The sequence below is a fragment of the Cibotium barometz genome, chromosome 15, assembly GCF_041138505.1.
Source record: "Cibotium barometz isolate CiBa-2024 chromosome 15, ASM4113850v1, whole genome shotgun sequence".
Taxonomy (NCBI): domain Eukaryota; kingdom Viridiplantae; phylum Streptophyta; class Polypodiopsida; order Cyatheales; family Cibotiaceae; genus Cibotium; species Cibotium barometz.
This window is the reverse complement of record NC_141060.1, coordinates 46,824,334-46,896,422: the sequence shown is the minus strand read 5'-3', so window position 1 is coordinate 46,896,422 and position 72,089 is coordinate 46,824,334. Positions and strand designations below refer to the sequence as shown.

Sequence of the window (72,089 nt, the reverse complement as noted above, 5' to 3'; positions counted from 1 at the left end):
AGAAATTCATTCGTTATATGCTCAAGCAATTTTTCGTGCATGTCGGCGTGTTGTTTTCATAAGAGTAAGAAAATCTAAAAGGTCGACAAATTGCATTTCGCACATTGCAAAGATGATGAAGGAGAAGGTTATCCCAATTTCAAAGAGGAAGGAGGGCTTTGTAGTGTTGGTTTTCATAAGAGAATTATTGTTATAAGGAGCAACAAGATAAGTTAGGAGATCATGTAGAGTAACTAGGGAGACAAATAGCAAGTCTTAAGGTGTCTTTGAATAGACTTGGGGGTTTAATGAATATTAGATATTAGAGACACATGGTATGTAAATGCTATGTCTAATTACCTATTTGTGTCAGTGGTCATAAGACACATAAATGCTTTCACAAATTACTTTGTTTTGTATCGTGGTGATATTACATTTTGTACCTTTGGTCTATTTAACAACAGAAATTATAATCATTTTGATGTTTGTGTGTGTGTGTGTGTGTGTGTGTGTGTGTGTGTGTGTGTGTGTGTGTGAGAGAGAGAGAGAGAGAGAGAGAGAGAGAGAGAGAGAGAGAGAGAGAGTAACTTTGATAGTTAAAAGTGTGCAAAATATCATCGTTTCTTAGAAATTATGGTAACATCAATTGCTTTGATGCATCCTCTCCAAACAATGTCTATAAATGTTATAAGGATAAGAGACACCAACTTGCCCGAGAGAGAAAATGTCTTAAGAGAACAAATGCATGTGTTTCTTGAGAAATATTTCTCATTACGAGGGGCTAGTTCTATATAATGTTTCATGTAGCACTGGTAATGTGTTGATGCATGGGAGTCATACTATCAAGGTGTTGTCAAGGATTGATCAAAACTTCTCTTTTATAATTGATTATAAGTTCTCTTTTACATGCAGAATTGGGTTAGATTGAATAGATATTGCTCGGCTTAATAGATATCTTATTTATCAGTCCTTCATTTTCACACAAAAATGAACTTAATTTTTAGGTTTCTCCCCCATCTATAGAACTCAAGCTCTGGTTCACAATGTCACCATATGAAGTTCACTAAGCTTTCTTATAGCCATAGACATACAAGACATGGAAGCAAGAAAGAGATAAGAAATCACAAGACAAAGCAAAAAATAGAGAAGTTATCCAAGCTAGAGCTCAATGATGATTGTATTACAGAAGAATGCCTTTACACAATTCCATATGCCACTTATATATAATTGGGGATTTGCTCGGCCACCCACACTTATGGGGTGCTTATGCTCACAATCTGTTCTCTCCTCTCCCTAGAAAAACATGACTTTTTTCCTTCCCTAAAATGACCATTTCATTTGAAATCTTGAGACTCTTTCACACCAAATAGGCATCTCTTCATATCTACCATGTCTGGTCGGCCCAAATTTGATCCTCGACCCCATAAACACTTGCAAACCTTACACTAATACACAAATCTATATTTCACTGGATTTATGGAGTTCCCTAGTGTGTAGCAACACAATCCAACAGCTCACGTAAATTTATAACTAGTAAAAAATAATTTTGTCATACAGCTAAATTTGATAAAAATGACTAGCACACCTAAAAATAGGCATGAAAACCTAATAAAACCCACATTTGGGTAATGAAAAATAAAATGTTATTTTTAACTACTAAAGTTAGCCTAATTAACTATTAAAAACGGTTTAAAATATCAAAATTATGCCAAAAGATAACCATTTTATGCCCAAAAATAAGGGTTGTCATTCCTCCTACACTTAATTGTGAAGCATACGTGAACACTACACCTTGAACCATCTACTCTGCATCGTCTCTTCATCATCTTAAGACTTGCCAACAAACATAACTTCTACCAGTAATCCATCCTAGAGAAAAGCTAACAAATATCAATTACTATGTCATTCATTCATTCATTAGCACTCACTGAATAATCATAACTGATCACATTTCACACAAGAATGCTACAAAGATGAACAATAAAGCTCACCTAATCAGACACTAACACTAATCCAACCATACATGAGTACTACTCCAGTGAGTGTCTACGGTTTATGACCTAAGTCTCTAGCTAACCCTCTAAGTAAATTAACCCTAAAGCTTATAATCTAATCCCACAACTAAGAAAGAACTAAATCTCCACTTATTTCAACAAACGTCTCCACGCAAGGTCCTACCCCCTAGGAAACCAAAGCATCGGCCCAAGCCCATTATGAAAACCAAGGATCCTACCAGGATCTCAAATGGTAATAGATATCTTCTTACGAGCTTTTCTTTATTTCCACCTCTCATAAGCTCCCACCCCATGAAAATCAAGGCATTGGCCCAAGGAAAAAACTCCCTAAGAACCTACCAAGTATCCTCATGGTGGCAATGGTTAGCTTCTTACAATGCTTGATTTTTCTTTTTTTTTTCTTTTCTCTTCTTGTTTCCTTTTTCTATCTTCTATCTTTTCCCTCATTTTTTTAAAAACACATATTGCTAACCTAGTATTTACTTCAAAACCTAGTTTCGATATTAGAATACAAGCTATGAACCATTCACTAGAAAGATAGCCTGAGTATGTCGGCATATTGCCTTCACACACCTCAAAGTGAGTCTAAGTATAGCTAGGACTAAATTAGCCTCTAAGAAATGTCTAGCAAACTCTCATAAAATGTATACCAGTTATGACTTCCATTTCCACATTTACTTCTTGCTCACACATTTTCATTAACCACTCATATTAATAACATTTACAAATAATACATTAATTCAAAATTAACAACAATGATAAATAGAAGCTTCGGATACACCTTATCATTCACATCGTTGCACAACATCACTTCCATACTTCCACTTTTTCGAATTCGTACTTTTCCTTTTTCGCAATACTTTTCTCTACATGTGTTTTCACATAACTAAACACTACCTAGAAAATAGTGTTAACCTACTCTAATTTTATTTATATATAGAGTTTTTATTTTTTTTTCTAAATTTTTAAATAATAGAAAAGAGACAACTCTTAACAGCAAACTAACATCGAATACATCCAATAGTAAAACCTATACCAAATTTTATGGGTTTTAAAATTTTTTCTAATGCTATTATTATTATTTTAAATGAGTTTTCACATTTATACCTTTTATGGGTTTTATGTAATAGAAAAACAAACAAACAAACACCAACCTACCATATCCTAACTCCGATCCGTTGAAAGAGTTCACACCACTACTCTAACTTTATAGTGATGAGGATAGTCTAGCCTTCTCTTGTGCTATGGTATACATGCGTCTTTTTGTGTTCCAATCACCTACTTTTTGTGTTCCAGCTTTTGGTTGAAGTTATAGTAACATGCACATAGACCATTTCACACAACATGAAGATTAGCTATCTAACATTACAATTGATATAGCTTGAATTGATTCCCTTTCTTTCTTCTTTTTTTACAATCTTTTACAATGTGTCCTGACTTGCCACAATGTCTACACTTGGATTGATAATTAATCTACCACAGCAAGACGAGACTATCAGTAAGTCTATTGTTTGGACCTATGATCACACCCACTTTTCCTATCTTTTAAAAATATTTATTACTAATATGCTCATGAAAATCACTATTACTCTCAAAACAATGGATAAATTTTTGTCATGCTTCCCATACTTTGTATGTTGAATTTCACCTCCTAATGCTCCCCATTTATATCTCTCTATTTCATCTTGGAGCGCTCTCGCATACTTTGTCTCTTGAATTTCACCTCCTAATTCTCCCTATTTATATCTCTCTATTTCAACTTGGAGCACTCTCACATAGCCTTTATTGGTTGTTATCTCTTGGGTATAACATACATGGTCTTGCATGATAATCTCGTCGTCTTCCAATAATACTATCTCCTCTTGATGGTACTTAGCTAGTATTTTAACTAAATCCTTATTCTATCAAGCTAGTCTTTTAACTAAATCCTTATTCTATCAAGCTTCGTAGTAAAGCATTCCCTTTTTCTATTTCCAAGTGCAAAATCTTAGCAAGTACTTCCCTCATTTTACACTTAGAAATCGAATGACCTGCAATTATCTATTACCATCAAATATTCCTTGTATATATGCTCTTAGATTAAGGAGAGTTCAACAATCAATTTTTAGCCAATGTTGATGCAATGAAGGATGACGAGCTGGTCCAAATTATGTTGAATGGCCTTGGGGAAGATTATGTTAACATGGTTTGATTTTTTTTCACTTAAAAGAATGATTTTCATTATATTCATGAGAAATAATTTTTGCTACCCAGCAGAGAAGAAGTGGTAAGGCAGCTCCTTCCACTGTTTCTTCTCCTATTCAAGATCTGCAACTTCTTCTCCTTCCACAGGTAGCAACAATAGGTCTGAGAAGGCTCTTGACCATAATCCAAAAATTTCTGAAAATGTAGACCCTTAGGCTAAGGTCCCTTATACCATTTTCAATTAATTCCTAATGCACATTGGAAAGTTCATTTTGAACTTCTGTTTTAGGGGAATCCATTTTAGACACTAGGAGGATTCTTATATCCAAAGATATCTCAATTTTGGATTATCTCTCTCTAGGCTAAAATAGGGTAAAACAAGATCTTTCTCCTATTTCAGAGAGGGGAATAATTTCAAGAACAGAAGGGGAGGTTCTTACACCTTTACACCTCAAAAGCTGGAGGGAGGAATCTAACATGTTGGGATTAGCTTCATGAACTTTTCCTATTGTCCCTACTCTGACGACAATCCTTATACATGTGGTCTTTTAAAAAAACATTTCGCTCTTTGCCTCCAGCATGGAGAAGCAAAACATAGGGAGAAGAAAAAAGTGTTAACTTAAATCTAGGGTTAACAAGATCTACCACCATTATCTTACATCAAGGAGTCACGATAGATACACCAAAGGGTCATACATTCAAGATATGAAGCAATAGTGTGCAAAGCTACAACTTGGACGGACGCCCGTAATGGTGTGACGGAGTATTTATGGCGATTCCCGCTTCAAGAGCGTGTGGTAGCAAGTTAGGATGAAGTCCTAAGTGATGTACTTCATGGATATATTATGAGAGGAGTCATTGTAATAGCATTAGGCCTCTTATAAGTCTAAAGTGCCGGACCGGCCACAGCTTAAGTGAGTGTGAACACTTATGGCCATGTATATAAGTGAATATCTCTCATAATACAACATACTCTCCCATTGTGCAATTGAGTATTGCTCTTGCTAATCTCTCTCCTTAATGCATGCTACTGAGTGTGTGTAAGTGAAGTGAGACAAGAGGAGGGACGAGTACCCGTAGTACAGCGCGGCAGTGTGACAACGCTCACGGGAGGTGCAGTGGAATTGCTTCTCAAGGAGTTGTAGAGCTTGGAGACCTCAAGGGTTACGAGCTTGACCATTGAAAAGATCCTCGCGGTTCACCAGGTAATCTCTTATTGGATGTGTTTCAAGGAGGGTTAGGGTGAGCCATAACAAAAAACAGGGAGAAGCAAAACGCAGGGAGAAGCAAGGGTGCAGAGCAGGATAGGCATAGGTAAATCATCTTCTCTCTCTCTCAACTTTCCATATCAAATCGTCTCAACTCTCTCTCTCTCTCTCTCTCTCTCTCTCTCTCCATAGAAAATTGTCTCACCCTAGCAAAGCCTTGCAAAAATAAATTGCATGATGGTAATGGTGAGTCAATCTTTCCCTCCCTCTTTCTCCACCAAACATAATTTGAAAAATAGCTTGTTGTGTAGAGATTTGGTAGAAGGAGAGTTTACCTTCTCTCTCTCTCTCTCTCTCTCTCTCTCTCTCTCTCTCTCCACGACTCTCTCTCTCTCCCCCCCACACACATACAATAGGGAAGCTGCACGCCATCAATGAATCGTGATTAACTAATCTATATTTATAATTCATATTATTAGTAATTATACTAATTAATTCATTTTTATTAACTATTCAAAAATTAATATATTAAACCGATTCATTACTAATTAAACTGGTTATACTAACTTTTCATTCATAGCCACTAATTTGACTAACTTGTGAGATTAATGCATTTAATCTATCACTATTTATTAATGCATTTCATTAAACTGTCTCTAATCTATAATCTATTGGGGCAAGTCATTGAATCTAAGATTAGGCTTATGTTAGCATGCTTTCTTTCTTTTGATGAGTCCTGTAAATAAGAAAGATGTATTGCATACCTGTATGTGGATTCACTTGGCTCTTTTGCTCTTTGAATGGATTCGCTTCAGCTCTTTTGCTCTTTAAATAGATATCTTTGTCTCTAGAGTTAAACTAGAAGTAAACTCCTCCATAAAAATGAAAACCACATCTTTCAATCTAGAGCCATTCACACATAACATGAAGATTTAGATAGTGGACTATTACCTTAGTCAACCACTTGGCCAAATCCTTGGGCATCCACTTAACCAAATCCTTGGATACCATAATGGCTAGGCATGGGAATTGGACAAAGATATGGACAACTATTAAATTTGTCCAAATCCCTTACGTATCCATGGAACCTAGACTATCACCTTTCTCACCCACTTATCCCAATCCTTAGGTATCCACTTAATCAAACCCTTGGACAAAAGTTCTAGCTTGACATGGGAGTTGGACAGAGATATGGAAATTCATTCGATTTGTCTAAATCCCACCAACATACATTTGGCCAACTGACCAAATCTACATCGAATAGAAATGCATAATGACCATCACATGTGACCTTGCTCTTTTAGGGAATTGCCTAATGGTAACCTCAATTGGGGACTTGTCTAATGCTCATCTCACTAGATTTGGCCAACTCTTCAATTTAGATTTGAATAATTGTCCAAATCTAACTATAACTTTTAGGTCAATTCTATTGGGGACTTCCATAATGTTCCTACCACTAGATTTCACCCCTATTGGAGACTTGCCCAAGGCTAACCCTTATTGGGGATTTATCTAATGCTCATATCACTAGGTTTAGCCAACCATTCAATATAGATTTGGATAATTTTCCAAATCTAACTCTAATCCATAGCTCGATTCTATTGGGGACTTCCATAATGCTCTTCCCACTAGAACTCACCCCTATTGGAGACTTCCCTAAGGCTAACCCTTATTATTGGGGATTTGTTTAATGCTCATATCGCTGTGTTTGGCTAACCATTCAATATATATTTGGACAATTGTCTAAATCTAACTACAATTAATATCTTATTGCTATTGTTGGGGACTTCTATAATTCTCCTCTCAGTAGACCTCAACCCTATTGGAGACCTTGACTAAGACCAACCCTTAATTTTATGGGTTTGTCTAACGCTCTTCTCATTGGATTTAGCCACAACCATTCCTTGATATATATTTGGGAAAATCTATATACATACATACACCACTCTTATTGGGGATTTGCCTAATTCTCCTCTTACTAGAACCATTCAGTAAAGATTTGGATAGTTGTCTAAATCTATATAACCTTTATAGCTCACTCATATTAGTACCTAATACTCTTCTCATAAGATTTGACTAACCATTCAATACACATATTTGGACAATTGTCCTAATCTATCTATAGTTCATAGCTCACTCCTAATGGGGATTGGCCTAATGCTAAGCTTAGCCATGGACATGACTAATGCTCCTCTCACTAGATTTGGCCAATCGCTAATGTAGATTTAGACAATTTCCCAAATCTATATTTAATTCATAGTTCACTCCTATTAGGGACTTGCCTACCTAATGCTCTTCTCACCACATTTTACTAACCAATTAAATAAGGATTTGGCAAAGCATTAAATATAGATTTTGATAATTGTCTTAATCTACCTACAATCCAAACCTCAACCCTTTTGGGGAACTCTATAGTTCTCCTCTCACTAGACCTCAACTCTATTGGGCACCTTGCCTAAGGCCAACCTTGCCTAAGGCCAACCTTGAATGGGGGGTTCTCTAATTCTCTTCTTTTTGGACTCAATCAACCATTCATTGATATAGATTCGAAAAAATTTATATACATACATACACCACTCCTATTGGGGATTCGCCTAATGCTCCTCTTACTAGAACCATTCAGTATAGATTTGGACAGTTGTCCAAATCTACATACAATACATAGCTCACTCATATTAGTAACTAATTCTCTTCTCACGAGATTTGGCTAACCATTCAATATACAGATTTGGACAATTGTCCAAATCTATCTATAGTTCAGAGCTCACTCCTAAGGGGGATTAGCCTAATGCTAGCCCTAACCATGGACATGACTAATGCTCCTCTCACTATTTTTGGCCAAGTGCTCAATGTAGATTTGGACATGACTAATGCTCCTCTCACTATTTTTGGCCAAGTGCTCAATGTAGATTTGGACATGACTAATGCTCGTCTCACTAGTTTTTGGCCAAGTGCTCAATGTAGATTTGGACGATTTTCCAAATCTATATTTAATTCATAGTTCACTCATAGGGACTTTCCTACCTAATTCTCCTCTCACCACATTTGGCTAACCAATCAAATGTAGATTTGGCCAACCAATTAAATGTAGGTTTGGCCAACCATGAAATATAGATTTTGATAATTGTCTTAATCTACCTACAATCCATACCTCAACCCTTTTGGGGACTTCTATAATTCTCCTCTTAGTAGACCTCAACCCTATTGGAGACCTTGCCTAAGGCCAACCTTTGATACGAATTTGTCTAATGCTCTTCTCATTGGATTTAGCCAATCATTCATTGATATAGATTTAGAAAAATCTACACACATACATACACCACTCCTATTGGTGGGGACCTAATGCTCCACTTACTAGAACCATTAAGTATAGATTTGAACAGTTGTCCAAATCTATATACAATGCATAGCTCACTCATATTAGTAACTAATGCTCTTCTCACAAGGTTTGGATAACCATTTAATATACATATTTGTACAATTGTCCAAATCTATCTATAATTCATACCTCACTCCTAATGGGGATTTGGCGAACTGCTCAATGTAGATTTGGACAATTTCCCAAATCTATATTTAATTCATAGTTCACTCATATTCAGGACTTTCCTACCTAATTCTCATCTTACCACATTTGGCTAACCCATTGAATGTAAATTTGGCTAACCCATTGAATGCAAATTTGGTCAACCAATCAAATGTAGATTTGGCAAACCATGAAATATAGATTTTGATAATTGTCGTAATCTACCTACAATCCATACCTCAACCTTATTGGGGATTTCCATAATTCTCCTCTCAGTAGACCTCAACCCTATTAAAGACCTTGCCTGAGGCCAACCCTTGATATAAATTTTTCTAATGCTCTTCTTGTTGGATTTAGCCAATCATTCATTGATATAGATTTGTCTAATGCTCTTCTTGTTGGATTTAGCCAATCATTCATTGATATAGATTTGGACAAATCTATATACACACATATACCACTCCTATTGGGGATTTGCCTAATTCTCCTTTAACTAGAACCATTAAGTATAGATTTGGACAGCTGTCTAAATCTATATAAAATGCATAGCTCACTCATATTACTAACTAATTCTCTTCTCACAAGATTTGGATAACCATTCAATATACAAATTTGGACAATTGTCCAAATCTATCTATTGTTCATAGCTCACTCCTAATGGGCATTAGCCTGATGGTAACCCTAAGCATGGAAATGACTAATGCTCCTCTCACTAGATTTGGCCAACCGCTCAACGTAGATTTGGACAATTGCCCAAATCTATAATTAATTCATAGTTCACTCCTATTAGGGACTTTCCTACCTAATTCTCTTCTTCACCACATTTGGCTAACCATTAAATGTAGATTTGGCCAACCATTAAATATAGATTTTAATAATTATCTTAATCTACCTACAATCCTAAACCCTTCACTTATGCTTATCTCACTAGAATTAGCCAACCATTTACTATACATTTGGGAAATTTATCTATAGTTCATAGCTTCTATGACTACATCCTTATGCTAACCATTACCACCACGGACTTTCCTAATGCTCCTTTAACTACACCCTTAGGCTAACCATTACCATGGACTTGCCTATGCTCCTCTCATTATATTTGACCAATAACTCAATATATAGATTTGGACAATTGTGTAAATCTATATTTAGTTCATAGCTCACTCCTATTAGGAACTTGCCTAATGCTCTTCTCAATACTTTTGGCCAACCATTAAATGTAGATTTGGACAATTATCCAAATCCATGACCCCTATTGGAGACTTGCCTAATGCTATTTAGCCAACCATTCATCAATACAAATTTGGATAATCCAAATCTATCTATAATTCATAGCTCACTTCTATTGGGGACTTGCCTAATGCTCAGATCACTACACCTCACGTCCCTATTTTTTGGGGCTTGCCTAATACTAACCCTTATTGGAGATTTGCCTAAAGCTTCTCTCACTATTTTTGATTCATAACTCACCCTAATTGGGAAGGATAATTGTCCAGATCTAACTGCAATTCATAGCTCACTTCGAATGGGGACTTCCAAAATGCTCTTGTCACTAAATCTCATCCCTATTGGAGACTTGTCTAAGGCAAACCCTTATTGGGGATTTGTCTGATTCTCCTCTCACTAGATTTGACCACCCATTAAATATAGATTTGGATAATTGTCCAAATCTATATAGGTCACTCCATTGGGGACTCACATAATCCTTCTGTCACTAAATTTTACCAACCATTCAATATAGATTTAGACAATTCTCCAAATCTATAACAATTCCTATCTCACTCCTATATTAAGGACTTACCTAATGCTCTTCTTAATATATTTGGCCAACCATACAATATAGATTTAGACACTTATCCAAATCTATTTATAATTCATAGGTTACTTCTATTGGAGACTTGCCTAATGATCATTTGACTAGACCTCACCCCCATTAAAGGATTTTCCAATACTAACCCTAACCACAAACTTGGCTAATGCTCCTCTCTAACTATATTTGACTAACCACTCCATGTAGATTTGGACAATTGTCCAAATCTACCTACAATCCATACCTATCTCCTTTTGGGGATTTGCCTAATGCTCCTATCACTATATTTGGCCAACCATTAAATATAGATTTGGACAATCCAAATCTATCTATAATTCATAGCTCACTCCTATTGGAGACTCTCCTAATGGTCATCTTGCTAGACCCCATGTCCCAGTAACCCTTATTAGGCATTTTCCTAATTCTTCTCTCATTATTTTTAATCAATATCTCACCCCAATTGGGGACTTGCCTAATTCTAACCGTGGGACTTTCCTAATACTAACCCTTATTAGGAGTTTTCCTAATGCTTCTCTCACTATTTTCAATCCATAGCTCACCCCGATTGGGGACTTGCCTAATTCTTCTCACTAGATGTGGCCAATCATTTAATATAGATTTGGACAATTGTCTAAATCTATCTACAATTCATAGCTCACTTCTATTGTGGGGACTTTCATAATGCTCCTCTCACAACACTGTTGAGATGAGATATAATCGTGGTGTTGTGTATGTGGGAAAGCACCCTAGAGGTGCAAGATATTGTGGTGAGATAGGAATGCCACATGTTATATTGCATGGTGTGTGAGGGTTGACCAAAAGAAGTGGAAAAGGAGTTGCCACATTGATGATGATGTGTAAAGTGGGATAAGGCTAGAGAGCCTATATCATTGTATGGTTCATGGAGAATGCAATACAAGGGAATAGTGTTGAGTGTGCAATCTCCCTCTCTCTCTCATGGAGTTTTTAGTGTGGTTTAATCCACCTTAATCTTATGCTTAATCTATGTCCTTCACCATGATCAATCCCATTTCTAGAATCTTAACATGGTATCAGAGCCAAATGGGCTCTTGGTCATGGGTGATTATTATGTATATTAGTTTGGTTGTGTGTTTCTTTGATTAAGCATTAATTTCAGTTATTATGAAAAAAAATTATGCACACTCATATTATCATTTGGATTTGCGTTTATGAGGATTTGAGAGGAGATTTGCAACAAGGAGGTTGCATAGAAGCTGCCCAAGAGAGTTGCAAATGGGATTTTTGCAACATGGAGAGCGCTCATCATCAAGGAAGCTGAAAATGGAGATTTCAGCATTATGAAGGCTATGGAGTCTTCATCATCGTCAAGGAGAAGCTGCCAAGAGAAGATATGCTGCTGATTATGTCTCAAGAAGGTTGGTTTTGTGAAGTTTTGCCTCAAAGTTTTGTTTTGGGCATAGAAGAATGCTCTATGAAGGGTTGCTATGTATGGGATTTGTGTATCCCGTGAATCATGTGTGGAGGTGCATGCTTGTCAAGATAATGGCAAGTGAGATGGTGAACTCAATGGAGTTCACATGTGTGTGCATCAAGAAGAGGATGCACTTTGAATGTTTGCTCAATGAAGGAGAGCAAAGAAGGGGATGGAAACCTTGGCAGTTTCCACATGTTTATGCACCTTGGTTTCTGAGAAACCACTTTGAAGAGTGCCCTTGTGAAGATTTGGCATGAAAAGAGGGAAAGCATGCATGTTGTAAGCTCAAAGTGCGCCATGGTGGTCAAACTAATGGGTATGTTAACCTCATGATAGAGGTTAGTTGGTGAAGAAAAAAAGAGGAGGAGGTTATTGTGAGGGTTCTTCGTATAGAGAGAGGCCGTGTTACTCTTACTACTAAACAGGAAGTGGACTACGACAAGATAAACGAGGCCCTCAACAAGGATGTGGTAGGCGGGGGCTACTAGTCCCTTCGAAATAGCTTTCTGCAGGAATGAGCTGATTGCCAACTGCTTAGCGGAGATTATTCAGCAAACAGTACACCTAGAAGGAAGAAGTAGATGCTAGGAGCAATGGAAGAGCGAATGAAGGGAGAGTACAGATGGAAAAAGAAAGGGCAAAGCATGAGTCTGAAGTGAACTCTCTGAAAGAGGAAGCTGCTCTCGCATCTCTGCAGAGGCATTAGCCGTAGAAGAGCATTTGCAAAGCAGCAACTCTAGCGTTGATTCTCTCAGAGTGCAGATAGAAGAAGAGATAAGCAAGCATGAGCTCGAAATGAACTCTATGATAGAGACGACTTCCTGCATGGCTTCTGAGCGAGAGAGAAGCGAGCAGCTTGCAAGGGAGCGAGCAACGACAATCCAGCACCATGATGGTAGCAAGAACACGGTAGAAGAGTTATGCTGAAGAAGAAGAAGGCGAAGAAGGCCCACTGACTTGTGGAGCCCGGTTTGTAGCAGGGCGGCGCGTGGACTTGAAGGAAGGTGACAGTGTCCTCAGCGTGTCGCAGCATTCAAAGCGATGCAGCCAGCGAGATTCTGCAAGATAATTTGGCGTGTAGCAGATGCACTCGTGACTTGTCATGCTATTTTAAAACACAAATACCCTTAGGTCATATAAGGGTGGTTTTACACATGTGGTGTGTTTTTCCACAAGAAGATGTTCACACATAGATTCCTTGCTTGGTTGTGGCCACAAGCAAAATTTTAATTATCACATAAAATTTATGTTGCCTTGAAAATACCATGAAAATATCGGCTTCATTGGGAGAAAGGTATGGATGTTGATTATTTTTTTGAGATGGGTGCCCTGCCCTTGCATATAGTGCATAAAAAGGATTGTATTCTCTCACACAAATTTTATGAGTGTACGTTGCCCGGATTTGGTCAAAAGGCATTGTATTTTTTTCACCCATGAATGAGAAGGGTAACCGTACCCGAGCTTGAAGCTCAAAACGAGGATTTTTTTTGTAATCACCCATGGTATGAGGGTCGCCCTACCCGAGCTCACCTAGAAGCTCAAAATGGTTGTTGTTGTGATGTGTGCATGAGCGATGCACGTGTGAGGTGCATGCGCATGGGTTGGATCCCACCCGAACTTTCATGTTCAAATCGGACTCAGTGGTTCCGCTGTGAGCGACGAGTCGGCTCAAAATGGACTAGGTGTCTAAGATGGTAGACACACGCACACATGTTTGGTTGATGGACACTCCAATGTATCATTGAGGGGGAGTGTTGAAAGGTAGCGATTGCGGTTGTGCAATGCTACATTGATATGGGTGATGGATGATGGGTGAGTTGTGGAACACCTCGATTAAGAGGGGGTGTTGAGAGATATAATCGCGGTGTTGTGTATGTGGGAAAGCACCCTAGAGGTGCAAGATATTGTGGTGAGATAGGAATGCCACATGTAATATTGCATGGTGTGTGAGAGTTGACCAAAAGAAGTGGAAAAGGAGTTGCCACATTGATGATGATGTGTAAAGTGGGATAAGGCTAGAGAGCCTATATCATTGTATGGTTCATGGAGAATGCAATACAAGGGAATAGTGTTGAGTGTGCAATCTCCCTCTCTCTCTCATGGAGTTTTTAGTGTGGTTTAATCCACCTTAATCTTATGCTTAATCTATGTCCTTCACCATGATCAATCCCATTTCTAGAATCTTAACAAACACATCACCCCTATGGACTTGCCTAAGGCTAGCCCTTTTTGGGGACTTTCCTAATGCTCATATCACTAGATTTGGCCAACCATTCAAAATATATTTGGACAAATGTCCAAATCTAACTACAATGCATAGCTCACTCCTATTGGGGACTTTCAAAATGCTACTCTCACTAGACCTCACCCATATTGCAAACCTACCTAAGGCTAACCCTTATTGGGGATTTGTCTAATTCTTCTGTCACTCACTGGATTTGACCAACCATTTAATATAGATTTAGACAATTGTCCAAATCTTTATACAATTCATAGCTCCCTCTTATTGGGGACTCACCTAATGCTCCTCTTATAGATTTGACCAACCGTTTAATATAAATTTATACAATTCTCCAAATCTATAAACAATTCATATCTCACTCCTATTAAGGACTTGCCTAATGCTCTTCACAATATATTTCGCCAACCATTCAATACAATTATCCAAATATATATACACTTCATAGCTCACTCCCTCTCATATCCCTTTAAAGTATTTAACACTCCCTCTCATATCCCTTTAAAGTATTTAACTAAGTCTAATATTTTAACTTCATCCCTCTAGTGTACTCAATCATGATTTGATTAATAGATTGTTTTTTCTATGTAAATGTTAAATTATTAAAATTTTATGAAGATCTACAAAATGTATGAAACTAAGTAAGTTGATGACATCAAACTTTAAATAGGTTCAAAATGCCAAAGAGGAAGACATCATCCACTGCTACTAAAAGTTCGAAGGGAAGCTCAAGGCATTAGATTTTTGACGGCATTAATGATGACAAGGCATAGACTTGGTACCTTGACTTCTATAGTGAAGAGGGGAAGATAATGAAACATGTACAATTATTTGCATTACAACCCAAGAAAGAGGCATACAAAAAACTTGTAGTATAGGCATTATCTGAGGGGATTGTGGAAAAGAAGGAGTTCCATGCATTTGTGTGGATATTAGAGACTCTAATAAATCATACTTGTTGGATTCATTTTCTTATGATGATGCAAAGATGAAGACCGATGGTGCTCAGTCTATGTTAACAATGGGTTGGTGTATAGAGGAGGAGGATGATGAGCCTATGATAAAACAATACATAGATGGATTTTATAGGGTTTAAGTGAATATTTCAAAGGATGAGGCTAGAGGTAAAACCAAAATAGTGAGTAAAAAACAACAAACATCATCTACTTTGGGCGACAAATACAATTGAAGGTTCTTCCATAGTTCCATTTGGTGATACTGCTATTGTGGTGGACTATGATCAAACAAAGAAGAAGCTTGCAAAAAAGAGTAGTGAAGGTCGTTTTGGGTTGGTCACTTATGAGAAATACTACCCATTTGGACTACAAGAGACTTTCCACATCCCAATGAGAAATTGTGTACAAGCTTCTGCAATATATGTCTATAGAAACTTGAGCAAGAAGCATGTCAAAAAATTAGCTCTCGACTTTGGATTGAATTCTAGACCACCTGCATTGTGCGTTGATCTAATGCCTTTTGATGAGGCCACTGGCAAACCTTTGGAGATAGTGAGGAGAGACCGTCTTCATAAATACAAGTATTGGATACTTTCTGGTCAACACTCCATTTATGCAGCCAGAGTTTTCACAGAGAGTGTGACTGATGAAGCCATGAATCAAAGAAAGAAGTATTATATGGAAAGGGTGGTGAGGATAGTTCAAAATTGCCCTCCAAAGGAGAGTGTGTAATTATCTCGAATGGCAAACTTAGAAACTCAAAATATAATGTGACAATCTCCATATCATAATAATCTAAAGCAAGTAAGGGATCAATGGATTGCATTCAATAGACTTGCAAAGCCTCACCAAGGAGTTGTAAAGGAAAGTGAACAACGTGCATCTAATGGGATGTAAGTAACTATCAACCCCTTCAATATTTGGTGTTTTTAGAAATACCTAAATATATTATTGGTTATCATTGATCGATTAGTTTGTAACATTGCCTAATGTTAAGGATGTTGTGCAGTAATTTATTGAGCTAGCACGAGTTACATTTGGTGATAGTGTTGCAACAAAGGATGCACACATGATAATATGCCCAGATGACATGTTTGAGACATGGATGAGGATTATGGATGCATACAAAGATAGATCATTGCCCTATTGTGCTGAGCATAGTAATGATATCAATAAGGGTGGGAGACAACCGACTGCTGTCATGTTCAGGTGTTTACAAGGTTTAGACGAGGAGAATATTAAGATCATTCAAGAAGAAATATTGGATTCCAAGATTGTTCTAGTTAGGGGAAAGCATGATATAGACAAGATGGATATGTCAGAAAGAGCACGCCAAATAAAGAAGGATAAGGTGTTGTAGGAAGAGCTTGTGAAGGAGTTCAAGGAAACGTCAAGTGACAAGGCTGACAGGCCATGGGATCAGTGTGTGACTTACTACAACATCTAGCCAGAATACTATGAAAAGATAGTTGGATCAAGTCAAATATGGTTGAAAAAGAAGCTTGCTCATAGAGATCATAAAGATGCATTGCCTCCATCGGCACAAGCATGCATTTAATGGATTATAAACCAAAAGGAGGGAACTAGTTTGCATTCTGATAAGTATCCTTGCAGTGTATACCAGGTTGGTGGACCAGACATGGAAGGGATGGAGTTCATGTGCAGCACATTCAAGGAGCCAATTACCATTACCACAGTGGTGATTCATGCAGTTCATGGGGTTCGTAGCATGACATGGAGCTCAAACAGGTTTGAGATGATGTTGCATGTATTGTTAAAACTAGCTATTGAACCTGCACAATTTGTCCTCATCTCATTTACAACATTCAAGCAACTTGTAGCCTTGGAGAGTGCTTTAGAGAAGGTAACTGGGAAATACAAGATGGCAATTGGTAGTGTGGATATTAACCCTCCTAATACAGATCATGTGGATGGATTAATCAATACTTTTTTGGCACATGTATTAGTGAGCAAAGAAAAGGAATTCATGGGGACAATCGTCACTACCAAGATTTGGAGCATAGACCATATATTTTGGATACTTCTGACAATAGTGATAGTGATAGTGGTAACTCAGATGGACATGAAGAGCAAACCAGCGCACAAAGACTATTACTAAAGATGGAAGATGTTATTTTTGCAACTATATGATCTTTTTGTAGGGAGGATGAGTATGTTTTTGATGTATAAGCATTGGGAAGTGCATGTAGAATGACTCTTGCAAACAAACGAATGGCTCTTGCAAACAAACAAAAGATAGTGGCAGTGGTTCCAAGTTTATAAGAATTACGTGAGATCGAATCAATGTGTTCAAGCTTTGTTGAGGGGAATCTTGAAATCAGTTCATGGGCTGGAATCACAAAGCAAGGAGATGATTCTTTGTTTACAAATGAGAAGCTTCTGATAGAAGGCCCCGCACTAGAGCATATAGCTACACTTACAAAGGAGTATAAAGGGGCAATGTTAGACTTTGTTGATCAACTTCTTCCTGATAAGCCAGACACAACATGTGTTTAAAAAACATATTTAGTTCTCATTTTATTTAGTAGAAAAACTTCTATTTTGTTTTGTAAAATTCAAAGACACTATTATTGAGCTAATTTGACCACATCATAATTTGTTCATTGTTATAAAGTAAAATAATTCCATGCTCACATTAGATCAATTAGACCATGTGTTTATGAATTTTTTATTGACACCCCGAACAAAGATTTGGACACTTATTTAAATTTAATCCTTACATATAGTTGATTGTTTGGGTATATCAATAAGTCTACATAAAGTTTATAGTCATACATAAGATTTGGACAATTGGCCAAATCTATAGCATTTACACCCATGACATAGATTTGAACAAGTGACTAAATCTAGAAATTCACATCCATCTATAAGATTTGACCTCTAGCATTACCCACCCTTAACATAGATTTAGACAAGTAATTAAATCTAGCCAATGACACCTATACACAAGTAATTGAATCTAACCAATAACACCTATACACAAGATGTCTATTGTCATCTTGTGAGATTTGGACAACTGACCAAATCCAACATTAAAATCTATCCAAATATGTGAACAACTAACTTTATGACCGAATTTAATTCTATGTACTTAGAGATATATCGGGTATTTTAAGAGTAATGAAATCATGTGTTTGTGAGTTTCTTATTGACTTTTGGTCGACACTTACAAATTGCCATAACTATAAAGGACTAATGCTCATTTTAAAAAATAGATTGAATGAAACCTAATGACAAATTATGGAGATTTAATATTGATAACACATTGCAATCAAAACTTGTAGTCAGCAAAGAGCTCATCTCCTGCCTTGAGGTTACATATAAATTCAACATAAAAGTATCCATATTCAAGGTTATTCATTGACATGTGAGTTTGTTTATGCCAAGGTGGCAAAGATGGAGAAAACACATACCTCACATTTTCTTTCTCATTGGAACCCCTACAACTATTTATATAACTTGCCACATTTCTATCTCTAACATCACCCACTGTATAGACTCGATCCTCTTCAATGTCAACTGTTGGGTCCTCAAGAATGGAGTACCTCCTTGATCTGGGGCGCATGGAACACAACAAATTCCATTCATCATGAACAAATTTAGATCCACAATAGTGCAACAAAGCTCAACCAAGAGGAATACTTAATTGGATAAATACCCCTTGACCAACACCCACAATTGTCAAGTTATTAACCATGAAGGAAACATCATGAATGTAAAAGACTTCACCATTTTGAACTGGCCAATGAGATGGTTGTAAATGGTCGCCATTGCTATCGTAAAGGCGAAGTGGAGAAACTTCAAATATCCTTCTCTCGCTGAAAATAATAAAAATTCATGATCATTAGTGTTTACACTAGGATAAACAATATAAAAGAACCCAATTAGTGTTTGCACTTGTAGTATGCTTGGAGTTGATATGAAACCCTTAGCTGCAGCTCCTGTGATGAACCTTTTCTTATAACCTAGTTGTTACGCATAGTTCAGTGCAACCATTTCATTTAGTTTTGACACTGGTGGTTATTTTTTCAATATCTTTAATTGTGCAATACTTAGAGTCGATGGAGGAGAGTGTATTATTCTTGAAAATGTAACTTCAGAATCATGTGTTGCATGTTTAATAACATCTTGGCATGAACTGAATACGTCATTTTCATCACATGCTGAGTCTACATATTCCTTGGATTCATCCTTGTACATCTCCTCCCACTCTATAATCACACGTTGAAAGTATTCATACAAGGTATGTCCTTGTTGAACTGGCAAACTGTCCATATCTATCAAAAGAAATCATTGTACGAATTTCTCCACCCATATCTAAATTGCACAAGTATGTGTATAAGTCTTCCAATGTATTGTCATACGCATTAATGTCAAATTTGGGTGGAAAAATACAATTTTCTGGTGGACTTGCATATTCTTTGTATGTACTATCATCAATGAGAACTGTCCTTGTTACATAGCATTGCGCATTATCTTGGTGCCAAACCTTTTTGAGTGGTTTGAACATGGCCTCCACACCCATCTTTTCTGACCGAAATATCTTTTCACGATCATACACATAACACTGCTCTTGTCCCCACACAATAAAAAATGGTAATTGTCTCCCTACATACAATTCTAGAGTTTCCACCATATGCACCATATTTTTGTGCAAAGCTGTGGACCATATCCCAACATGAAACTTTATGAATAGATTGGCTAAGAACTCTATGCATCCTGGACGAAGTACAATCCTTTGTTTCCCACAACGTAAGCTTGTATGCTTATTTGACTTTGTGAAGCAATGTTCTAACAATAATCCATTCAAATCCAATATTATAGACATTTGGTGTGCCACATTCCTTGTATCCAATACTATGTTGTCATTATCTTCGTTAACATATCTGTGATATACTTTATCTGGTAAAAAAAAAGATGAAAGACATGTTAATCGACCAAAACTCAATAGAAAAATCACATATAACTTCTTACAAATATTATATATTATTTCACTATAAAAATCAAATTTGGTAATATGATCAATTGTCCACATATTGTGGATGGTTTTGAATGTTGAATTTAGTTAGTTATCTAAATCTCACTAGATAATGTCTTGTGCATGCGTGTTATCGGGAAAAGAAAAGATAGAAGACATTATCTTTAATAATTGGTCTATCTACAATTGTATTTTTATGAGTGTTGGTCTTGTATAGTCATGGCAATTTGTAAATATCATTGTTAAGGCCTTATCTTTAATGAACAACCATTTTTCTTAAATTTGTAAATATCATATTTTCTATCTCCATTATTATCTTTGTCTAACTTAACAAATATTGGTAATATTATGAATTGACATAAGGATGTCATCAAGTTGACACGATATTGGTAGCCATATGAATAGACATAAGGATGTCATCAAGTTGACACACTCAATGATTGAGTAATGTTCTGGATGTAACGTCGAATTCATGGAAATGAAGATATTTGTGAACTTTGAGTTTAGAGTAGGACATGCTATCCTTGCAAAGGGTTTGTTATTAATTAATGACTTTGATGAATTAATCAAAAAGTCATTTTCTATATTTTTTCGATATATTGTTGAGGCAACATGATGACTGTGATCACAAAATTCGTGGTATACAATGTTGATTTTAAATAAAGCATTCCTTATGAGATTGTCCTTAAATATAATATACTTTGAGTATTGTAAGCCTCACTATCACAAATATGCACTTTGGAGAAAAGAAGTTAATACATTTTATTGACCTATTATTGGCTAATTTGTCCTAAACATATGAAAATGGAAATTGGGATTTTTCCAAATTTCCTAATATGGACTTAGATGCGTGGTGAGGTAGAACTACATGAACAACATGATCCTCATCCAAATGGTGGTGGTGGCAATAGGGTTGGCATGGGGAGACAACAAGTACTTGGATGGAAGCTGCATGCCGCCTTGTTTCGTTTGCGATTGAGAAGAGAGATGGAAGCTGCGTGCGATTGAGAAGGGAGATGCAAAGACAAATGAGGTATTTTTTTATTTTTGTCAAATCGTTTGCTCTCTTTTTAACTTTTAGTAACTATGGGGGGTGGGTAGGAGAGCCTCTTGGTTCATAGAGTGGCCTACCATGGTTGCTTAGGGGTTCGATTCCCCTCAGGCTCAATTACTTTATTTGTGCATGTTTACAGGTGTGGTGGTCGGTCGGACTTTCGTGTGCAAGATCCATCTGACGACGTCTGGCAGGTTCTTTGCCACCGATTGGACTTTTTGGAGATCATGTGCGAGATGCCACTCTGTCCGGCGAGGTCCGATCGGTCACTCTTTTGCCGAACGGAACCCACTGGTTGAAGACATGTGCGCAGGCTAAGAGAGAGAGAGAGATGTCCGTGACTCTATGGTACCAAACCTCTCATGTTCGGAGGATGGGGGATGGGTTGTCTCATCACTAAGTTGTCTTTTTTAATCGTGTGCTTAGCTCAGTCCGTCTCGGAGATGGGTCTCGCCAACTAGTAAATTTAATAGATATGTACATATCCCTTGGGGGGGGGAAAATAAAATTCAAATTTTGAGAGGTGGACCGTGGTACTAAGACCTTTAGGTTTGGAAATTTTATTAAAAAATGATTTGGAAGCCCTTTGGTAAAGACGGCAAAGCATGTGCCAGCTGGGTGAGGGGTGGACACGGGGACGGCTGCGCGCATATGAAGGCGGGTTATACGGGAGAAGATACGATTTGGTATTCCATCGCCGACACACCTTCCTCCATTTGGGCAGGTTCTAAGTTGAACCCCGCCCGCCCGCTCGCCCGCCCCCCCGCCGACAGAAGCAGGCTACCCGCCCAACTAGTCCTTTGGCCCTCAAAACTGCAGATTCTGCAACCCAATTCAATCAACTGAATTGGGTCGGTCGGATCTGGGTGCTTTGAGTACGGGTGAGTTGAACCCGCCACTGTGCAGACACCATGTCCCTCTTTCTCTCTCTTTCTTTTTGGATGCTTTCTCTGTCTCTCTCTTGCTTTTTCTGGTGCTATTGTGTACATCAAAGCTCAACTCGTCGTAGTCTTTGACTCTCTGCTGTAGTTGTGTCCCCCTCGGTCAGCGTGCTTGCTCACGCCTTCTGATGCATTTCCCCTTACTACACTTTGACTCTCTGGCGTTGGTTTGTAGTCGTGATCGGCATTTCCTCCTCGGTCAGGTGCTTGCTCACGCCTTCTGAATGTGACACCTGCAAACTCCCACTTGTCTCCCTTAATTCGACCTTTGAACTTTGCTGTATATTTACAATTGTGTGTGCACTATCCTTCCAAATCAAATGCTTTTACATTTTGTTCGGTGGTCTTGATTCAGTGAACTCATCATCATGGTTAACATATATCATGTATTCGTTATGTAGCTTTTATCTGTAACTTCATCATACATAAGGGTCAATTAGCACTCTTGCTGTCATTCTCCATTGCAGGCACACCTTAGCTGACCCTTAGTCTTAAACAGGTGGAGCTTATTTACCTTGCTTCTATTCTCTCCAACTTAAGAACAACCATGTTTGATGACCCTTGTTTTAAGTGACATCCACACCAATGTACTGGCTGGGTAGCCTTGTACTTCTGTAGCTATGGCAGACAATGGAAAGACTTTGAACACGTTACCACAGAGAGTTAAGAGGCTGCATTTAGAACGCAAGGGGGCTGTTGCTAGTCATGGTGATCATGCTGAGGATGAGATGGTCACATGGCTTCAATACCCTCTGGAGGATACTTTGGAAAGAGGTTACTGTTCAGAGATTTTTGGGCAGCTATCATCCACCTTGGGAAAGGCTAAATCAGGTAGTGACGATGGGGCGCCAGCAGGCATGGAGAATGGTGATTGTCGTAAGAGTGGTGTCTCTATAAGGTCAGAGCGTGCTGAAGATGCATTAGCTTTGGGGGCAGGGCGTTCTTTGGGGTGTGTTGTTCGACCAGGTGCAGAAGCCTTCACCAAGGTCAAGACAGCAATGCAACAGCCTCTGTGCCCTCAGCCTAGCAGCATACCAGGTAAGGGCAGCTCCTCTCCTGTACCGCCTTCTCCTTCTCAGATGAGTCATGGGAAATGTGAACCTTCAACTCTCCATTCCCCAATGCTTCCCCGGGGATTCTCAAATACAAGCTTATTTGCTAACAAATTACCAGTTCATGGAGCCTTGCACAGCTATCCTATCAACTACATGAGGCCCTCTGCTTCCCCCAGCACTACTGTTTCTCCTAAGCAAGACATGGAGAAGATGCAATTCAGTGGAAGCACAGCTGCTGGCTCAACTCTTTGTGAGTCATCGCACTTGATCAAGTCCAATGTATCAAGGAACGGCTTGGATGCCCAACCACAAATGTCACACACCCGAGGAAGCAGCTACAGCCGTATCACAGAAGATCACATCAGAATTTGTCATCATTCCACGAGTGATAGCCATGGAGAGCCTTTATGCAATGCACAAGATGATGCGGGCACCTCTATCAAGTTAGCATCCCCCATCGAAGAGAGAAAAGGGCAAGAAAAGAATGCTGATGTGGGTGTGGTTGTGCCTGATGTTGTCATGCCAAGTTGTTCCGTCGAATCGCAAACTACTGCAGAAATGAGTGTAAAGGAGACTTCTTCTATGGGGAAGCAGAGAGTGGAGGACTATGACTGCCAAAGTAAGGTGCGTGTTTGAGGCTTTGATGTGCTTGATAATACTTTGACCCGAGCGCGAGTTGAGTAGGGCTGGCATGCTATTATATCTGATGCCATGGTGACAATCTGGCAGGACGTGGAAGACGATTCTGCGGATATAAGTCAGCCACACAAGCGCCCTTCCAAGAGAAGCAGAGTTGCAGAGAGCCATAACTTATCTGAGAAGGTACATCCAAAGCTTTTTGTTCTTCATGAATCACATGTATCATTTTGTGCTCTTAAATTTCTTCTGGAGGATAAAGCTGCTTAAGTATATGATTGGTATGTATATCAGAGGAGACGCAACCGAATCAATGAAAAATTGAAGACCCTCCAGGAGCTCATTCCCAACTCCAGCAAGGTTTAACCATTTACTGTGTTATCCCTTCTAATTCTGAGGTCAATCATGTCATGTGAGTGCTTGGAGTGGGTTTGATCTAGATGTATCATTGTTGGTCCCACAGACAGACAAGGCTTCTATATTGGATGAGGCAATTGAGTATCTGAAGACTCTGCAGTCACAGCTTCAGGTACTGTGTTGGAGCCTTCACAGCAATCACATTATGAACTGTCTTAAATTTGCAATAATTTCCCTTATCATACAGATGATGTCTTCAAGGAGTGGCATTAGCTTGTCTCCTATGGTCATTCCTGCTGGGATGCAGCATATGCAGATGGCTCAAATGTCCCCACTTGGTTTACCAATGGTGCATGCTGGGATGAGTATGGGTGTGCACATGGGAACGATGGATTACTCACATGGGATTTCCGGAAGACCATTTCAGGCTGTTCCAGCCACATCCCCTCATTTCAACATGACATATCCAATGCCAACAGCAGTGGCTCCTCAAAACTGTGGTCAAGCAGCCTCCTATACCAGCATGGAGGTTACATCCTCCGATTTCTGGCCCTTGCAACAGACGTCTGTGCAGGTGTGTCTACGTCTAGGTGATTTGTTGTGCATGGAATTTTATGGAAAGAGTAGACATGCTCTAACTGGTCTATGGGCAACCTGTCACAGCCATATCAGCAAGTCTATGCAGAACCTCACATAGTATCACGTGTTGAACTGCATCAACAGGGAGAGCAGTTTTCAACACCTAGGCTACCTAAGGATGGATAAACTGACAGCGAAGCAGGTTTTACATTTTTTTCTCTCAAGTAATAAGTATGCTGGGTGTAACATTTTTATTGACTTATCAAGAACTCTTAAACACTACAATTATCGAGGGTACTTTTTCTGGGTTGTTTCCTGACTATGCTGGGTGTAACATTTTTATGGACTTAACAAGAACTCTTAAATCCGAGTATTTTTTCCTGCTTGTGTGATGTGCAGAGGTATCCTCTCAGCTGCGAGGGACAACCATTCTATGTCAAAGGGGAAGATATGTTGGTGCAGCATGGATGCCTGGTCTTACATCTAGAACACAAAGCTGCTTCTATGGTATCAACAACATGCATTCCTTCATTTTCCCACCTTTGATGAGATCCCCCCCTCTCACCACCCCCCCAGCATGTCACAAAGTTTGTCCATATAAAGTGCCCGGTCTATAAAAGGAAACGATCCAAGCAAAGCTCATCCAAGATCCCCAAGATCTTGAACATTGCAAGACCACTTTGCGTCGAGTGCTAAGGTTCACATTCGGTCCTTGCCTGTGGTGGCAGCACAAAGACCTGCAAAGAAACCTGCAGATGACCAAGTTCTGCCTGATCCAACACTTTCCGTCTGCCCAACTGTCCATGGAAAAACTCTGCAGACCATTGAGTATCCTCCGGTAGCCCATAGGAAGAACCTTGCAGACAGACAATATCCACACTTCAGCCACTTCGGCTTAGGTGGATCACAATACTTGCTTGCACCAATGCCAATGTAGCCTCAAGGAGGAAAGCATAACCATCAACAAGATTCCTCAGAAGAGTTGCACCAAATTTGTATCTAGCAGTAGTGCTCGGCACCGGTATGTCTAGACTCTAGACCACCATCATGTGGGAAGTATTCCATGTAATACATCAGCGGATACATTGAAGCAAAAACTCCGGCCATTGTCATGATAGTCTCTCCAAGAAATCTGTGCAATGTGAAAGACATATCCATTGATGGCATATCCTCGCAGGTTCAAGACACCCGAACTTGTGCATTGCACAATATATCCCAATTAACCCAGGTGCAATGAAGAGAGTCTAAATATTTACTTTTCCCAAACCCGAACTTGTGCACTCTTGGAATCTAAGTGCTCTACCCTATCCAAGCGGTGCCAAAAAAAAGAGAATTTGTAGGTTCCCTAAGCTCTGATACGAATTGCAGAACACTCGCACATATGTGCTAGGGTTTTCCAGAGAGAGAAAGAAGAGTGCAGTAGAATCGCACATACAACACACACGAGTCCTAAACTACTTCTTTGTATTATGTACAAGAAAGAAGTAATACAACTGAAATTCAAATACAAGATGTGGTTGAGAATGTAGACATCAAATCACAGCCCTGCGACCAACTTGCTATACACTCCTAGCTAGCATTTTGCCTACAAAGAAACACTTTGTGAAGTCCAACACCACTGAGGAAAGTAGATGAATATGACGATTTGGCCACCCATGTATATATATGCACCAATGCTCCTAGTTGGGTAGTAATGTTGTAGGCCAACTTTTCTTGAGTGCCATGTCATCAATGCCACATCATCAGTGCCATGTCACTACTACCACATCATCATTGCCATGTGGCAATGCCACGTGTCACCTGCGCTATCCGACCCTGCCCCTTGTCTGCCATCTGATGTTTGGCTCTGTGTTACAGCAGCATTGAGTAACCATTCTTTGTTTTCATTTTTGTCTTGTATTTTTCTATTGCGTACGAGTGTTCCGAGCCTGGAACTCACTGGTAGCAAACTGGTTTGTGACACTTGGTATCAATGCGACCAAGATGAGTTGCAACAGTTCCATGAGGTAACTAGATCATGGAAAAAGAAACTGAAACAGCTAGCTACATAGACAATAGCGAGCATGCAAGGAGATGATATAATTATCTGAGCATAAAAAGTAGCCACCATCTTAGACAAGGCATTTATTTAAGAGAAGTCTCCACGCGTATAGACATGCACTTGAGAGAGAACAGTTCTGTGAGGAGAAAAGGCTTGAGAATACAGTTGAAGTAAGTCAACTGTCAACACTAGGTTAAAGAATTCACCTACCAAATAGAGCTGATATTAGTTTAATATGCTTTTTGTTGATGGCCTTTTTGATTGGTGGAATTAGTCTTGTGTGTTTTTCTCGTCTGCAGCAGCAACATATGTTCAGTGGAAGGAGCAATGAAGTTTTGTGATACTAGGCATCTCCAGATAGAGGGACATAGTTTGCGAAACTGGTTTTCAAAAAACAATGGATCTAATTTCAACCGCGTCTTGAGGACGTGTCGGTGCTGGAGGGGGTGTGTCGGTGGCTGAGTATACAGCATGGAATGTGGTGAAAATGAGCCATTGGATGTTTCCATTTAGATCAGGCAAAGCCTACCATTTGCAACTCTTCTACAGTAAGCGAATTCCATTACTGTCTTTGCACATCTTTGAAATGTATACGAGGAACATTTTTGTTTGGACCAAAGTCTCGTGAGAGTGGAATGGAAAGGTTGAGATAGTGGCTCAACAGTCTACTTCATTTATAATTTAGTGTTGCAGATGGTTCTTTACTGCAGTGTACAGTGCAAATTAGATGTGATGCATGAATACCCTATGTAGACAAAATAGGGAGTTGAATGGGTTACTTCATTTATAATTTAGTGTTGCAGATGGTTCTTTACTGCAGTGTACAGTGCAAATTAGATGTGATGCATGAATACCCTATGTAGACAAGTACCTGAACAGGGGTTTTAATTTCTCAAGCTCTTAACATGTGAAACCACCAAGCATAAGCAAAGACCATGATATGGGGAGTTGGTGAGCTCTCCACCTAGCCAGTGATCGAGAATCAAGGATCATGCAGAGCTTGAAGACTAGTGTCCTCACCTCAACCTCCCATGTCCCATACCATGGAGGTCCAGAATCTTCATGTTAGGCTAGATTAGTCTTGCTTTAGGATTGGGTGACCAAAGGAGTGGGATTCCCAAAAATGAGCCCTTGGCTCACATACATACATACAATTTATATATATGTATGTACATATATGTACATACACCCTCCTTCTGGCCTTTGGGGTTATAACATGACCCAAGTCAAGTTAGAGAGCCGTGTAATGGGCGACTACTCAGCACGGTTTGGAAGGGGCTAGGAGATGAGGGACATTGTGTGCTCTCTATAGTGTCTCACTAGAGAAGTTGGTCCTGAGGTTAAGGGAGAGGGTTTGGTGGATAAGGGTGAAAATAGTTTAGTTGGATTCCAACTAGCTACTCTTGGTTCAAAGTCCGATGTAGAATCCTTTAATGGTGACCAAAGCGGTTTGGATAGTTATTTCAGACTTATTGGCAAGAATGCCTTGACCCATGGGGTTTAATTTCAAGGACTAGTTACCTTTGCGTACGTAAATGTGATTACGTTTCCAATCATGAACCGGCCTTGCTTCTCTTATGTAAAGTCTTCGGAGGATGATCCTCTTCTCTGGAAATCCATTGCCATGAATGTGGTGTGAAAACTTATTGGTAATTTGAGACAATGGTCAATTGGATACTTTTTGTACAATTACTGTAAAGTCAAATTCCAAAACCAAAAGCAATTAGCACGTGATATGCCCTATCATGCAAGGCTTGTTTACAGGATATAATAAAGCATGATGGTCCACAATTCATTGGCCAAAAGATAATGATGATATTTTTTCACACCATAAACCATGGCCAATCCTTCTCTTTTCATGGTGGTATAGTTCATCTCAACGTCATTGAGTTGTCTACTAGTAAAACAAATAGGGTAGTCATGTATACCCCTAGTTGTGAGTTAGCTCAGAGCTTTGCGAAAAGCTTCTAATTTCTCTCATGAGAGAGCCTTCATGAACATATTTGCTACATTGTCGTGTGTAGAGACATAAGCCATGTTAATCTCTTGTGCAACAAACCTCTTCATGACATAATGATAATACACCTCAAGGTGCTTGGTGTGAGCATGAAACATTGGGTTCCTAGCAATAGCCAATGTACTTTGGTTGTCAATGAAGATGGAGGTGGGGGACCATCAACACCAAGATCTGCCAAAACTCCATAATCAAGCTATATAGTGTAATATTAGATGAATTCCTTCTAGAGGAAAAGTATGATCAGTTTTTGATTGAGGTCTCACAACTCATAAGGTTCTGATTCTATGAAGGACTGTGGCCACTAAGTTGAGGGTGTGCATTCAATGTCATTTGCAAAGATATGGGGTCAGGAAGCTACATCACTAGTCATGGTTGGGATTGATGGGTTGATTTTGTAGCATTTTATCATTGGGTTAAAGCCTAGGACAAGTCAATTGGTGAAGTGTGAAGGTGCTGAAAACTAGAAGGAGCCTTGAAAGTAGAATCAAGTCTTGAGGAGGATGCAGATCAATCGAAGCCTCAGGTATTGCTAACACCATCTGAGGAAGTGGGCGATGTCATGCAATTAGCTCTATTGTGATGAATGGAGCTCGGAGTATGCACATATCAGGGCAACAATAGAAGATAGGATCAAGGTCCATCTAGCTTACCTGAGGCCGTGGATAGACTCTACCTAGCCTTACCCATTTAGATCGTCTCTTGGAACGTTCATGGGCTGGGTGGCCCTCGCTTTTATATCCAAAGGGAAGCGCTTTCATATCCATGCTTTCATATCCAAGGGGGCCCACCTCATCACAGGAGCTACAAAGACTCGTGGTTAGAGGCTCAGTGGATATTATTTTCCTTTAGAAACTTCATCTTTTAGAAGGATATACTTGTAGATGCAGGAAAGTCTTGCCCAGACGTAGTCACACCTTCTGGTCACATTGACTTTTGGTCCTGAGGGGGCCGAGGAGCATGTGCATCTTAGTGTGTGTGAGCAGCTTCTCTCCTCAATATTGGATTTAGGCACCATTGTGTAAGGTAGAGCCCCGTGGGTTATCATGAGGGTTGGGGAAGACCGTGTGGGTCTCTTGAATTCATCTAATATGTCATGTGTTTTCCCCAAAAAAAAAGAGAGTTATCGCTTGTGTCGACTATCCGTTTGTGGCGCACTTTTCAAGGTGGTTGTGCATTGTCCCAACTCCCGATTGCTGCTCAGTTGCCGGTTGCCTGTGTAAAGTTGGTTGACTGGTAACGACTCACAACTGTTGTCCACAGTCCACCCTCACAAGTTGATTACTGTTGCCGGATAAGCCAACGTTCGCATATGTTTCTATAAACTATACTATATAGGCTGCTCTAGCTTGTTGCTTGCAGGGTTCTGCCCTTTTTTTTGGGGCATATGCTTCTATATATGTGCAGTGATAGTCTCTAGCCCCATAACTTCTAGGGGTGTACTGTGTTGGCAATAGTTATTAGCGTGTAAAATCAGCCTAAGGCCTAAACAGTTATTAGAGTCATGTTTTTCAAGTATTCTGCTTGCTGAAATAGGCTAAGGCCTAAACACTTATTTCTAGTACTGTTGTACATTCTCTCTCTCTCTCTCTCTCTCTCTCTCTCTCTATATATATATATATATATATATATATGCATTTTTGTTTGAAACTTTTTTTGCCGTTAAAAAAAATATGAAACTTCTAATATGTTTTTGAAACCTGTTTCAAATTAGGTGTTTCTAAAACTCTTGGTAACTATGTGCATGTGTCTTTAATACATTGAAAGGTTCGAGGTATCCTTGTCCACGATGATTGTTCCTTGTGAAAGCTTGAGTGTAGTGGTTTGCTTTTGCCATAACCATCCGATGGGAAATTTCAGTGTATGTTGAATGAGGGAGAAGATGCTCTGCGCGCGCGCGCGCGCACACACACACACACACATTGACAGACAAGCGAGAGAGACAAAGCTCGATGTTGGAAAGTACTCGATAATGATGCTTCAGAATGAATGGAGTACAAGAGTAAAAATAGCCCTAGTCCTAGGGCTAATGTGGCTAACACACAAGAGTATGTTCACATGGGAAAAAAACCCTTGCCAACACAAGGTAAAAAGTGCCTGTGTGTAGGGTTGTTCACACCAAGGACTTCAAAGGATAACAAACCCCCCTGAAGTGAATGGTGCGAACGTGTATAAGGGGTAGTAGACTACCCTGGTAGAGGTAATATGTTCAAAGCCTTTTGGAAGGCCTTAAAACTTTTCCTTGGAAAGGGACTTGGTAAACCCATTTGCCACATTGGCCTATGTAGGTACATAAGTCAAGGCAATATCTCCTGCATGGAGCCGTTCCTTGACATAATGATAATACACCTCAATGTGCTTTGTCTGCGCATGAAATATTGGATTTTGTGCGATTGCTAATGGGCTTTGACTGTCAATGAAAATGGTTAACACCAAGATCTGCCCCAATAGATAGCGGAGCCACACACTCTCCATAGTACTTATGAATGCTGCCCTGTACTCGGCTTCACAACTGGAAGTGGCCTCTGTTGGTTGCTTCTTGTTGAGCCATGAAATACATGAGCTGCGAAGAAGGAACAATTACCATTGGTGGACACCCTAGTGTCATAACATTCTGCCCAGTCACTGCTGTCAGTGTAGACAAACAAGTGTAAAGAAGACGCATTGCTGTAAAACAATTCAAAGTCTTGAGTGCCTTGAAGGTAACTAAAGACACGTTTCACTACTTGCCAATGCGGAGTGCTTGGGCAATGCATAAATTTGCTCAACTGTGATACTGCATATTAAATATCCTGATGGGTACTGCATAGATATAGAAAGCATCCTAACTTGCTGATAAGTGGCAACATCAGAAGGCTCGAAAGAGTCCTCTAGAGACAAGTGTAGGCCTAGTTCCATAGGGGTAGAAACAGGTTTGTAATATGCCATTTGGAGTTGTTGAATGTATCTTTTCTGAGATAACATAATCCCCCCCCTCAACTGGATACCCAAATAGTAATGCAATAGTCCCATGTTAGAAATATCAAATGCATGCTATAAGTTAAATATAACAGCTGAAATGTGCCCCTCATCAGGGGGGCCAGTCAAATGAGTAGATCATCCGCATAAATGTTCAGGATTATGAGATGATCCCTTGGTTTGCGAACATGGAGGGTATTCTCAGTTAGAATATTTTGAAACAAACAAGAGAGCAAGTATGTATGGATCTTTTGATACCAAGCACGTGGAGTCTGTTTTAGGCCATAGAGTGCTTTACGCAATCTGCATACCTTATGCTCTGCATGTTTTTGAACAAATCTAGGAGGGTGAGATACATAAATCTCTTCCTGTAAGTCACCATTCACAAAAGGAGTTTTGACATCAAACTGATGTACATTCCAACCTTTATGCGCAACCAATGCAACAAGAGTGCGGATGGTCGTCATACGTGAAGTAGGCGCAAAAGTCTCATCATAGTCAATGCCTTCTCTTTGGGCATACCCTTTGGTGACTAAACGAGCCTTGTAACGATCAACGGACCCATCAAGCTTCTTTTTTAGTTTATACACCCACTTGCTCTTACCGGTAGGCAAATCACATAACTCCCATGTAGCATTTTTTTCAATGGAGTCCAACTTTGAACACATGGCTGAAACCCAATTGTCATCCTCCAATGCATCAAAATGAGAAAGTGGTTCCTCGTTACATGTGGTAGCAACAAGGGCTGTGTCAAGAAAATGAGATGAATGTCGAAAGGCAGCTTGTGTCCGACCTAGCATAAGTGGAGTCAGCTTGCTATCACACAAGGTGGCACAGAGCCAACGGGGAACTCTTTGTGAATCACGGTTAGCTGCATCCTCTTCAATTAATGCATCACCCAAGGCATCCAGATCAAAGGGTGGTGGATCTGGAGCAATATGGGGAATGTCAGACTGCTGAATCCGCTGACCGACAGTAGAGGGTTGATTCGGAGCCAAAGTGGGCTCAGCTGAGTTAGCACCTGTACCAAATAATGGTAGCAATGTATCAAAAACGTTGGGGCATCAATGGATGGCTGTAGCTGATGTGAAAGCATAGGTTGAGACGCATATTCATTAAAGATGACATCTCTGGAGACTAAGCTTTTGAGTGGATGGAGCATAGAGTCTGTATCTCTTGATATCACTGTTATACCCCACAAAAATACATTTCATTGCCTTTGCTTCAAGTTTATGTCTGTGTTGTGCTGGTACATGCACGTAAGCCACACATTTGAAAACACGTATATGAGTGATACAGGGATTCTGCCATTCCAACTGTCATAGATTTCAAAGCTTTAATTGGACAGCTGTTTAGCACATAGTTGGCGCACGAGACCGCTTCAAGCCAAAAAAGTAGAAAACAAATCCTTGCGTTTCAGCATACATCTGGCCATTTTCATCAGTGTCCGATTCTAGCGTTCAGTCACACCATTCTGTTGTGGTTTATAAGGAGTAGTACATTGATGAGAAATGCCACGGGACTGCAAAAACGTTGTAAATTCATGTGACAAGTATTCCCCCCTTGGTCGGTCTGCAAGGTCAGGAGCTTATGATTTGCAGGCATTTTCAACCAAAGGGACAAACTTGCTGAAAGTGGAAAATGCCTCCGACTCTAGCGTTCAGCCACACCATTCTGTTGTGGTGTATAAGGAATAACACACTGATGAGAAATGCCATGGGATTGCAAAAACATTGTAAATTCATGTGACAAGTATTCCCCCCTCGATTGGTCAGCAAGGTCGGGAGCTTATGATTGTAGGCATTTTCAGCCAAAGGGATAAACTGATGGAAAGTGGAAAATGCCTCCGACTTGGCTTTCAAACTATACACCTACTAGTAGAAACAAGTGTAATAATCAATGAAAGTCATGAACCACAACTATCCGTGGAAAGATGATGCTCTCATAGAGCCACAAAGATCACTATGTATGAGCTGCAATGGTCGAGTAGCTCGCATAGTGCCATCTTTCGGAAAGGATTGACGGTGCATCTTTCCTAGAATACATCCCTTGAAAACATGCTTGTGTGAAATCTACATAGGTTGCAGCTCATGAACCATAGCCTGACGTTGTAACCGCTTAAGAGAAGGAAAATTCAGGTGACCAAACCAAGCATGCCATAGCTCAGTATCATGCATAGCAATTGATGTGGAGGCAACCAAAGCATTAGCAGGAGGATCACTACTCATGTCATACCTGTCAAGCCTATATAGGCCATTGCGTAGTGTACCAGATAGCAAAAGCGCATTGGAATCAGTTATGTCATAAATGGACAAGGAGTGATTAGAAAACTGGATTTTGAGGCCAGCTTTTGCAAGTGTTGAGATAGAAATTATAGTCTTGTGGATGCCAAGTACATACGAGGTGTCAACAAGAGTATATGTGGTTCCATTGTATGATGTTAGTTCCACATTGCCAATGCCTTTGATGGCATAGGATGCATTATTAACACAAAGAATTGTACCACTTGACCGAGCAGCTCTCATGGTGGCAAACAACTGTTTGTAGGAGGTGATGTGCTTTGTAGCACCCGAATCAAATAATCAATCATCATCCGACAATGATAAACAAGAGGCTGATAAATCACTGCATCAGACTGTTAAGGCGTCACTGATGTTTCCAAACATTTTACATAGCAAAGAAATGGGCAAATTGAAGTGTATTTGACACAAGCAGTAGCTTCAAGGGACTTAAAAGTATCTCAAATGTCTGCTCAATGCATGTGTAAACTTACCAAATCAGTAATCTGCAGGTTGGAAGTTGCAGGCGGAGTTGGCAGATCAGAATTGGACATTGAATTAGTAGATCAACAGCTCAAAAGCTAGTGTGGCATCAGTAGGTCAATTGTTCAAAAGTTGACGTGGCATCAACAAGTCAATAAGTCAGAAGATGACATGGCATCGACAAGTCGGTAGGTCGAAAGCTGATGTGGTGTTAGCAAGTCATCAGATCAGAAGTTGACATGACAACAAGTCAGCAGGTCGGAAGCTGATGACGATATCATCGAGTCAGAGTGCTGAAGCAGAAAGTCGACTACTGAATGGGTAAACTTGGCCAAGAAAGTAAACCTAGCCAATGGAGTAAACCCGGCCAACTGCTGAATACTGATAGCTGAATCAGACGCCGCAATCAAATGCTAAACGCTGATGGCTGAAACCGAATGCTTAATGATGAATGCCTAAAGCCGAAAGGCTGAATAGCCAACACCAAATGCTTGATGCTGGAGTCGAATGCATTATGGAATGCTAAGCGTTGATTTCTGAAAGCTGAAGCCAAATGGTTGAATGCTGAAGTCGAATGCTTTAATGTGGAGTGCCTGAAGTTGGCTCTTATTACTTTTCAGAGCTTGGCTACAAAACCCGGCCAACTACTGAATGCTGATAGCTGAATCAGAAGCCGCAATCAAATGCTAAACGCTGATGGCTAAAACCGAATGCTTAATGATGAATGCCTGAAGCCGAAAGGCTGAATAGCCAACACCAAATGCTTGATGCTGGAGTCGAATGCATTATGGAATGCTAAGCGCTGATTTCTGAAAGCTGAAGCCAAATGGTTGAATGCTGAAGTCGAATGCTTTAATGTGGAGTGCCTGAAGTTGGCTCCTATTACGCTTTTCAGAGCTTTTCCCACAAGGGATTCTCCATTTGAAATTCTAGGAAAGGTGATTGACATGGACATGCATAGACCTCCTCTCACTATGATGTTGAAATTAAATTCCAAAAGAATGAGCGACCATCTGGGTGATGCACCCGATGGTGCAAGGGACTCGATGGTTGACAAAGAAATAAATATTATAGCCAAGGGAGATAATAACTATACTTCTTTATTGTTTGTACCATGGCTAACGTCTCTCTCTCTCTCTCTCTCTCTTTGGTTGTGTTTAGTGTGTCAATGAGTTGTCAGCTACTAGCAAAGGTCACCATGAAGTCCATGTTGTGCTCCCCTATAATGCTCCTTACATTATAAGCTTGATGACTTGTAAGATTAGTTCTTTGATTCTCCTCCCAACCATATCCCAAATACTTTCTAAACTCATGGTTATATAGGGCTAAGTGATGCATGACCTTCCAACTTCAGTCCCTTGATCTTTCATTGGCTAGACATTGCCATTTTCCTTGTCCAATGCCTCTTCAACTACCCCTAGAAGGAGGCGCCTAATTTTGTGTCCCTTGGGCTTCCATTGTGCACCATCTATTCCCTTTTTACTTTAACTTTAATTCCTATTAACCATTGCTTAGTATTTCCTATTTGAAATCTCCCAAACCTTATTTGTATGTAACCTTTTACATATAAATAATCTTTCCTAGTCTTACCTTTCAGTGTTTCTTGTTAGTCTCATAAAATTTCCTCCCTCTTCAAAGAAAAGTTTTCGTCCTTGAAAACAAACTCAGGAAATCTTTTCTTTAGTGTAACCACTCTTTCCCAACTTGATCCTTCTTCTAGTCTATCTTTCCACTTTACTAAACATTCTTTAGACACAAAATGTCTAGTTTTCTTTTCTCAATATTCAAGAATCTTTTCAGGCGGCTCATGTGGAAGAATAGGTGGTTCTATAAAATCAACTATTTCTTCTTTTGCAATGATGTTATCATTTTTTTCCATCTTGCGTTTCATTCTACTAACATGAAACATAGGATGTACTTTGGATCCTTCAGGTAAAGCTACCTTGTAAGCTACACTTCTATTTTTTTTAAAAGTATTGTATAAGAACCACAATACCTTGGACTTAACTTTGAAATTTTTCCACTTTCTAGAGTTTCTGACTTTTTAGAAACCTTTACATAAACTAAATCACCTTTCTCAAAATTAATTGGTCTTCTTTTACCTTTCTCATAACTAATAGAACGATCTTGCGCTTTTTTAATGTTGCAACGTTTAACATGTCTTGCATGTATTTGAGAAAGTTTTACACTGTAATTTTTCTTTTTGTAACCCAACTATTATGGGTACTCTAGGTTAAAATCCATACATTAGCGTGAATGGACTAAAACCGGTTGCAGAATGTTTAACACTATTATAAGCATAATGAAAGATACTCATCCCAATTGTTTTGCTTATGATTAACATATACTCGAAGCATATCTTCTAGGACTTGATTAACCCTATCTGTTTGTCCATTGCTTTATGGATGTTCAGACGCACTCATACTAAGTTTGGTGTCCAACTTTTTGAACGTTTCTTTCCAAAAATGGCTTGTAAACTTTGTATCTCGGTCGCTTACTATATCTTGTGGCAATCCATACAATCTATATAGATTATGGATAAACATTCTAGCCAATTCTGGTGTTTTTACTTCTTTTTTGGTTGGTATAAATTGTACCAACTTGGTTAACCTATCCACTACTACCCACACTGAATCATGCCCTCCACTCGTTCGGGTAGTCCCACTATGAAATCCATAGAAATACTTTCCCACTTATCCTTAGGTATTTGTAGTGGTTGTAATATTCCACCTACTTTTAGGCGCTCAGCTTTATTGACTTGGCACTTAGGGCATTTTATAACCTAATTTTGGACGTCCTTTAAACAATAAAACTGTTTTTTAATAAGTGTATAGGGTTTAGAAATTCCCGGGTGCCTCACACTTGGATTGTCATGACATTATAGTAAAATATTCTCATGATTATTTCCTTCTTTGGTTTCACAAATGTGACCTTTATATCACAAGTATCCATTATCGATGGGAAAAAAAATTCAACGATCTTTTCACTTATTGACCCTTCTTTAAGTGATTCCTTTGAACCAATATCTTTTTTAAGTGACACTCTTTTATCACTAGCGATTGCGTTTCCTTTACTCTCTATTTGAGAGTTATCTTTTTTAATCAAGTAATTTCAAACTACTTAATAGCTAGGGTCATTAGCACATTTTCCTTTTAAGCGAGCCAGTAACTCACTTTCTAGTTGAGTACAACTCAAATCATTTATCATGGGTACTCGACTTAGAGCATCTGCTACGACATTAAATTTTTCTTTTCTATATTTAATTTGAAAATCAAACTCTTGTAAGATTTCAGCCCATCTAGCCTTTCTAACTTTTAACTCCTTTTGAGTACTTAACCATTTGGGACTTTCATGACTAGACAATACTTCAAAATTGGCACCATACAAATAATGACGCCACTTTTTAAGAGCATGCACAATTGCAAATAGTTCTTTTATATAAGTTGAGTAGTTAGTTTGAGCTTTGTTTAACTTTTTACTTTCAAATAATTTAGATTTTTTTAGCAAATAATTTATTTTTCCTCAATAATTGAAATACTTTTCTAAGGTGCTCAATATGTTCTTGTTCATTTTGACTAAAGACTAATATATTATCAATAAAAAACTACCACCACATATTTTTCTAAATAACGATAAAGTATCGTGTTTATCATGGTCATAAAAGTAGCGGGAGCATTAGCTAGACCAAAAGAGACATAACTAAAAACTCAAAGATGTCCTAATGTTGTTTTTGGCACATGTTCAATTCTAATTCTTACTTGATGATATCTAGACCTTAAATCTATCTTAGTAAAATATTTAGTACCTTTGAGTTGATCAAACAACTCATCTATCCTAGAAATAGGAAATTCATTTTTTATTGTGATTGCATCTATCCTAGAAATAAAAAATTTATTTTTTATTATGATTGCATTTAATCCACAATAATCTATGCATTTAATCCACAATAATCTATGCATAAGCACATAGATTCATCTTTTTTCTTTACCAATAATATTGGTGAAGTCTAGAGAGACTTACTTGGCCTAATAAAACCTTGTTCTAAATATTGAGCCAACTTATTATTAACTTCTTGTCTTTCAGCCAAACTTACTCTATAAGGTGACTTACTAATTGGCTTTGAATTCTTTAAAACTTTTATAGGATGATTTATTCCTCTATTTGGAGGTAAATCTTTTGGTAACGTTTTTGAAAAAATATCTTTACATTCTTCTAGTAAATTGTTCAAAGAAGAATTATCTACTTCACAAATACTTGAATCAAACTTTTCATAATGGTTTTTAAATTGAGGCATTGCATAACACAAAAACATTTGTTCTATTTCATTATCTTAATGAAGCTTTTGGAGCTCAATATTACATATCAAAGGAGAAGATGGTACATTGTGCTCTCCTTGCAATGTAATAAATTTTTCTTTATGCTCAAATGTTAGTGTATTATGCAAATAGCTTCTCAAAAGTGTTTTTCCCAATGAAAATAATTTAAGTGTGTACTATTTTTCTTTAGGCTTATCATTACCATTCCCAGAAAGTTCTTATCCTTGAAACTTAGGACAATTCCTTTTATCATGTCTCGACTCAAGACAAGAGAAACAAAATTTTTCTTTAACCGCTCTCTCGAAATCTTGTTTTTTGAGAAATTTATTAGGATAAAACTCTTTTTTTTTTAGAGCTACATTTTCTCCATGAGGTTTATATGAAAATTTTTAAATCATTTTCTTTACAATTATCATTACTTACCCATGGTTTTGTCAAATTTTTTAATAAATTTTATATCCTCATCTAAGTTCTTTGGCTCCTTAGAGCGAACTTCCTTCTTGTACTCCCAAGCCTCTAATGAAGCCTCTTACTTTTTGAAAATTTTCTATTCCCTTAAGCTTTAAGACAATTTCTCTATAGCAAGTTATATATTGAGTAAGATTTAAATTCTTTTGTTCCATATAATAATTATCCCAATCCTCCTAATTTCTGTCTTCTTCATTTTAGGAGAATATTCCTTTAAGAATAATTTGTTGAATGAATCCCAAGAATCGGGTACTTACCTAGCTTCCTCTAAACTCATCCAACCATTTATAAGCTTTGCCTTGTGTAGTAAGGATAGGCTAGCTTCAATGGGACGGTTATGATCAGACACATTTCTTAAAAGATGCAAATCTTGCCATTTTGTAGAAAAATATGGATTGCATCTTTATTTCTTTCCTTCTCTTCTTCATTAAAAGTGGGTGTCTTTAAATATTTGAATTTCATATCTTGGTTTCTAGTTTTGGGACATTCTTCAATTATGGTTTCATTTAATTCTTTTTCTGGAGTTTTCTTTCCCTTCCCTCACCAATATTTTTAGATATTTCTTTTACTCCCAATCCTTCTCCTCCTATCAAGAAGCTAAGAAGACCCATCATTTTTTCAAGTTTATTTTCTATATTAGAGATTTTTTCTTTCATTTCCTTAATTCCTATATCCTTATAATCATTAAGGTCTAAATCTTGCATATCTATTTCATTTGGTTTTGTAATATCCTCTTCCATGTGGAAAGAGGACATTGGGTTTTTTCCCTTCTCACCATTTTCATTCTTCCCACCGTGAAAAGTCATTTACTCTAACACTAAGCAAAATGGAAAATTTCTTACAAAGCAAAAAAATGCAACACAATGATCTTACTTGGTTGGGTAATTATGAATTGTCCCCAATGATGTGAAGAACAATTCCATTGGTTCCTCCTTGTTTATATTTGCTTCAAAGATCCTTCAAGGTTGTCTTGTACTCCACTTGCTCTATGTAAAACTCCAAAGTATACCCAGTTTATTAGGGGGTGTGATTATTTGGCGAGCTTTTTGTCTCACGAGCTTATTTGGCACTTCCCAATTTTTGCGAGCTTTTTCAAATAAACCATATAAACTGATGGCATCTTTTTCACTATTGGAACCCCATTTTGAATGTACAAAGCACCTTCACTTACATCATGAACATAAACTAAGAAAACCCTACCAGACATACACTTGGATTCATCTAGGTATATATAAACTAAGAAAACCCTACCAAATATACACTTGGAAACCTCATCCAATGGATAACTCCATTCAATCAAATCTAGATCAAGTTCATCCTTGAAACATGTCTGTAGGTGGCCAATTTAGGATTCCTTGTCCTCAACAGTAGGATTGACCCTACTCGCCCCTTGTTTAGTCAAACCCCCAAGTAGCCATTTAAACCTCTCACATGTCGTGAAGAAATATGTGACCAAGCTATAAAAACATTTATAGATTGTTTGAAAAGCATAATTTTATGTAGTTATGGCAATAGTAAAATGCGAGAATACGAGAATACATTCTTGAATGCGAAAATACCATGCCTTAAGTTGGTGGTTTCCATCCCATACAAGAAACTTTCTTTTCGCCAGATCTCGCCATACATTTGTGAGCTCACGTTTAAACTCATCACTTTTCTCACACTAGATAGGACCCCTTTCTTCTCTATCAATATCCGTGACCTATAAATACTCTTGACCTCCTGGCTTCCTCAATGACACTATGAAGGGATTACCAGTGACGATTGTATACCCATGCCTATCAAACATATCACGGAAGTGCAAATAGCCTCATGTGGCACCAATCTACAAAGAGGAGTGAGCAGTGGTTCTGAAACCAGCAACTCCAATTCAATGTCCTACCCCAATAGTCGATCTCCACTCCCATGCACCAGTGTTTGTGTAGAGGTCCCTGGCACCTCTTGTGGTTGGGTCACAATAGTCTCACTTTGACCTTGACCTTCAACCTGTGATTGGGGGGCCTCACCCTCTGTAATGACAGCTGCATGAGAAGTTATTCTTGAGGTAGCCTCCTCACTTGTAGTTCCAATAGTAGCTCTAGAACATAGTTGATAGGTTTGTGAACCTAAAATAAGGAAATAAATTTTGAGAGGAAATTTATGCATGCAACATGCGAGTGACAAGTATTTGTTAATTTTTAGTTACCTGGGAGCCCATACCGTCGAGCTATCGGCTTTGTTCGCCGGCGAGTCATTTTAAAATCATCTATATAGTAAAGAAAATTTATAATTTAAATCACTAAAACAACTCAAACACATCAATTCCTCTATCCCACTAATCTATAGCCCTCTCACATTTCCCCCTCATGCGCATCCACTTATCCCACACAACCCACTATCCCCACACACTATACTAATACTACTACTATACATACTAATAATACTAATTATAACACTATACTAGCTATATAAACTATATAATACTACATACTATAACTTATAACTACAAACTATAAGACTTATATCATATTATATTAGTAATACAATACATACTAATACTAATACTATACTAACTAATAATAATATACTAATAACTATAACACTATACTAACAATATAATACTAACTATATAAACTATATAACACTACATACTATAACTTATGACTGCAAACTATAATACTTATATCATATTATATTAATAATGCTATATATACTAATACTGTACTAACTAATACTACAGTATTAGTTAGTACAATATATAATATTATATAGTATAATTAACTATACTACATACAAACTATACTAACAATATAATACTACATACTACATACTAACTTATATCATATTATATTAATAATACTATACATACTAATACTAATACTAATACCAACTATTACTAACAATATAATGCTAACTAATACTAATACCAACTATTACTAAAAATATAATGTTAACGGACAGACCATGGGGGGTTGGGGAGCCGCCCCTTTTTTTTCCTGGCGTGCTGCCTACCATCCAAGTCAAGGCAGCAGCCTCTACGTCATTAAAACCCAACATTGGCATTACATGAGCTACAAGCAATGCAGAATCGCAAAATAGTCATATTTGAAGAGAATGAAATCTGCAATAATGTTGCGAGGCGCACAAGAGCATCGCTTCAAAATAGAAGCATACGCAACAGAAAAAGACGGCTAATGTTGGAGAAGCTTTTTTTTACAAGGCTAGCAAAAGAGACGTGAAGCAAAGGCGGCGGTAAGCAAAGCCAAATCCAGTTCATCAAGGCATGCACAAGGCAGTAAGCAAAGCGAAATCCAGCTAATCAAGGCGGCCTTGTGAGGAAAAAAAAAAGAAGGGGGGGGGCGGGGGGGGGGGGGGGGGCAGCCCCTTGGTGCCTTGGGGGTATTCTAGCCCGCATGCCAAGGAGTATGCATCTTTATGGGGATGAGGTGCAAGGGAGCGGTGTAGTACAGACCCATGTTAGGCACACATAGAAGTACTCATACACCGGCTAGGCACGTTAGACCACCCACGTTGCGAGGAGTCAGGTTCACGGTGCCAAGTGCCACTAGGGGATGCCCTCCCCGCCTTGACGGTGGTGAAATTGTCGAAACGTGGAAACACGATCGAAACAGTGGAAACGGTAGACTGGTGAGCCGTGCCGTGGGGTGCCGACGGGCCGAGACGCGGCCGGGCAAGCGGATCATGGATGGAAGGCAAGTCCCGAGCCTATAGGCCGTGGGAGCCGTCATGAAGCTTGGTTTGTGGTGGAAGGCCACCCCGTGGCTGGATGGCTTATGACACTTGGTATCAGAGCATGGTTCGTTTTGGAATCCTATGTGAGGCGTGTGATGCCAGGACGGCAAGAACAACGGAAACGTCAAAAATGGCAAGTTGGATTGAGTCCATGTGACGACGGCCACAAGCCGAACGGTACAAAAGTTGCCGACTAAGATTTGAGCCTCAAGATGAAGGAATTTGCCCATGGTTACTTATACATATCTCGAGCAGTGGGAAGCAAGGCACATGATGGTGTGGTTGGTCAAACCCGCCGGACCTCAAGCTACCAACGCAAGGCATCCCGAAACAACGCAGTTCTCGACGGGGGCCTGAACGATGGAATTTGGGGACATTCTATGTATGAAAAATGATCAGTTTTTTGAGGGGATCGCAACTGCACAATCCGTTCGAAGAGATTCCAAAGTTGGCCGACGTGCCATGAGGCCAGTGGACAGATGATGGGTTCCATGTGAGGTAAGGTTTCCGGGTGCAGCTAAAGATGTTGGCACATGAGCTGACTAGAGAATCACGCAACTGGATCTTGGTGGGGCTGACAACACTTCAAGAAAAAGAAGAAGAATGGGCTCGAGATCTCTCAGAGTTACCACCAAGGGAAGGTGATGCCTTGAAGAAAACGGCGAGGCAAGAAATGGGATAAAGTGGCACTTTATAGACCGACAACACCTCAGATGGGGAACCGCGGGCTGGTAGCCACTCACAGGTCAAGGAAAGAAGGAAACAAAGGGGCCACACATGCAGAGACAGCGCTGGTTATGGGGCCGGGTTTGCTTATGCTAAGAAACTACATGCAGTGGAATGGGACATCGTGTTGGTGTGGTGCCCAAGAGTAAGAGCAGAATGCAAGCCGCCAAGCTAATCATTTGGGGAACATGTAAGCCGCAAAGGCGTCCGTTAAGGCCATGGTGTGCCTTGTGGCAATGGAGCCACCCTCTCTCATCACGATGCAAACAGGTTAGGTCGAAGGAGCCGAAGCCCCTTCAGAACATAAAGGATTACGTCCTGGGCAAATGCAGCAAAGTAGAAGCCCCAACTTCTCTATAATGCAGAGCATGGGGGATAGGCCGAAGGACCCGAGTCCCTCTTCAGATCATTCAGAATCAAGCATAAGGGTGAACGCAGCAAAGCGGGAGCCCGCACATCGCAGTGCAGAAAACGGGTTAGGTCGGAGGAGCCGAAGCCCCCTTTTAGATCATGCAGGATCAAGTCTAAGGGTGAACGCAACAAAGTGGGAGCCCGCACTCCTTCACAATACCAAAACACGGGTTAGGCCGGAGGAGCCGAAGCCCTTCTCAGATCAATCAAGGATCACTTCGGGTGAGGCTTAGCATGCCGAGCCCCGCACTCCTTCATAGTGGGTGAGATAGAAGGTGTCAACATCCCTTTCAAGTTAACAAGAGCCAAGCAATCAACCTTCACAAAGACCACCAAGCTATGGTATGGTAACCAACCCAGAATATGTAATGATGGTGGCAAAGCAGAGAGACCACCGAGCTACGATATGGTAACCAACCTGAAAGATGTAATAATGGTGGCACATATCGGGCATGTGGGTGAGGGTAAGGCCAAAGACGATACCAAGAGACCCATGACCCCAAAGGCAACACCGAGTTCTCCGCCTGGGTGAGGTTAAGTCCTAGGAGAGGCACCAAGATCCCTGGGCCTTGCAGGTTGTTGCACGCAGCACTATGGACCGAGAGTGGTCCCCCTTTGTGGTCGTGTAGCCAGAAGAGGCACACACGTCACTCGATTGCAACACCGAAGACTCGCCTGGGTGAGGGTAAGGCTTGGCAAGGCACCATGGCAATGCAAGCAACACTCCGAACCGTGAGGGGTCCCCATGTGGCCATGTAGGCCACCATAGTGCACGAGCTGCCCGAATAAAGAAATAGCCATCGTGCGGGCCATCAAGCGGCGTACTTTTGATTCACCTCGGCTACACCCATGGGTTCTAAGGTGCCACAAGCGCTTTGGGACCCATGACGGCCTGAACTGGAGCAATCCGGGGAGGGCGAAGTTTCTTTGAGCAGGAACGTGCCAAATCAAGTCAGCAAGGAGTGCAGAGGCACAGAGTTGTGTGACTTGGGAAAACAAGTTTAAAGAAGGTGACTACTTATGAGCTCTCAAGTGCAGGGGGACAAGGACCGTAGTGCCGGGCACATAGCACTCTGTATGAGGGGGTGAACAAGTATAACTGGATTTGAGCAGGTGGACTTGAGTTGTACGGCTCATGAGTTGAATGTCTTTGGAAAGCAAGTTTGATGAAGGTGACTACTTGTAAGCGCTCAAGCACACGACATGTAACCGTAGTGCCAGGCACATAGCACTCTGTATATGAGGGAGTGAACAGGTATAGGTGTATTTGAGCAGGTGGACTCTAGTTGTGTGACTCATGAGTTGAATGGCTTTGGAAAGCAAGTTTGATGAAGGTGACTACTTGCAAGCGCTTAAGTACATGACATGGAACCGTAGTGTTGGGCATATAGCACTCTGGGTGAGGGCGTAAACAAGTAATACAACTGGAGTTGGGCAAGTGGACCCGAGTTGTTTAGCTCGCCAAGGCTAATGGAAGTTGGAAACAACTAATTTTGCAAAGTGGCAGTTGTGCAGATGGTTGGGTGAGGCAAAGTGGCAGTTGTTTCACTGAAGTCCAAAGGGAGACTTGGCCTAGGTTACCTAAAGATGGAAACAACTAGATGTTTAAGTGGCAGTGTGCATACAGTTGGGTGGGACATAATGGCAGGTGACTCACTAAAGTTCGAAGGCAACTTGGTTGTGGAAAGCACTCATATCCAACCAAAGGGCAAAGTGGGTGCAAAGCAGAAGGTATGGCCCGAGACAGAATTCAAGCAGGTAAAACTTGGGACCTAGTCATCCAAGCAGCTTGTTGGGATGACACCTAAGAACACTGGGATCTTCACAATACGAAAAGGCACATTCAGAACTAAAGGTTCAAGGTGATGGTGCAGAGTCAAGAAACAAGGCTCATGTGAAGGTTGTCGTGGTGTCATGGGGGCCCAAGTAGGACTAAGTGGATGGACTTTGCACCTTGGTGAACAGGAACAGGCGGATTCACACTTAAAGGTCAACACCATGCCTGAACAGGTTTCGGGGCAATTTGGCTAGAGCAATTCTTGGTGTCAAGGCAAGCTAGAGCACTCGGTCAAGTGAACCAAGGCCGAAGAGGTGCAAAGGTTCGAATGCCAAAGGATCGCGGTGGTTTCACTTGGTGTCAGGTGGGGCCAAAGGCACTTTGTCACAGAGGATCAATGCACCTATGTAACAAAATAGGTTGAAGCAGGGCAATAAGGTCCAAAGCAACCAAGTGCTGGGTTGGAAGTGGCACAAGAGGGGGCAAACCAAGCTAGAGTCAGTGAGGTGGGCAACTCTTGACCATGAAGATTTCTGTACAAAGAGCTCAAGGGGCATCGACGAGCAACAAGGCTCAAGACAACACTCCAACGGAAAGGAACGTGAAGTCAGATTTGAAGAAAAGATGTTGCAACCAAGTTGGTGTCAACTCGGTGGACGAGTCTCGACTTCCATGAAGGCTTATGAATTCCGAGAAAAACTGCGTTGCCTCAGGTAATCACTCTAATGAATTCCAGCCGAGACCACGCAGTCACCTCACCAAATTTTGGGGGATTGGGGGACGCTCAAGCAGGGGCTTGAAGTCCGGGCCTTTAGATGAAAGATAAAAAAACAAAAACATGCACCATTTTTTTTCTTTGTACCACGAGTTAGACTGACCTTGCTAATGGCTATAAACCAGGGTTAAGACCTCCCGCGTCTAATTACTATCTATCACTATTCACAAAGATCATACTTCGAGGTACATACAATCAACCTTTGGTTTCTAAGGCAATTGACAAGGGCTTTAATTCCATAAAGGGGGGCTGTATGTGAGGTGGGAATACTATCCAAGGCCCTTGGTGCCTTGGGGGTATGCTAGCTCGCATCAAGGAATCTGCATCTTTATGGGGATGAGGTAATGGGGATGAGGTATAAGGAAGCGACATAGAACAGACCCATGTTAGGCACACGTAGAAGCACTCACGCATCGGGTAGGCACGTTAGCGCACCAACATTGCGAGTGAGGTTCACGGTGCCAAGTGCCCCCGGGGGATGCCCTCCCCGCCTTGACAGTGAAATTGCCGAAAGGTGGAAACGAGACCAAAACGGTGGAAACGACAGACCAGCGAGGCAGCGAGCTGTGCCGTGTTGACGAGCCGACAGATCATGGATGGAAGGCAAGTCCCGAGCCTAGGCCGTGGGAGCCAGGCTAGGCATGAAGGCAAGTGATCGGTGAGACCTACAAGGAAAACGCGCTCGACGGGGCGGTGGATCTGTGTCATGAAGCTTGTTTGTGGAAGGCCGCCCCGTGGCTAGATGTCCGAGTCCCACTCCGCCCGGGCTTGTGACACTATGCAGACCATGGGGGGCTGGGGAGCCCCCCCTTTTTTCCCCTCACATGAGAGGGCTTACAAGCTCACACAGCTACCATCGCTTCCATCATCCAAGTCAAGGCAGCAGTGGGCAGCCTCTATGTCATCCATGTCGGGGGCTCCTGCTCCTCCTCTCCCTCTTTCTAAAGCAAAGCAGAGAGTAGAGGCTCCATACCTTGTATGCATTGTTGATCTGCCACCACCACAAACATAAAGGCGCACAAGAGCAGCGATGGAGATGCGAGTGTACTTGGTTCGAGAGAAGCCACCGATTCCAGGAAGCAAGAAGCAATGGAGAAGCGTCCTGATTTTAAGGATGAGAAAGTAGAGGATAAAGACGATAATATTAGGGTATATATTAATATAGTACCATTAGTAATATTAATATTAATATAGTAATATTAATATTACTAATAGTAATATTAATATATTGATATTAATATTACTATAGTACTATTAGTAATATATTAATATAGTGGTAATATTAGTAATATATATTAGTTCTAAGATCTTTAATAGGAATTATCAATAATAATGATATCAAATATTAAGGGCGGCTTGCATTTAATAGGAGCTATCAGCTTTAGCAAACAAATTGGCCACGACCTCATGGAATGATTATGTGAATATATGTCTCCACGATATCATGGGATGATTATGTGAATATGGCCATGACCTCTCTTTCATAACCACCTTGCAGAACTTTTACATGTAATAAATGCGCATGGTAAATATGGGCATGACCTCTCTTTCACAATCACCTTACAAAACTTTTTCTGGCTCAATAACCTCTAATAGCATTGTTTCTATAGTGCTCTTATTACTATAGTGCTCTTATTTTCTACCATCTTATTACTTAGTAGCCTCACTTTGCTCATCTCGGATCTCCTCAAATGCATGATGGTTTCTGAAGAGGAGGCCACAATAGAATAGATTGTCAATGGTGTTAAGTTGAGCCGCTCTATCCCGCTGAGAGGTGGGAACGTAATTGTAAGTTCACATTTCCTACAAACTCTTCTTCATCCTCGGGCATCAGTTTGGGAGCCTCAAAGTAGTTATAGAAGGAGTCCCACCAATGGAGGTGACGGTGTACAACCTGGAACATCTAAGATTATGATAGAAAAAACAAAACTTGTAGCAAACATTGTAAAAGTGGATAAAAATACCGGTCCTTGCAAAGTAAAAATGACTGTGGGTGGCCAAGGAAATTCTCATGTCTTCCTTGTACAGCTCTGATAATGATAACACTATTGGAGATGCATAATTAAATCACTTCTTGGAGGAGCTTGTGCCACTAGTCGAGAACCAAAGGTATGCACATTTGTGACAAATAGACTCTTTCTAAAGAAGCAATGGTTTTCATGAATACCACTTGAGTGTAAAATTGTACGTACGTAGGTTTCGACAAATTGTCGCACAAGAAAAAAAAGCAAGGATGATTGTTGGGGAGGGCTATGATAGCCTCCTAATGCTTATAAGGAAATCAATGTACTCTTTCTTTCATGGCAGTAGATTTCCTGGGCAGGGCCTACCCGATGAGAAATGCTTTGTATTCAAAATGTTAACAAAAGATCCCGCATCAGGAGTGGATCTTGTGAATTGCATGAGGCAAGGAAGAATTGGAGATTTGTCACTCATGGGTGCAATTTGATCATACACATCGATTCATTGGTTGGAACACAATGGCATGTCACGTATATAATCCAAGGTATGACAATGACCTCTAGGTTATGATCATTTACATCCATAAAATCATTATCTGAAATCATTATCCTTCTCTTCAGTGTATAGGAAATCATGACGATCGCTACCTGTGAAATGAAGGAGGAAGAAACTCAAAGCCAAGTTGTATTTTGGGAGATGTTGAATGCAACAATGAAGCAATGCGAGTACCCACTAGCAATGTCCATGGTTTCATGGCAAATGAGGAAGGAGCAAATTGGCTTGCAGTGCGAATTGTGTTCAATTAAGGTCCTAATGATAAGATAATGGTTCATCATAAACATACTTGCCTATTTCATTGGGAGAAAAGCTTGCATAGGCACACAAGAAAGTTTGTGCTAGAGGGTTCACGAAAAGAACGTCTTGGCATGTGTGAAAAATGGAGATTGTGCAGCACAAAGCAAGAAGCTACAAACTAAAGCAAGGCCATACAAAAATGTTGGCGTAATGGCCATGTCCATAAGGGGGGAATTCCTTCAATGGACATATGGTTGAGTTGGTGGGAAGTACGCATAGCACACTAGGGTAATTTAATGCCAGCGGTAATCTACTTTCTCCCAATATGAAAATGTATTGACTTGACTTGTGAAATATTCACTTCACACGTTTGGGAAATTTTCCATTGTGTTGTTTTTGACCCAGGTAATGAAGAGTCCTATGGAAGAGGCACATATACCAAGAACAAACCTTGCGGAGAGCATGAATGGTAGCTAGTTGTTTGCAGAGGGGTACAAGACAAAGATTACATTATATGATTCTTGTGTCTTTGACATGGCAAATGCATTGCTACAGAGTGCGAAGCAGCATGCATACATGGTAGGTAGGCATGTTGGAGATGGAACTAGCCTAGAAGATTTGGTAGAGAGGACTCAATGTAGACACACACCCACACCACCACAAGTAGCATGTGTGGTGCTGGCACAGGAACACCAATGTTTGAAGAGCCTGGGACTTTACATGTTTGAAGAGCCTGGGACTTTACATGGTGATAAGGAGGCAGTGCAAAGGAAAAGAAGACAAGCACCAGGAACTTATGTCGAGAATAACTCTCACAGGCTAGGGTATGTGATGGAGACAAGGAAACATAAGCAGCATGGGAGACCACACAAAATTAGGTTTGAAGCTAGATCTCCAAGCAATGCAAACACAACTCAAGAACAAGGGAGAGCAAAATTTCCACCTTCATTTGAGGATCAGCAAAGGTCACACATAGACAAATCACCAATAGTCTAGGATGGGACCCATTTTATTCAGTTGAAGAATTTGCAATGAATCGTTCTATGTGGGCTATAAGAAGAATTCCAATAAACTCAAAGGTGAAGTGCTTAGGGTGGATAGATAAAAGAATTAAGTGTAATTACGAAATCCATTAAGGTGGAGGTGGGGATAAATATCACATCTTCTGAGATAAGTAAATTATTAAAAAGGTGGTTATAAGCTACATGCACTCACAGTTCATGGGCCTTCATTAACTGAGAACATCCCAGTTGCTACTACTCCTAGATGATCATGGTTTTAAGCAAACTACACCACAATCAACATCAACAATGTCTAGAAGATCGACCAAATGGAGGCATGGAATATCAAAGGAGGCCAAGAGGAGAATAGAAAGTGCAGAGACTATGCATGCAAGTTTGGTTGGGGAAAGAACAATTGAGTCTGGACATCATTGTGTGTTTCAATTGATAAGTGAGAGTGTCCAAATCTATGATGTGCACATTAAAACTGATCCCATGTGCACTTGTCCTAATTTCCAAAAGAGGGAGCTTTCTAGAAAACCTTACCTAGGCTTCAAACAGAAATATTTCATCTTCCTCCATGTTTTAGGCTTAAATAAGAATGAGGATATGTTTATCCACTAGCCAACTCTTTCTAGAACACAAGTAGGCCCGATACTTCATCGTCCTTGAATGAACACATAAATGTTTATGGACGGAAACTTTTGTAATGTCTTTGAAGAACTTTTTGTATGGACATGTTTGTTTGGAAACTTTTGGCAAGAATTTAGGCTGTTTGTTTTCATATTGTTCATTTAAATTGTTAATAGTTTATAGTTTAAGATGACTAATTGGAGTTGGTAGGTATTTACCCACAAAGAAAAAGGAATCATTCATTCAAATTTTTTGTTAGTATTATGTGTGGTTTAAGAAGGGCTCAGGAAAAGCTCGCAGTTTTAATTTCTTTGCCGAAAAAGCTCGTGATAAAAAGCTTGCAAGGTTTTCCCCTTTATTAGGCAAGAGATGTTTTATATGGAGAAGATTTGAGAAATATAGAGATTAGATTATGAAAATGAATAGAAAAGAGATTAAGGAATAGAGACTAGAGATTCGAGATTAGAATTAGCAATGAGTAGCTCAATGGAAACATGGAAGAGAAAGAACTTGGCTCTAATACCAATGTAATGCTCCTTGCATTATAAGCTTGAGGACTTGTAAGACTAGTACTTTGATTCTCCACCCAACCATCTCACAAATAGTCCCTAAACTCATGGTTATATAGACCTAAGTGGTGCACGACCTTCCAACTTCAGCCCCTTGACCTTTCATTGCCTAGGCATTGCCTATTCCTTGTCCAGTGTCTCTTTAACTACCCCTAGAAGGGGGCGCCTACTTTTATGTCCCTTGGGCTTCCATTGTGCACCATCTATTCCATTTTTACTTTAACTTAACCATTGCTTAGGTATTTCCTATTTGAAATCCCCTGAACCTTATTTATATGCAACCTCTTATATATAAATAATCTTTCCTAGTCTCACCTTTCAGTGTTTTATGGTAGTCTCATAACATTCCCTGATTATGCTAACACACATCCAAAGACAAACTTTGATGCATTGACACATCGATATGCAATGAAAATTCATCCCAGTCGAGGGATCTCAAGATGGGTGCACTTGTTAATGCATTCTTTAACTTTTTGTGTACCCATTGGCTTTCATCATCATCGATTTAAAGATAATCAATAGCTTGTACAAAGGTCTCATATAAATGGCAAATGGAAATGAGATCCTAGTTGGGGGATCTCAAGATGGGTTCACTTGCTAATTCATTCTTTAGATTTTATATACCGATTGGCATTTATGGTTCATTCAAAGATAATTAGTAGCTTGTACAAAGGTCTCGCAAAAATGGCACACAAGAAGAAGGATTGTAACACGAATCTCTGAGTGGTGGGTTAATTCCAAGATCACGCAAATCTTATTCTCATCTGTGGAGATGCCATTCTTGGAAATGTTGTGTTCAAGGGATGGATTCATGCTTAACCCATGATCAACATTTGAGTGGGTTCAATGAGATGCCGCAGATTTTGCACTTATTGAAAATGAGTTATTGGTAGAGTTTGCACTTATAAAAAACTTGTCCTTGGACAAGAAAGATGCTCTTTCCACTTGCCTAAACGAGATGTGGTAGAGTCTGCACTTGTCAAAAACTTTCCTAAGATAAGAAAGATGCTCTTTTCACTTTGAGCACACATAAAGGTCATCTATAAATATCTCAAGGATCTTCCAAAGAGGAGATTCTTGAAGGTGATATGCATAGGTTCCTATTCCATATTAAATGATGTCTTATCTTGGATCGATTAATCACTTGGTTATAGCCTGAGAAGCTTGTTAACCTTTTCCTAGGATTAATAAGATCTTTTGCCATTATCTTACATCAAGGAGTCACGATAGATACACCAAAGGGTCATACATTCAAGATATGAAGCAATAATGTCCAAAGCTATAACTTGGACGGGTGCCCATAATGGTGTGATGTAAGATTCCTGCAGCAAGCTAGGATGAAGTCTTAAGTGATGTACTTCATGGATAGATTATGAGAGCAGTCATTGTAATAACATTAGGCCTCTTATGAGCCTAAAGTGCCCGGCCGGCCACAGTTTAAGTGAGTGTGAACACTTATGGCCATGTATATAAATGAATATCTCTCATAATACAAGAGGCTCTCGCATTGTGCAATTGAGTCTTGCTCTTGCTAATCCTCTTGCTAATCTCTCTCCCTAATGCATGCTAGTGAGTGTGTGTGAGTGAAGTGAGGTGAGAGGAGGGACGAGTACCCGTAGTAGTGCAACGCGACAGTGTGACAACGCTCGCAGGGAGACACGGTGGAATTGCTTCTCAAGGAGTTGTAGAGCTTGGAGACCTCAAGGGTTACGAGCTCGGCCATTGGAAAGATTATCACGACAGTTGCGGTTCACCAGGTATTCTCTTGTTGGATGTGTTTTAAGGGGGGTTAGGGTGAGCCATATTAATTTTGGTGCCGCTGTCGAGGAGCCATCCCTTGACTTTTTCCATCATTTTTTCTCTAACCTACGCCTTACCCATTGCCGATTATCTTGATTAATGGTTTCCCATGAAAAAGATGTGGATTTGATGGTGATTTATGTGTGATTTGGTGTAGAATAGCTCTCTTTTTTTATTTTTGTAAAGAATACTTTTTGCTTAATTTGTTGTTTTTGTTGTTGTTGTTAATGTGGTTTTTAGTGTTCTTAGGACTTGTACATAGTTTGTATTAGGCTTAGTTTATATTCATTGCATCAAACAATGTAATAGAATGCAATTTTTAGTGAATGTTAGCTCTCTTTAGTGTTAAACATAGAACTAAAATCATTAATTTTAGCTTAATTATGTGTTTTTTTCTAAAATTGTTTGCATTAGAGTGTTAGCAAGCATTAGGAGTAGCATAATCTTTCAAAAAATTTCTCAAAACCATTAAAAATCCTTGAATTTGACTAAGTTCTCTTAATAGACTAGTTTTTGTCATTAAGGGGGGTGATTAATCTTGTTCAAGGGACTCAAAAATTAGAAAATGTGTTAATTGGGGTCTAAATTGATCATGTGAGTAGTCAAAGTTAGTGTTTTTGAGTGTGTTGAGAGCATCTAGATGCATCAAAACACCTAATTACATCAATTTCTTCATCAAAATATCTAATTACATCACCAAAATTAAGAGTCTACTTAATCTCCTATATTAGATTAATTTACACATTTTTTGATGCACATAGATTAACATTTTCTTACTCTATCCAATGATGTTCTCAATTGTGTGAATTATTTGAGATTAGTGGTTAATTAGAGTTCTTAATTAGTGTAAAAGAGAAAAAGATTAGTGAAAGAATTAATTTTTGATTAATTATTAATCACTTTTTTACATAACTTATTAAGACTAATGAGTAGATGCATCAAAACACCTAATTACATCAATTTCTTCATCAAAATACCTAATTACATCACCAAAATTAAGAGTCTACTTAATCTCCTATATTAGATTAATTTACATATTTTTTGATGCACATAGATTAGCATTCCCTTACTCTATCCAATGATGTTCTCAATTGTGTGAATTAATTAGGGATTAGTGGTTAATTAGAGTTCTTGATTAGTGCAAAAGAAGAAAAGATTAGTGAAAGGATTAATCTTTGATTAATTCTTAATCATTTTTTTACATAACTTATTAAGGCTAATGAGTAGATGCTCATGAGTTGTCAAATTGTCCATTTTGGGGGTAATTTATGAAGGGTGTAAGGGGTGTCATAAAAAGGTTGACTTTTTTTATTCCCATTTACCTTTTTGGAAAAATGCCCATATCTCCTTAATTTTAAATTAGAAAAAATCACCCCCAAACAAAGAAATTCGTATTTCCTACTAAACTTCAAAAAAAGAGGTGGTTCACGCTGTGAACCATTTTTGCACTTTCACGGCCTAAGATTTCACGGCCTAGGAGTCTGCGCTAAAAAAATAATAATTTTAATTTTGTCATGAAGTCTAGTTTCACGACGTAAAACCCTAAGGTTTCATGGCATGAAAGAAGGTTCACACCCAAAAAAAAATCAAATTTAATTTTCCTGTGAAGTTCGGTTTCACGGCGTGAAAGAAGGTTCACGCCCAAATAATAATAATAATAATCAAACTTATTTTTTTCATGAAGTCCGGTTTCACGGCATGAATGAAGATTCACACCCAAAAAAAATCAAATTTAATTTTCTCGTGAAATCCGGTTTCACGCCGTGAAAGAAGATTCACGCAAAAAAAATCAAATTCAATAAAATTTGTGATGTATGCTTCATGCAGTGACCTGAACCCTGCTAGTTCACGACATGAAAGGTCTGTCGGTTTTTAAAAAAAAAACACCCCTGTTTGGAGGCTCATATCTCCTAAATCGTGAATCCGATGAAGACGCTCTAGGGCTCATCAGAAAGCTGACATCTAGCTCTTCAGCTTTGGTCTCCCGTTTGAAGTTAAAATTGACTGTTTTGGCCTCCGACCAGCATCCTCAAAATTCGCCTTGGAAATCGAGGCAAAACACAGCCCAAAAAGCACGAAAAATCACAAAAAACAGCGCGAAAATGATGTCGAACCATATTCGAGCTACTTTTTGAGAGTCTAAACGACAAAATCATGAATGACTCAGGGAAAAAAAGTTGTAGTACTCCAAAAATACTACAACTCTCTCATACAGAGTTTTTCACAAAATTCCTTTTTGAACACCCTAAAAAACGTGCTGCGAAACAGGGAAAAATATTCGAGCCATTGAGATTTATGCCACAAATACACCTCCCAATACCATTGGCCATGCCTATAACAAGCGTGTCATCAGGTTTTACACCCCCTATCACTTCAATCCCATCATTGAGATTTGGTCCTTTACCTAACATCTCCACAAATCCTATAGGTACCAACCCTTTCCTGGATGCCCACACCTTGGACATACTGACTAGTCTAGGAAGGGGGGTAGCCCAAGGACTCAATGAGTCTCTCCCAACAACAAGAGCACTCACATAGGGCCTCAGTGACTCATACAGAAATACGCTCGTATAGATTTCCACAATTATTGGCCAATATGACGGCACAACAGATCATGTTCAATTCATTCAAATGTTTGAACAGAGATGCGAGGCCTTTGGAAACCCAAACTTCCCCACCAAAGTACATACGTTGAACTTATGCTTAGAAGAAAAAGCTAGTTGATGGTTCATCACATTGATGCCGGCGATCAAGACCAACTTCAGAACCTTGAAAACAGCCTTTATCCATGGTTTTTCAAGACAAGGTGATCAGTGGAGTGCAGCAAAAGAACTCTATTCAATTGAGCGTAACCCAAACGAAACTATTAGAGACTTTATTCTTCTGATAAAACTCTTGGACTCACAAAGTGAGTCATGAAAAAAATTAAATGATTTTCAATTGAAGAGATGTTTCATGATGGGCTTAAAGAAAAACAACTCACACAACTTAATCATTGTATCCAACCTGGAAACATTTGATTAATGTTGTAAAGAAGCAGTACGTTCAAATGACAACATGATAGATGATCATGCTACGAAATGTTCCTCATCTAAACTAAGTGAAGCAATGGCAAAAGAAAGATCGATCTCGAAATTGTCATTTCCCGAATTCTATGTAGCCTTGCTTAAAAGCTTTCAATCGACATCTCTAAGACAAGATGAGCTCCTTCAAAACCAACCATCCTTAATGGCTCTACAAGTGAGGAGCAAAATGCCTTGTGTTAAATGCAATCACTACAATCATCCCAATCCCCATTGTGCATACAAGGCACCTGTTTTTTTGTACTGCATATATTATAAATTCTTTGATCATGATACTACAAAGTGTCCCAATCCATCAACAATTGACTTAAAACCTCCATCTCCCGTGCACCAAACACAAACAGTCCAAAGGGTAGAAACTGCTCAGGAAGCAGTTCATCAAACACTTCAGTGTTTCGATTGTCGTGGACCTCACAAAGTGGAAGACTGCACAGTTTGGAATACTTCCATGCCCATAGTCACTGACACTTTGCAACCAATGTGTGAACGATGTAGCATTGATCACATGTTCCAAGATTTTCCAAGACGAGTTGCTTCAATGCAACTTGTCTCACAAAATACAACTCTTAACATCTTAAGTGTATGAAACGGGCAATTGTCCACAGTACCCTTGAATGTGCTTACACGCTTACAAGACGAGGCACGAGAAACGATAAAAAAGAATGCAAAAGACAATACCTTAACATGGGTAGAAGAACATGCTTTAAAGCAGAACCCAAAAGAAAAAGCAAAACCTTCTAAACCCAAGAAAAACAAGGGACAATAAACTATCAAAACCAAGATTGAATTAAAGGACATGGAAAAGGAGCCTGTGGAGGACATAAACCCAAAAAAGCTAAAAACTACACATGATGCAAAAGCATCCACCTCAAAAGCCACCACACAAATAACAACACCCACATGTGCAACATAGGATACAAAAGGCTAAAAGAGAATTCGATCTCGTCACATGGGAAAACATAATGAAAACCAGACGATCCAAAGGAAGTCAGAAGATGAAACAAGTTCTAGTACGTCACTAAGTGAGGATAAAACAAGTTCTGACTCTTCACTCAGTGCACCTCATAGACCAATCAAGAAACTAGAACCCACCCAAATGGAAAATCATGATCATATGACATATGCGGGTGCAAAAAGCAAGCTTAGGGAGAGTATGCTTAGCATGGTTGACTGTCTTACAAGATCACCAGTTGTGATTGAGCCTCATAATGCCAATCCCAAAAAAGCAACCAAAATACAAAGCCCAGAGGAGTACTGCTTCCCCTTTCAAGACCCCTTTCAAGAGGAAGACATACTCTCTACAGAAGAGTTATTCAAGGCAGTTGCACGAATCATGATAGATACACCAAAGGGTCATACATTCAATGTCGAGGTTCCCTCTTACGGTTTAGGCTCTAGGGAAGATATCGTTATCCACTCGCGGCTTGAACTACTTGAGGTTTCTCTTCCAATCGAGCTTGACAAATCCTTGACCAACTCTTGAGCGGCCTTCAGCCTTTTCTTTTTCTTAATCGGGTTTGTACATTTGGCTAACTTCTTGGGCAACCGATTAGGGTCTATTTGCTTTCTTTCTTGAGGGGCGGATGGTAGTATCTTCTCTTTGTCAGATGAGGAAGATAACACATTGGTAGTTATCCCCTCATTAGACCCACTTTTTATGACATGGCCTTTTTCTTTTGAGAGCGCCTAGTTGCTCATGCTTGTTCAAGAACCTCCTTAGAAGATAAAATCCTTGCGTGTCCTAAGGCTTCCTGCTTCTGTGAAGTAGATGCTTCGATGACAGCAGCATCATGGGATGTGGCTCTCCTTCTACTTTGCATTTGAGTGACTGCATTTAGAGGCACTATGTGGATGAAGCCATCTTGTATACTTAGCAAATTAATGTTGGTACTAGGTTTAGCTTCATTTCCCTTTCCCATTGTTCTTGTTCTTAATGGAAAATCCTTGCACATCTGGTCTATCCCACAACATGCGCATAAGGGAGTTAAGGTGGGAGTACTCACGGGAGTACTAGCCATCCCTTTCTTGACTAGACATTCAGCTATTTGATGAGGTCCAACACAATAATAGCACTACATAGGCAGTTGTTTAGAAATGCTATTCAAGTCTCGTCCCCGTGATGTTGCAGTTGCTAGGTATATGAGGTACATATGCTCGCCCTCCATCACGTAGTGACTTAGGATTTGTGGGGATGGGCTTCTTAGCTTAGTGGGTTTGAATGTGCACAAAATCTTTTAAGCTCTTCCAACCTGTTGTTTGGAGTAGGTGGATATGTCTTCATTGTAATTTTCTTTGTTGTCCATGTTGTCCCAATCAATAACACCAATGTAAACATCTTGTTGTTTGAAGTAAGTGGATATGTCTTCATTGTAATTTTCTTTGTTGTCCATTCCCCAATCAATAACACCAATGTAAACATTTTGTTGTTTGGAGTAGGTGGATATGTCTTCATTGTAATTTTCTTTGTTTCTCATGCCCCAATTAATAACACCATTGTAAACATCATGTTGTTTGGAGTAGGTGGATATGTATTCATTGTAATTTTCTTTGTTTCTCATGCCCCAATCAATAACACCAATGTAAACATCCACATATTTTTTGAGAAATGAAACATGATGTTTCTTGAATAAAGATTGTGTTAGGATCTTTACTCAAACCAAGAAAGAATAACCCACATAATTCTCTTCTATGTACAAAATGTCGACATCACTTGCAATTCATCAAACTCTCCACAAAAGCATAGAAATAATAAAAACAAACACAAGAGAAGCATTGGGTTGAATCTCCCCCTTTGCATAAGGGGCTCCTCCTTCCTTTACGAGAGTATTTAATCATGTATTGGAAAAAATAGCCCAAGTAGCCATTAATAGCATACCTTTTCCAAAAGTGGGATTCTTTACACAAAAATCGATGGACTAACCATAAACCTTAGTAGGGAAAATAGTATGAGTGGACCCTAAGTGGGATCCTCTCCTTTTGACATACCCTTAACAAGGGGGGAAAATAGTATGAGTACAAAAAGTCAATACCAATCATGCATATACTATCCATGTGGAATATGTGGAAATCACCCACGTGTGGAATCATCCATGTACCATAGGTAGTACAATGGTGTCACAAGCATCCTTGATCGGCCATAGAAGTATGTAGCTAACATCCCTCTTGATCGGATTGGAAACTATCCTTAGTTATGTATTTGGTTGTATGAATGGATGAGATCTAGGTAACTTTGAAAGAATCGGTCAGGCCTCCATCTGGAATCTTCTCTTGGATGGCTCTTAAAAGTCAAAAGGTCCTTGGTGTAAGTGCATGTTGCCAGTGCATGTTGTGGTATGTTGGTGATCCACAATTGCATCAAGTACTAACTCTTCCTCATCAACTAATTTTGGTGACTCTTCAAAAGAGGTTGAGTAGGAATTGGTCCTCTAAATAGCCTTAACAAACTAATATGAAAAGAATTGTGAATTCTCCAATGAGAAGATAGTTCTCCCCTATCTGCAAAATCATTAATATTTTCAATAACTTTGAATGCTCCATAAAATCTAGGAGCTAATTTGACAATTGGGTTTCTTTCAACACTTTTTAGTCTTCTTTTACGAGTTCTCAACAAAACAAAATCACCAACATGAAAAATCATCTTTTTACGCTTTTTATTTTGTTTTGTGTATTTTTCTTGTGCCTTTTTTATAGGTTGCCTAAAATGTTGATGGATGCTTTGAAAGTCTCTAGTGAACTCATCTATAGTTAGTATGGAAAATGCGAGTGATAGAAGTGGGAAGAGTTTTACTATAGACGATTTCAAAAGGGGCTTTCTTTGTAGTAGAATAAGTAGTGTTGTTATATGCAAACTACAATATGTAAATGTACTTATCCCATTGCTTTGGGTGAGAAGAAACATAGGCTCTAAGTAATTCTAGAATGGTACTATTTGTGACTTTTGTTTGACCATTAGACTCAAGATGAAAGGTAGTGTGACACGAAGTTGGGGTTTGGACTTCGGTCACTTCTCAGAATCAAAACACGCTTGTATGAAACCTCACAGCCTCCTCACCTCCCTTTCTCTCCCTAGATTAGGATAAAGATATACACATCAAAGGTGAGATCATAATTCATGGAAGGAAAGATGAAAGGCTCCGGAGAAGCAAGAATTTCTGCCAGTCTTGCAGCTCCAAACAAAAGGGCGATTCTTTGTTGGAAGAAAATCTTCCGACTCAGGATTATGTGAACGGAAACATACGGGGAATATTGGTAAGGTTCATCCGTTCGAATTGGGCGATTTGGACGGAACATATTAAAGAAAATGAATATGGCAATCACTTACAAGAGGATAAGACACATGGGGTTTGCCTTTTGATAAGGGATTAGGAGGAATTAATCATGATTAAGAAGAAAGAATGGCCAAAAAGCTCTAAAAACAGAGATACACAGAGAATTGCAGTTTTTAATCCATAAAGGCTGTGCAAGATAGGATTATATAGATGCGTAGAGCTTGAAGAGAGCTTTGCGCCTATATAAAAACTTTCAAAAACGGGCAACCGAGCGAAAAGTTATGAGCATTTTACTGCAAGACTATAAAACTGCCAAAATTCTATAAAAACAGAGATACACAGAGAATTGCAGTTTTAAATCCATAGAGGCTGTGCAAGAGATGATTAGATAGGTGCGTAGAGCTTGAAGAGAGCTTCGCGCCTATATAAAAACTTTCAAAAACGGACAACTGAGCGAAAAGTTATGAGCATTTTACTACAAGACTATAAAACTGCCAAAATTCACCTAGAAATTAGCAACTTTGGGAGAAATTCTAATCATCAATGAAGTAAGGGATTAAGAAATTAGTTACATGAGTGGAAAGAGCATAGAAAGAGCTTCCTAGCCATATGATCAATTTAAGAAACCAACACCCGAGTGATGAGTAATTACCGGTTGAAATTTGGATATTGGACCACAAAAACTGCACTTCTCTCTCTTTGCATGAAACCTCAATTTTCACATAGCCTCTTGCCTCTCATCTCCTTCATGATTCAAGCTAGAGGGTAAGGGTTAACATTGCTCAGCGGACAATCGTGAAGATTTACCTATGGTCCCCAAAGTCTTTCCACATGCTCATTACCGCTAAAACCATTGGTACCTCCAAAGGAGGGCGGCAATAAGGCAAGGGCTACCTTGAGAAGTCACAGGCCCGCCAAGATAATAACTCCTTATCCCCCTTACCATGAATCATCAAAGAGGTCCAAAATTGGGTTAAGCATGAGGAGCTAATGCTAAATGAGACATTCACATGTAAAGAGAGTGTTTGAATAAGGGTTTGAAAGATAAGAGAATGGCAATGACACAAAATGCTCAATTGAGGAGGCTCATTCCTTGATTTGAAAGGGAGAGGAGGGCTCCTTTTATAGGTGGAGAATCACCCTCTCTTCCATTGTTACAAATTACAACATAAAAATCTTCAACCCTTCAGTGACATAAGGGTAGATGTCACCATCAATTGTCCTCTTAGGCTAAGTCTTCTATTGATTATTAAATTGAAGACTTTTTGACTTTGAGAGTATGATGAGATAATAGCCAAGCCTAAGTGGCGTGTAGGTGGAGATTCCACTTCCACATGGCGGAATTCTCCTCTTCCATGTAGGCATTCTAGAAGAATCTTTCCCAATTATGCACCTACACACACTCCTCCACATGCCTTCCACACTCCCCAACTTGTAGCCTTATGGTGAATACCATATTAATAATACAATAAAAATCCATGTGAGCATGAAGGCCCACTTTTATTTTCCACATCACTAGTCTATCTACCATACCAAAGTATTTATCAAGCATACTTGTGGCATTTACAATGTGTGCACCCTAAATCAAGTAAAACCATTATATTTGAAGATAGAATGTTGTTATCGGGGTAGCCGCCAAGCCGCCGCATCACCACGCCGTTATTCCATTGTGGGCGCCGCAATCTTCTTGGACAAGCTTCCACCTTATTACCATTGCGAAACCATCAAAATATGCACAAAATTGACAATGAAAGATATCAATTTTTCACGTCACATCTTTCCCCCCCCAGCAGATCCTCCATGCTTGTCTGGGGGGGTCTGCTGGCCATGGTGCTCGAGGGTAGAATATCTTTAGCCGGTACTCATTGGCACGTCCGGGAACCTCCTGGCCACTTGCATCCTCTAGAAGATAGGTGTTATTTTTGAACTTTTGCTTTATCTTGAAGGGGCCTTCCCATCGTCGAAGAAGCTTCTTGTCTAGCCGTTTCTCCACACGGCCATCATACCTCATGACTAAGCTTCCTTGCTTGAGTTCTGGCTTCTTCTTCTTCTTCATGAGAGTGTCATGCCTTGCCTTGCGCCGTTGTTGTGCAGCCTCCAAATTTTGAAGTGCCTGAAGTCGCCTCTCATCCAAGATCTCCAGTTGTGCTAGGCGTTGGGCATGTGTTTCTTCTTCATTATTCAAGCGTGCAAAAGATGTGCGAAGGCTTGTGATTTCCAATTCTATTGGCAAAATAGCCTCCATTCCATAAACTAACTGAAAAGGTGTAAAACCAAGAGAGAGTTTGTGAGTTGTCCTATAGGCCCATAGGACCTCTGGCAAATGCACATCCCACTTTCTCTTCATAGTATCCACTAGCTTAGACAAAGATCCACAAAGCAGTCCATTAGTTTTTTCTACTAAACCATTACATTGGGGATAATAGGGAGTTGACATAGCATGCTTTATTTTTAATTTCTGCACCAAAGCTTCAATCAAGTCATTCCTGAAAGACCTCCCCCCATCCGTAAGGATTTCTAATGGACACCCAAATCGGGCACATATGTATTCCTTGAGAAAGGATGCCACAGCTACTGCCTTATTATTGACCATGGCCTTTGCTTCAGCCCACCTTGTTGCATAATCTGTGGCCACCAATATGTAATACTTCCCATGTGAGGAACGAGGAAGTGGGCCCACAAAATCTAATCCCCACCTTTCAAATGGACCATATGCTGGGATAGGGTTTAAGGGTCCGGGAACCAATTGCTTGTGCCCATATGCCTGGCATACTTCACAGCTTCTGCACCACTCATGGACATCTTTGCTAAGTCGAGGCCAATAATACCCTGTGTTAAGGATCCTCCGAGTTGTGCTGGCTGAGGCAAAGTGACCTGAACATTCATGACATAATTCCATAATCCTTTTAGACTCCTCTAGGCCCACTACCCTCCTAAGAATCTTATCCTTACCTTGCTTGTAAAGAACATCCCCTAGAATTGTGTAAGGATGAGCTTTCCTGGTAAGCCTTTGCTTCTGTTGAGGATTCAATCCAGGAGGGAAGTATCCTGTATCTAAATAGTGTTGAACGTCTTGGAGCTCAGGCCAACCTGTATCCATTAATGCAAGAGTAGCTTCTTTGAAAGAAGCCAAGGTTTTAGTAGCCCATTCATCAGCCTTTTGATTATCCTTCCTGTTCACATGCACAAATTTACAAAACCCAAAAGCTTCTTTCAACTTCATTGCCCTTTTATACAATTCTTGGAGATTAGGACTCCTTGCCTTATACTCTCCTTTCATTTGTCGGATGACCAATTGTGAATCCCCTTTAACCTCTACCTCTTCAATTCCATCTTTTATGCAATCTTCTAATCCCCAAATTAATGCATTGTACTCAGCCACATTATTTGATATAGCCTTTGGAAATTCCCTACCCTTGGCCCATACCTCTTTTCCTTCTGGATCGAATAAAACTATCCCCCCAGCCCCACATTGCCTGGAAGGGCTAAAGGCTCCATCAAAGTGCATAGTGAAAGCAGTTGGTGGCGTTTCCAAATCTTCATATACTTCTTCCTTTGCACCTGTTCCTTCTTCCTCTTCCTTCCTGGTAAGCAAATCTGCAAGAGAGGCCCTAGTGGTGTTTTCTGTGATAAAAGTGAAAGAGAATTCTTGAAGCTCACAAATCCACTTTGCAAACTTTCCTCCTGCAGGATTGGGCTTGCGGACCAAGAATTGTAAATAAGGTTGAGATGTGAGGAAGAAAAAAGGGCGAGGTAACAAGTATGACCGGAACTTCTTTACTGCAAAAACAAGAGACAAACCACCTTTCTCCATTTCACCATACTTCTCCTCGGCATCAGTGAGTTGTCGGCTTGCATAATACACTGGTTGCATACGCCCTTGCTCTCCCTTTTGCAAGAGAATAGCACCCACTGAATGTGATGAGACACTTGGGTTCACATAAAAGTCCTCCCCCCACTTAGGAGGCTGAACAATTGGACTTTGACTCATGCATTCCTTGAGCAAACAAAAAGATTGAATTTGATCGGGCCCCCATTGGAAAGAAACATTCTTCTTTGTTAACAGATTTATAGGATACATCTTTTCAGAGAACATGTCAACAAAGCGTTGGTAATACTTTGTTTTACCCAAAATCCTCCTTACCTCCCTTACATTGGTAGGTGGTGGGAGGGCCACAATTGCCTGCACCTTCTCAGGATCCATCTCTATGCCTTCTTCTGAGATAACATGTCCCAAGAGAACCACCTTCCTTCGTGCCAAGCGGCATTTTCCAGGATTAAGACACCCTTTTGCATCATCAATACTTTGCAAGGCCAACCTCAACTTTTCCAAGTGATCCACGCGGCTTGAATAAATGCAAAAATCATCCAGAAAGACCCTTATAAACTTCCCCAAGTAAGGTGCAAATACCTGACTCATGAAGCGTTGAAAAGTTGCTGGTGCATTGGTCAAGCCAAATGGCATCACCCTATAGGCATACACTCCCCAAGGGGTGATAAATGAGGTTTTCCTTTGATCTTCTTCACAAATCCGGATTTGAAAGTATCCAGAGTATCCATCACACACTGAATACAACTCATGACCTGCAACTTGATCCAAAATCTCATCCTGAAAGGGTAGAGGATAATAATCCCTCTTTGTGCATGCGTTCAAAGGGCGAAAGTCCACACACACACGCCATTTTCCACCCTTTTTGGGGGTGACTACAACTGGGGAAATCCACTCTGAATTCTCTACTGGAAAAATAAAACCAGCTTCCAGCAAATTAGTTACCTCCTTCTTAAGCACCTCTGCTTGCACTACTCCCAAACGCCTTAGCCGCTGCACCACTGGCTTACTTTGGGGCTTGAGATCAATCTTGTGCTCTACTAAGGTAACTTGGCGTACTTGTGAGTAGCTGTTTGCAAAAAGGTTAGGAAATCCATCTAACATTTTTAAGTAATCCTCCCTTTCAGTACCTGCTATGGACTCATCAAGAAGAAGTTCATTCTGTTGGTGAAGACTAGTGAGGTCCACATCTCCTTTCTTGCACATGGTTGAAGAAGCTTCCCCTTCCAAGGCTCCATTGTCTTCAGCATCCCCTCGATCCCTTCCTAGGGAAAGACCAAATGCAACTCCCTCCACCTCTCCTTCTGAGATGGAATCCTCGGAGCTACCACTTGTCTCTTCTTCATCGGATGACTCTGACTCTGAACTTTCAGAAGTTGAAGGTTCACCTCTTACCACCTTCTTGCGACGACTCTTGATGTTGTAGTGGACCTTCTTATTCTCACCTTGTAGAATAAGATCACCTGTCTCCCACTTTTGAATTGCCTTCACTTGGCGAAGCCATGGCCTACCCAATATCAATGGGTAAGCCCTAGCATCAGGCTTTGTAGGAATGACCTGAAAAGTTGTAGGCACAGAAATACCACATACATCCACTCCCAAATTCCTGACAATTCCTAAGGTTTTCACCCTAGTATTATCAGCAAGTTTGATGCGATAGGGAGAGTTGGTAGAAGACAACTTTAAATCAGCATCTTTCATTGTTTTTTCACTCATGACATTGATTGACGCACCTCCATCAATGTATGCATTAGAAATTGTCTGCCCCTCAATGATGACATCAATCACAGGCACATCATCTCCTACATCAATATCCACCTTTTGAACCATAGGAGTCCCATTATCCCTCTTCTTCTTTTTCCTAGATTCCCTTGTGCTAGCCAGCTTACCCCATTCCTTTCTGAGCTTGGGAGAGAGTGCCAAAAGCTGCCCAAATGTGATTTGTGCTGTTTTCTCCCTAAGATCTGTTAAGAGGTCATAACTAAGAGATCCTTGTCCAAGAGGAAAATCAGATTGTCCAATTTTTCTCCTAGACGACTTCTTCTTCTTCTTATTTTTCTCCTCTTCTTCAGATTTATCTTCTTGTTCTTCTTCTTCCTGGCTTCTAGTTTTACGACCCCTTTTTGCCATTAATGGCATCAATGTTTCCTCTTCTTCTTCTGAGCATGTTTCCTCTAAAAGTGCTAAACTTTTATCCTCACTTTTCCTCAACTTTGGACACTCAGTACGATAGTGCCCCTTCTCTTGACATTCATAGCATGTGACACTACTTCTATCCCTAGGTTTATCCTCAGCTCGTGGAACCCTAGGTGGCCTTGCATTGACTAAGTGTAACTTCAAATCAGCAAATTCTGCCATAAGTTGTGCAATGTTATGATCCAAGGATGGAGCTTGTACCTGAGATGTTGAGGCTATCTCTACTCGTGGTGGGGTTGGCACACTTGGAGAAGATTGGAATGTGGACTCAATATGAAGAGTGGCCTCCTTCTTCAAAGCAATACGAAGGGCCTCTTTAAAACTAGTGGGATCTTTGCTAAGAACTTTTCCATGCAAGCGGGGATCCAAAGCCCTGATAAACTTGCTCATCTTAAGGTGCTCCATTGCTAAAGAACTCTTTGAATCTTCCATAGAAGGTGAAGAAGAAGAAGCAACAACATGTAAAGCAGCTTGTTGATATTTGATGAATAAGGCTTCATACCTCACTGAAAAGGCAGAAACTGACTCTCCATCCTTTTGGAAAATTTGATCCAATTGCAATAGTAAAGCATTTGGCGACTCCACTGTCCCAAATCTCTCCTTCATTGCTTTGGTCAACCTTTCCCAATCATTCTTGGACTCCTCTGGCAAAGCCTCATGCCAAGTTAAGGCCATACCCTCCAAGAAATCTGGAAGTATTTCTGCCCTCTCTTTCATAGACCAACCCGTCAAGCGGCATGCTCGGTTAAAATCTCGGAGATAACTCCCCGGGTCTTCTCCTTCCGATCCACGGAACACCGGAATGTTGAACATCTTGCACCAAAAGATGAGTAGTGACAAGGAAAATTTACTTGTTTCAAAACAACTTTCCTTTAATCATGCGGGACCTTGAGGTTAAAATAGAATAATTCTAAGTAAAACCTGCCCGTTAACTCCACCAAAAGATGTGACACGAAGTTGGGGTTTGGACTTCGGTCACTTCTCAGAATCAAAACACGCTTGTATGAAACCTCACAGCCTCCTCACCTCCCTTTCTCTCCCTAGATTAGGATAAAGATATACACATCAAAGGTGAGATCATAATTCATGGAAGGAAAGATGAAAGGCTCCGGAGAAGCAAGAATTTCTGCCAGTCTTGCAGCTCCAAACAAAAGGGCGATTCTTTGTTGGAAGAAAATCTTCCGACTCAGGATTATGTGAACGGAAACATACGGGGAATATTGGTAAGGTTCATCCGTTCGAATTGGGCGATTTGGACGGAACATATTAAAGAAAATGAATATGGCAATCACTTACAAGAGGATAAGACACATGGGGTTTGCCTTTTGATAAGGGATTAGGAGGAATTAATCATGATTAAGAAGAAAGAATGGCCAAAAAGCTCTAAAAACAGAGATACACAGAGAATTGCAGTTTTTAATCCATAAAGGCTGTGCAAGATAGGATTATATAGATGCGTAGAGCTTGAAGAGAGCTTTGCGCCTATATAAAAACTTTCAAAAACGGGCAACCGAGCGAAAAGTTATGAGCATTTTACTGCAAGACTATAAAACTGCCAAAATTCTATAAAAACAGAGATACACAGAGAATTGCAGTTTTAAATCCATAGAGGCTGTGCAAGAGATGATTAGATAGGTGCGTAGAGCTTGAAGAGAGCTTCGCGCCTATATAAAAACTTTCAAAAACGGACAACTGAGCGAAAAGTTATGAGCATTTTACTACAAGACTATAAAACTGCCAAAATTCACCTAGAAATTAGCAACTTTGGGAGAAATTCTAATCATCAATGAAGTAAGGGATTAAGAAATTAGTTACATGAGTGGAAAGAGCATAGAAAGAGCTTCCTAGCCATATGATCAATTTAAGAAACCAACACCCGAGTGATGAGTAATTACCGGTTGAAATTTGGATATTGGACCACAAAAACTGCACTTCTCTCTCTTTGCATGAAACCTCAATTTTCACATAGCCTCTTGCCTCTCATCTCCTTCATGATTCAAGCTAGAGGGTAAGGGTTAACATTGCTCAGCGGACAATCGTGAAGATTTACCTATGGTCCCCAAAGTCTTTCCACATGCTCATTACCGCTAAAACCATTGGTACCTCCAAAGGAGGGCGGCAATAAGGCAAGGGCTACCTTGAGAAGTCACAGGCCCGCCAAGATAATAACTCCTTATCCCCCTTACCATGAATCATCAAAGAGGTCCAAAATTGGGTTAAGCATGAGGAGCTAATGCTAAATGAGACATTCACATGTAAAGAGAGTGTTTGAATAAGGGTTTGAAAGATAAGAGAATGGCAATGACACAAAATGCTCAATTGAGGAGGCTCATTCCTTGATTTGAAAGGGAGAGGAGGGCTCCTTTTATAGGTGGAGAATCACCCTCTCTTCCATTGTTACAAATTACAACATAAAAATCTTCAACCCTTCAGTGACATAAGGGTAGATGTCACCATCAATTGTCCTCTTAGGCTAAGTCTTCTATTGATTATTAAATTGAAGACTTTTTGACTTTGAGAGTATGATGAGATAATAGCCAAGCCTAAGTGGCGTGTAGGTGGAGATTCCACTTCCACATGGCGGAATTCTCCTCTTCCATGTAGGCATTCTAGAAGAATCTTTCCCAATTATGCACCTACACACACTCCTCCACATGCCTTCCACACTCCCCAACTTGTAGCCTTATGGTGAATACCATATTAATAATACAATAAAAATCCATGTGAGCATGAAGGCCCACTTTTATTTTCCACATCACTAGTCTATCTACCATACCAAAGTATTTATCAAGCATACTTGTGGCATTTACAATGTGTGCACCCTAAATCAAGTAAAACCATTATATTTGAAGATAGAATGTTGTTATCGGGGTAGCCGCCAAGCCGCCGCATCACCACGCCGTTATTCCATTGTGGGCGCCGCAATCTTCTTGGACAAGCTTCCACCTTATTACCATTGCGAAACCATCAAAATATGCACAAAATTGACAATGAAAGATATCAATTTTTCACGTCACAGTAGTTGTGAAATCCAACTTAGTGCCTAGGTTACTAAAAAGTGTAGTCCAAAAATCATTACAAAACTTTGAATCTCTAGCAAAGACAATGAATTTTGGTAAACCATGATGTATAAAAATATTTTCCAAAAACAAATGAGTAACTTGATGGGCAATCAGAGTCTTTGCAAGGAATGAAGTCTTCTTGCTTGCTAAAGCAGTCATCTATGGTCCAAATCATGTCATTTTGACTAGCTGTGTTAGGACAACCAATGATGAAATCCATAGAAATTTGTTTCCATGGTTCATGAGGGATATGCAAAGGCATAAGTAAGCCTTGGGTTTTGCCTTTGTAGCTTTTTATCTTTTGATATGTCATGCATTTACAGACAAATTTAGCTATATCTCTTTTCATTGTAGTCCAATAAAAATCTCAGGAAATAGTCTGAAATGTAGAGGATACTATTCGCTGTCATGCATAAAGGGGTTGGTGTAATTCTTCCATCACAAATTTCCGGTTAGGTTTTGTGATGCATAACCTCTTCTAAAATAAAAGATAACCATCATGATGTGAATAAGTTGCATGAGAGGAATCTAGCCACTATCTCTCGTTCTACTCCACGTAGAAGCACATAGAAGAGAAATCTGAATCTTGGTTACATAGGTATCTCTCATAGCCTCAAACGTTAATCTTTCCATGGCGGCTGAGATATTATTTATGCTAGGCCTTTTGCTAAGAGCATTCCACATTTTCTTTACCAATTTGGTATTGAATTGTGGGTTGGAAACTTTAAATAAAGGCTGGTCATTTAATATGCATGTTGGAGATCAAAGGTTATGTAAGCAAGTTTCTATTAATCAATTTTAATGATAAAATCTAATCCCATAAGTTGGATGTTGGAGATCAAAGGTTATGTAAGCAAGTGCTTTATGCTCTATTAATCAATTTTAATGATAAAATCTAATCCCATAAGTTAGTGTTTTCATATCTTAAGAGCATGTATGACAGTTGTTGTCATTAATTCCTTTGTATAAGTGCTATACTTATTCTTAGCAGGTTTGAGTTTTCTACTTTCTTAAGCTATTGGATGATTATCTTGAGTAAGTATTGCTCCTATTCCTTGTTCACTAGCATCAGTAAAACAACTACATAGAATGGTCGAGTAAAATCTGGTAGTTGTAAAATTGGTGCATGTGTAAGAGCCTCTTTCAAAGCTTGAAAAGATTTTTCTTGTTTTTCATTTCATTGAAAGTTCTTAGCTTTCTTTAGGAGTTCTGTGAGGTAATGTGATTTATAAGAAAAATTCCTTAAAAATCTCCTATTATAGCTACATAATCCTAGAAATGATCGTAATTCATGAATGTCTTTAGGCTTGGGCCACACGATTATGCTTTCTGTCTTTTTTGGGTCAACATGGATCCCTTCACCTAAGACTATGTGGTTGAGGTACTCAATCTCTGATTGGAAAAAGCTACTCTTCTTAGGATTAAGATGGAGTTCATTCTTGTTTAAAAGATTGAATACTATCTCGAGTTGTTTCTTATGTTATTCTGTCTTTGCTAAAAACTATCAAATAAAACAACCACAAAGTTTTGATGTTTGAGGAAGTGAGGTTCATCATATGTCTAAATGTCACTGGAGCATTAATGAGTCCGAAGGGCATCACTAAAAACTCATAATGTTCTGTCTGTGTACGGAAAACAATTTTGTATACATCTTCTTCGACCATTCTCACTCGGTGGTAATAGTTAGATTTGAGGTTAACCTTACTAAAAAAACTTGGCATCTCTTAGCCTATCTAACAAGTCATCAACTCGAGGAATTGGATATCTATTTTTCATAGTGATCTCGTTAAGGGCTTGGTATTCTACACACATACGATAGGTGTCGTTCTTCTTTTTGACTAAAAGTACATGCACTTTGTATGGTACGCTACTGGGTCTAATGAGTTTTCTAGCTAAAATGCCCTCTATTTGAGCTTGAAT

General features: G+C 39.6%; 1 protein-coding gene across 3 annotated transcripts; it reads left to right on the top strand.

Moving 5' to 3' along the window:
• Window positions 1-22,017: 22,017 nt before the first annotated feature.
• Window positions 22,018-27,712, top strand: LOC147631376 (uncharacterized). 3 transcript variants are annotated; one of them, XM_086809776.1, is made up of 8 exons: window positions 22,018-24,043; window positions 24,149-24,241; window positions 24,350-24,415; window positions 24,519-24,584; window positions 24,660-24,986; window positions 25,076-25,193; window positions 25,391-25,498; window positions 27,332-27,712. In XM_086809776.1, exons 1-6 carry the CDS (start codon window positions 22,985-22,987, stop codon window positions 25,175-25,177), a joined length of 1,713 nt encoding a protein of 570 aa, XP_086665902.1. In that variant the 5' UTR covers window positions 22,018-22,984; the 3' UTR covers window positions 25,178-25,193; window positions 25,391-25,498; window positions 27,332-27,712. The 3 variants fall into 3 exon arrangements, with proteins under 3 accessions (XP_086665902.1, XP_086665904.1, XP_086665903.1); XM_086809778.1 differs by having other exon boundaries at window positions 22,110-24,043; window positions 24,720-24,986; XM_086809777.1 differs by having other exon boundaries at window positions 22,110-24,043; window positions 27,335-27,712.
• The last annotated feature ends 44,377 nt before the right edge of the window (window positions 27,713-72,089 follow it).

Excerpts from the sequence above, each read along its gene's own strand:
- LOC147631376 (XM_086809776.1), top strand. The coding sequence starts at position 22,985 with ATGGCAGACAATGGAAAGACTTTGAACACGTTACCACAGAGAGTTAAG. Across the intron at positions 24,585-24,659 it reads CTCTGCAGTCACAGCTTCAG|ATGATGTCTTCAAGGAGTGG; the intron begins GTACTGTGTTGG and ends CTTATCATACAG. Across the intron at positions 24,987-25,075 it reads TGCAACAGACGTCTGTGCAG|CCATATCAGCAAGTCTATGC; the intron begins GTGTGTCTACGT and ends AACCTGTCACAG.